Source organism: Taudactylus pleione, unplaced genomic scaffold, assembly GCF_031769625.1.
Source record: "Taudactylus pleione unplaced genomic scaffold, aTauple2 ptg000012l, whole genome shotgun sequence".
NCBI classification, from domain to species: domain Eukaryota; kingdom Metazoa; phylum Chordata; class Amphibia; order Anura; family Myobatrachidae; genus Taudactylus; species Taudactylus pleione.
Window position 1 is genome coordinate 8,964,509 of NW_028284415.1, and position 72,089 is coordinate 9,036,597.

General features: G+C 45.0%; 1 long non-coding RNA gene across 1 annotated transcript; it reads right to left on the bottom strand.

The window, feature by feature from the left end:
- Positions 1 to 34,683: 34,683 nt before the first annotated feature.
- Positions 34,684 to 56,613, bottom strand: LOC148542456 (uncharacterized). Its single transcript, XR_015877777.1, has 3 exons — positions 55,917 to 56,613; positions 39,924 to 40,035; positions 34,684 to 35,040 (listed from the first exon to the last, which is right to left on the bottom strand). It is a non-coding gene; the product is annotated as an uncharacterized LOC148542456 (long non-coding RNA).
- Positions 56,614 to 72,089: the final 15,476 nt, after the last annotated feature.

The following is a 72,089-nucleotide window of genomic DNA, read 5'->3' on the forward strand; positions in this document are numbered from 1 at the left end:
GAGCAGTGAGGGGTAAATAACCTTAGTCCTGGGAGCAGTGAGGGGTAAATAAACATAGTCCTGGGAGCAGTGAGGGGTAAATAAACTTAGTCCTGGGAGCAAGGAGGGGTAAATAACCTTAGTCCTGGGAGCAGTGAGGGGTAAATAAACATAGTCCTGGAATTAGTGGGGGGTAAATAAATTTAGACCTGGGAGTAGTGAGGGGTAAATAAACTTAGTCCTGGGATTAGTGAGGGGTAAATAAACTTAGTCTTGGGAGTAGTGAGGGGTAAATAAACATAGTCCTGGGAGTAATGAGGGATAAATAAACATAGTCCTGGGCAGGGCCAAAACTAAGATTTTTGTCACAAGGGGCAAGACAGTAATTTGGCGCCCCCCCTGGTAATTCCCTCTGCAGCGGTGCCCCTATAGTAATGCCCCCTGAGGTAATGCCCCTGTAGTAGTGCCCATATAGTAATGCCCCCATAGCAATGCCCCTGTAGTAGTGCCCATATTGTAATGCCCCCATAGTAATGCCCATATGTTAATACCCCCATAGTAATGCCCCTGTAGTGCCCATGCACCCATATCAATGCCCTTGTGGTAATGCCCCTGTAGTGCCGATGTTTTCATAGTGATGTCCCTGTAGTGTCCATGCTCTCATAGTAATGCCCCTGTAGTGCCCATGCCCCATTGTAATATCCATGTAGTGCCCTTACAGTAATGCCCCTGTAGTGCTCATGCCCCCACAGTAATGCCCCTGTGGTAATGCCTCTGTAGTGCCCATGCCCCAATAGTAATGCCCCTGTAGTGCTCATGCCCCATTAGTAATGCCCAGTATTGCCCATGCCCCCATAATAATGCCCCTGTAGTGCAACTTATTAAAAAAAAATACTTACCTTGAACACTGCTCCTGCATCCAGCATCGCGTCCGGTCCGCCGACTGCTCCTCGGAACTATGAAACGTCATGACGTCTCTCCCATAGTGCCCGTGGGGAAAGCCGGAAGCTGGAGTTCGGGAGAGAACTCCAGCCTCGGGCTCCAGCTCCACCACGTCGCTGCAGAGAAGGAGACGGGCGCCCGCTGGTAATAAATATTACGAGCGGACATCCGGCTTGGAGCCTCTCTGCAGCGCCGGGCTGGGGGTCACTGGCACCGGGTACAGCGGCGCACCCGGTGCACGTGCACCTCCAGCCCCCCCTAGTTGCGGCCCTGGTCCTGGGAGTAGTAAGGAGTAAATAAACTTAGTCCTGGTAATAGTGAGAGGTAAATAAATTTAGCCCTGGGATGAGTGAGGGGCAAATAAACATAGTCCTGGGATTAGTGAGGGGTAAATAAACTTAGGGGGTCATTCAGACCCACTCACGAGCGGCAGTACGCTCGCAAGTGGGTCGATGTTCCCCACTGCGCATGCGCATGACGGAGGGAGCTCCGTCGTGCACATGCGCGAGACCCGAACTGCGACAGCCAAGCTGTCGCTCCGGGTCTCGCACCAAAGGGGGCGTGCTGTCGATGTTGATTGACAGCACGCCCCCTTTGGTGGGCGTGCCGGGGGCGTGCCTGCCAGACGGAGGCGTTCCCATGGGAACGCCTACCGTTTGAAGCCGGCCCCACTGACATCACTAGTGATGTCAGTGGGAGTGATTTTGGCTCTGACAGAGCCAAAATCACTCCAGGGCTTGTGGCAGGGAGACCCTACCGCAGGGTCTCCGTCGCAAGTCCGATGGTCTTGACCATCGCGAGCATCTTTTTGGCCGCTCGCATATGCTGTGGGTGGTCACCCACAGCTATGCGAGCGGCCAGGAGGCCGCTCCATTTTCATGGAGGAGGACCCTGATTCAGAGCGAGCGCTATGGTCAGAGCGTCCGGCTCTGAATCAGGCCCCTAGTCCTGAGAGTAGTGAGGGGTAAATAAATGTAGTCCAGGAAGCAGTAAGGGGTAAATAAACTTAGTCCTGGGATAACTGAGGGGTAAATAAGCTTAGTCCTGGGATTAGTGAGGGGTAAATAAACTTAGTCTTGGAAGTAGTGAGGGGTAAATAAACATAGTCCTGGGAGTAGTGAGGGGTACATAAACTTAGTCCTGGGACTAGTGAGGGCTAATCACATTTAGTACTGGGAATAGTGATGGGTAAATAAATGTAGTCCTGGGAGTAGTGAGGGGTAAACAAACTTAGTCCTGGGAGTAGTGAGGTGTAATTAAACTAAGTCCTGGGAGTAGTGGGGGGTAAATAAACTTAGTCCTGGGAGTAGTGGGGGGTAAATAAACTTAGTCCTGGGAGTAGTGAGGGGTAAACAAACTTAGTCCAGGGAGTAGTGAGGGGTAAATAAACTTAGTCCTGGGAGTAGTGAGAGGTAAATAAACTTATAGATACGCCCCTGGATATCCACCTTCCTTCAATCTTCGTACTCTGAACTGTTATGCAATCAATCTCATTTAAATGTATGTGATAACCACCCTCCTGCAATCTTCATACTCTGAACTGGTATGCAATCACTCTCATTTAAATGTATGTGATCTCTTATATTATTGCAGTAGCCATTACCTGGTTTTGAGATGTTTCCAGTGAAGCATAGTTTATGATGGCATACTGGGCTGTTGTTTACATAGTCAAACACTGGGCAATTTAACACCTTAGGTCAGCTGGACATTTGTCTTAGATCTAGCCAGTGTTAATCAGCCACAGTATAGTATATCTTAAGAGTCAGAGCAGAGAGAGCTGTGCTCATCGTGAGCTATAAATCCCATTCACAAAGTATTCAAACTGAACAGTTAAATAAAACAGTTTAAAAAACATTGAACAACATCTGAAAACAGGTGATTTCTAAATTAAACTTTATATTTGTTTATGTACTTTTCTAAGAAATTATCTTTATATTCAGAATCACCATGTACCAAATATTGTTCTTTCTTATTTCACTCCATCTTAACTTCTTTAAGGTTATGACATCCTTCACTCGCCCTGCAGCTCACCCCTCTGTACTCATTGCAGCCTCAATAATCTACTCCCCTCTTGTAAACACACATGAGCTTTTTACTTATCTATATAAATTGACAATAACACACTCAACCTGTCGCCATAAAAAACTTTCAAAACCCACAACTGTATTATTTATATATCTCTCCTTCTACTTCTATTAGCTGGTGACATATCACCAAATCCAGGCTCTACCCACATGCCCCACTCACAATGCAATATAAATCCAGCAAACCTCAGACACATCACATGCCTACTAACACCCTCCAAGCCACTAAAATGTGCCTTATGGAATGCACACTCAGGGCCTGATTTAGAGCAGCTCACAAGATGTGGCCACTCGCTCCCAGCGTATGCAAATCCAGCGCACGCCCAGTAAGGCAGGCGCTCGTATGGCAATGCATTAGCATGCCCACTATGTATTGGCGAGTGATCACTTTGTGTATGCAGACGCCCACCAGCCTCTCTCAATGGACTCCTCTACTCATCAGGAGGGCCACTGCCTTGATCTTGTAGTCATCAGATTATGCTCAGTTTCTAAATTCACTAATACCCCTTTTACACCAGAGCTAAAACCCAGGTTATTGCAGAGATAACCCGGGTAGCTCCTTGGTGTAAAAAGGGACAGGGTTGGATTCCCGGGTGGAGTGACCCGGCAATCCAACCCAGGTAACTTGCAGGGTTTAACACGGGAATAACCCATGAAACCCTACAGTATAAACAGCGCGATCCGGGTCACCATGACCTGGATCATGCCGCATGCTTGCCGATTGGCCAGCTTCAGTGGCGCTTGGAGATGACGACATCTCCAAGCATCCACTTCAATGCCGGAAAATCCATATCACTGCAGACCTGGCTTTGGTGTGAACGGCGCCAACTCAGGAATATCCTGTGTCAGCACCGGGGAATTTCTGGGTCTGATCTGGATTGGAACCCTCTTCCAACCTCCGGGTCAGACTCCGAATTTAGACATAAAAGCAGTGTAACTCTACTTTCCCTCTCTCAGATCACAACCTGATCAGCTGCACACTCTCTTCTATTATGCCAACCTCTATGTCAATCAAATCAACCAAGCCTCCCCAAACCCACATAGATATTAATGCTATTAATTATCAACAACTAGCCACCTCTATGCAACAATTACTCTCACCAATTTCTACGTTCAATTCTCCTGAGACTGCTGTGTTACACCTGAACCAGACCCTAGAAATAGCCCTTGATGAAGTGGCCCCAGCTACCCATCACACTCCACGTAGACTTAGTCAACCATGGCATTCCAAATTAACAAGACACTTACAATAACTCTCACATAAAGTAGAACGTCAGTGGCATAAATTTCATAATCCAAGTGACTTCCCCACATATAAGACTATCTACCACTCTTATCGTAAAGGCTCTGGACACTGCCAAACAAACATATTTCCAATCTCTCATCTTTGCCCAAGACTCTAACGTCAAGCAACTTTTTAATACATTTAAATCACTTCTTACCCCTCCCTCACCCAACCCACCTGCTACTATCAGTGCACAAGATCTTGCTTCCTATTTCAAAGACAAGATTGAGCAGGTCATAGGCCGAGGAAGAGCCCACCATTTCACTTCAGATCTTATCAATTACCTACCGAAACCTGCTGGCACATTCTCTTCATTTGACCCCACAAATGAAGATGAAGTATCTACACTCTGCTCATCCTCCTACTCTACTACCTCTCCTCTTGATCCTATACCCTCACAAATCAGTTAAGCTCTGTCCTCTGTGCTCATCCCAACCTTAACTAAAATCTGTAATTTCTCTTTCTCTACTGGTATCTTTCCATCACTGTTCAAGCATGCAGTTACTACTCCCATTTTGAAAAAAAACTAAATTCTGACCCTAACTCTCAAATTACCGTCCTATCTCCCAGCTCCCATGCCTCTTCAAGCTACTGGAGAGGCTTGCCTACACTTGCCTCACACAATTTCTTAACTCGCACAATTTACTGGATTCACTTTAGTCAGGCTTTCATTCCCAACACTCCACAGAGACTAAGGTAGTAAATGATCTGGTCACTGCCAAGGCTAAAGACCATTACTCCTTATTCTTCTAGATCTCTCTGCTGCCTTTGACACTGTTGACCACTCTCTTCTCATACAAACACTACAAGACACTGCCCTTTCTTGGTTCTCTTCCTACCTATCTGATCGCTCTTTCACTGTTCACTTTTCTGATTCTGCCTCCTCTTCGCTACCTCTATCAGCTGGAGTACCACAAGGCTCAGTTTTAGGTCCTCTGCTTTTCTCAATCTATACCACTTCTCTTGGCAAACTAATCAACTCTTTTGGTTTTCATTATCATATGTACATGGACGATGCTGAAATCTACCTATCCTCCCCAGATTTGTCACCATCTGTGCTGGCCTGTGTCACTGAATGTCTCTCTGGCATTTCAACTTGGATGGCATCTCGCCACCTCAAACTTAATATATCCAAGACAGAATGAATCATATTTCAGCAGACCAATAGTAGTTACCAACCTGACATCTCTATCACTGTTTACAACTCCACATTCAACCCTACCCCACAAGACCACTGCTTAAGTATCATCCTTGACTCTGAACTGTCCTTTGTTCCCCACATTCAATCTGTCTCAAAATCATGTTACATACATCTAAAGAACATGGCTGAAATTCAACCTTATCTTAAGCAAGACACTGCAAAAACTCTGATCCATGCACTCCTTCCCCACATTGACTATTGCAATAGTCTCCTTACTGGTCTACCCAAAAACAGGCTCTCACCACTACAATCCATAATGAATGCAGCTGCAAGGCTGATCTTCCTCGCCAAACGTTCATTGTCTGCTGATCCACTCTCAGTCCCTCCATTGGTTACCTGTCTTCTACCATGTTCAATAGGAAATACTTACACTCACACATAAAGCTATTAACCAAACCACACCAACATACATCGCTTCACTTATCTCAAAATATCTTCCAACCTGACATCTCTATTCTGCAGCACAAGATCTGCATCTCTCATCCACTCGCATTACTTGTTCCCATTCACAGTTACAGGACATTTTCAGGCTGCACCCACCCTGTAGAATGCCCTCCCATGCACAATAAGACTTTCCATTAGTCTCCGAACATTCAAAAGTTCCCTGAAAACTCACCTCTTCAGACAAGCTTATCAGATTCCAGAACTGCCCACATAACCTTAATAGCTTTCCTATCTAACTCCCTTCTCACAGGAGACACATATCACCTATTTTCTCTTTCTTCAATTTCACATTCTCGTGACCTTAAGTCACTTTCCTGTGTGACTAGATCATACAGTTCACCAAGAACCTCTGAAATCTAGCTGGACCAATTTGCAATATGTAGCACCTATCCTTGTGTATCAGTGCCTATATCCCTATAGATTGTAAGTTTGCGAGCAGGGTCCTCTTACCTTTATGTCTGTCTGTTACTACCTAGTTTGGTTCTATGTTATTTCTATTAGTAAAGCACAACGGAATATGTTGCTGTATATAAGAAACTGTTAATAATAATACTCTGTTATAGTGTCAATTTATTTTGGTTTAAGATATATTATTTTGGTTTAAGATATAATTACAAGTTAGGCATTTTGCAATACACAATCATTCGCTATCTTGGACAAAGAAAAATAAGAATTATTTCTGCTCATTTTCAGCTCCTTATTTGGAGGAATCCAGCTCATTTTACTTACCAATTATTCTCACCTGATTATTTTTGAAAATTCCAACATACTAAGAAAATTAAATTAAATGTTTCCAAAAACACTAATTGTGGTTTGGTTTGGATCTGTGCTCAAATTATTATTTTTTTCTTGGCTATATAGATTTTAAAAACCTCAAAATATTACATTGCATGCCGTGCAAATGAATGGAGTCATATTCACTGCATAATTAATTTTAGTCATAGAGCGATGAGTTTAATACGTTGTGCTATTTGCTAAGTAACATTGGGCCTGATTCAGAGATGAACGCAATATCGATGTTGGGCGCAGTGGAGCGATAATTTGCCACTGCGCATGCGACAGAGTTGCACTGCACATGCGGGGAGATGGATTAGCGATGGCGGTCGCAGAGAGGATCTATTAGCAAAGTGAGTGACAGGTAGTCAGCATTTAGGGGAGGTTAAAAAACGCATGCAGGGTACCGACCCTTTTCTAGGCGTGCTCTAGTGAGTCTCTGCTAATATGCTGCAGAGGCCCCGGCGTCTTAGAAGAGCCGCTCTATATCATACATGACTACCCTCCTGGAATTCGCGGGAGGCTCCCGATTTTCCGGGTAACCCCCGGCAGCCCCGGAAGTCTAGGCACTTCTCCTGCATTCTGCCCACTTCCTAGTGAAGTGGGCAGAATAGGGAGAATTTCCGCAGCTATCGCGAATCTTCATGCAGGGGGTGGGGCTTAATGATGCAATTCTACATGATGCGCGTAATTTGGCCCCGCCCTATTTAAATTTGAGCCAGTAGCAGCACTTTACCGTGAGGGGGTGTGGCTTAATGACAAATCGTCAGGCCCCGCCCCCCATCGCCAAGCAACTGTTTCTCTTACCCGTTTCTCTTTTCCAGGGAAGAAAAAATAAAGGTAGGCAAGTATGCTCTATATGAGACAGCATAGGCTTATTCAGCAGTTGTGCGACCGATGCTTCTGCTTTTATACGTGAGTGGCGGATGTCAGACACCAGAGGTGGGCATCTCACTGCACAAGACGGAGCCATTAGCACATTTTTGCACATCCGCTGAGTACGGAATCACAGTTGCAGCAGGATTTGTGTCCATCTCTGAATCAGGCCCGTTGACAGGGTTCAGGATGAGAGAAATAAGAACAACACTGGAACTTTTAATTGTGCTTCCGAAAAAGGTTTAACATTTTATACCCAACTTATTTTATTTAACTTTTTTTCTTAAAATGAATTTTTTAAATGATGGCCTGAGTCTCATGAAATCTGCACGCAATGCAGATTTTCACGTAGTTGAGCGATTATTTGCAACTGCGCATGCGCAAAAACTTCTGAAAACCCTTAACAAAATGAGTTACACAGAGTATACTCACAAATGTGCTGTTGGGATAGATTAGGATGGTATCAGACAGGTGGCGTGAAAGTGCGTATCTGGACGGTGACTGGGAAGTTGCTACTAGTGCACACAAAAAAGAGTGCGTTCAGTGGCCGTATTATGGGAGTGTCGGGGGTGTGTAAATGCAAGTGGCTGCATTCCCAGACGCACATCCGCAGATATACAATGGGAGAACGTTGTCAGATAGAGAAACTGCATCTGTCCTAGGGCTGGTGCAAGTTTTGATCTGAATTTCATAGTCAGGATATACAGTATATACTACATCAATGCCCCACAATACCTAAATCAGGAATTGGCTAATGCAAATATACATCCTCTCTTCACTGGTTGCAAACTACACAATGAAGTGCCAAGTATCAGGGCCGGACAGCCCACCTGGTACTTCTGGCAAATGCCAGAAGGGCCGAAGGCCAGATGGGCCTGTATTAAACTCTGCCAAGCAGCTCCGCCTCCCGGCACTCTGCTCGGCCAGGATACTGACAGAAGGGGGCGTTCCGCAAGGCTACATGCCTTTTACGGGCGTGTGTGCGCAATGGGATTGCCAGGGCTGCTCAGCAGCAGCCCCATTCCGTCTATGCCATATACCATACTGAGCTCTACACAGACAGAGAAAGCTATTTCCCTAATACATTATAAACAATAACCTGGCTAAAAGATGGTCTACGTTCATACTAAGACCAAAGACATTGGTATATTATATTTAGCTGACACCAAAACAATAACTACTATGTAGTTGAACCAGGTACCTACCGTGAGACCATCTGAGAGAGCCTACAGTAAAAATAACTGAACATCATTAGTCCTACATGGGTGGATTTATTTCACTAAAGCTTTCCTTCCACATGACTTAGGGCCTGATTCATTACGGATCACAACTGCGAATGCAATAGCTATTACGCACGCATTTCAACTGCGATAGTATGCTAATTCATTCTGATCGCAATGCCGCCACAGCACTACACAAGGACGCCCACTTTACCTCACACACATCCGTAATGTATAGCAAGACTGTGAAAACATTGGTACAATCCAGTACCATCGCAGCCTCACGCACACTTACACAAGCCCTGACCTTACTCAGAAATTGATAACTTCATCGCTATGAGGCCTCAGGCTGCGTAAAGACAACAAAGTAGCTAATTTATACATGCCCCTGCAACCGCGTTGAAACGCACTGGCAAGCCTGCGTTTCTCCGACAACCCCCCACAAACGACACTTCCTGTCAATCACTCTGCGATGGGTCTGCGTGGTCTCTGCAATCGCAGTCCCGATCTCAGTGGCCAGTTCGCGCACACGCACTGCGATGCATGCGCACAAGGCAATAATCGGCCGACTGCGTGCGCATTAGCAACTGCGTTCCTTGCTGAATCAGGCCCTTAATACCAAATGGTCAATTTACATTAAGGTATAGCAAAAAATACCACTTTTTGCATAATATTGTAAGGCTCTTTTTATTGCAGAGCAATTTATCTGTAATGTTCTGATTGTTAGAGAGTGGACGTTACATTTAGTGGCATAGTATACCATTTTTTTAATTACTTAAGTGTAAAGGTAATTGTGTGTTTATTTTTCCTATTGTTTACCCTTTCTTCTGCTCTTCTCCTGCTCTGCTGGAGCGTAATAATGTATGTGCGGATAGAAGCATGTTCCTCCTAAGCACAGAAAGCAGAGCACTCTCTGATGCAGCTGTGCTTTCTGTGTTTCCCTTTAAAATTAATTCTACTTGGAAAGATTACACCTTTTAAAGATCCTGGACAATGTCTCTGTCCAGTCTTATTTATTTTCACTGAAATGCTTTTTCTATGGCGCGTGCAGGTTTGACATTTAAAAGAATATTTGAGAACCGTTACTGAATTGAGAGACAATCAGTCTGTAAAGAGAATTCTATTGCCCTCTAGTGACTATTTATCATAGTTATCTGTGCTTGTTTGTGTGTGTAAGGCGCCTATTTATTAAAGTCATTTTGCAGTCAATCCTCAGAAAATAGCCATTGATTAGTGTACTACAGCAGATAACAGAGATATTAATCACAAAAGCAGTCTGCATAGCTTTCTAAGGGTACTGCATAAATGCAGGGCCGGTACAAGGTTGCTTGGCACCCTAGGCATTTCTTCAGCCTTGCGCCTCCACCCCCCCCCCCCACCCTCGGATTGCTCCACAAACCCTTATACAGTGCCCCCAGTAGTGGCCTCCTATGCAGTGCTCCCAGTAGTGGTCCCCCTATGCAGTGCCACTTATATAATGCCCCCAGTAGTAGTCCCACCTACGCATTGCTCCAGGTAGTGGTCCCCCTATGCAGTGCCCTTTATATAATACCCCCCAGTAGTAGTAGCCCCCCCCTGTGGAGTGCCCCCAGCACTAGTCCCCCTCGTGCAGTGCCCCCAGTAGTAGCCCCCCCAGCAGTGCCCCCAGTAGTAGTCATGCCCCCAGTAGTAGCCTCCCCCACAGCAATGTCCCCAGTAGTAATAGTACCCCCAGTAGTAGCCTCCCACCAGCAGTAGTAGCCTCCCCCCAGCAATGCCCCCATAGTAATCGTTCCCCCAGTAGTGATCCCCGCCCAGCAGTGCCTCCAGTAGTAGTCATGTGGTGTCCCCAGTAGTAGCCTCCACCCAGCAGTGCCCCCAGTAGTAGTCGTGCGGTGTCTCCAGTAGTAGCCTCCCCCCAGCAGTGCCCCCAGTAGTGATCGCCCCCCCCCAGCAGTAATCCCAGCCAATCACACACGTAAAAATTAAAAAAACGCTCCACTTATCTTAATCCCCACTCCGGCATCCACTCTTCTGTATCCCGGGTGGGCCCGCTCTGCATTATGGGCGAGACGTCATGACGTCTCTCCCATTACCCATTGCAGGAGACGGAAGATGGCTCTGGCAGTGGGCGCAGCAGCAGCCGATGAGAGTCTGTCTGACTCTCATCGGCTGTAAAAAAACAAACAGCTGCCGGCGCCGGCACTGTGTGTTTGTTATACTAATAGTGTAGTGCGGACGGCACTTATGTGCCGACCACACTACCGCCCTGCAGTGGTCGGCACTCTTAGGCAAATGCCTAAGTTTGCTTGTGGTAGCGCCAGCCCTGCATAAATGGTAGAATTATCAGAGCTTGGCCTTGGTAGCTAGGGCCATCTTTAGTTGGCGTTGGCCACTGTAGCCTATAACAGATGTTCCCAAACGAGGTCCTCAAGGCTCCCCAACAGTTCAGGTTTTAGAGATATCCATGGTTGAGCACAGGTGGTCAAATTAACTGAGGTACTAATTAAGCCACCTGTGCTCAACCATGGATATCTCTAAAACTTGAACTGTTGGGGAGTCTTGAGGACCGCGTTTGGGAACCTCTGGCATATAGATAGAGCCAATAGCACTCCAGGGCTTGCGGCAGACGAGACCCTACCACAAGGGTCTTGTCGCAAGCCCGATGGTCGCGATGGTCTTGACCATCGCGACCATCTTCCTGGCCGCTCGCTATAGCTATGGGTGGTCACCCACAGCTATACGAGCGGCCAGGAGGCCGCTCTAAAATTCAGAGGGACGGCCCTGATTCCAGAGCGAGCACTCTGTCAGAGCGTCCGGCTCTGAATCAGGGCCAGAGACACTTTATCGCACAACAATGTTAGTGCCTAACTGATCCTAAAGAGAACCAGTGCAGTGACATCAAGATATCAAGATGCCCTAGGCAAAAGCTTCACCTGCTGTCCCTGCTTCCCATATTACCTCTTCCCAGCCATATATATAAAACCACACCCAAATACTTTTGACCAAGTCTTGGCTACAATATTTTTGTAGGGATTGTGTGCAGGGAGGCACATCGAAGATTTCCCTGGTGGGTATAGAATGTTATGTCGACACCAGAATGTGGTTATCTTCTGAATGTTGACATTCAGAATGTCGGCATGGATGTTATTTCATACACAATGTTGACCTGACCATTATGTCGACATTGCACATGTCGTCAGTCTTCATGTCAACATAGCGTTTTTTCACTACTGTATATAAGACCTAAATCTAGCACTAAAATGTACCGTTGACATGCACAGTCAACATAACAAACATGTCGACATTATGACCATGTCACCATTGTGCATGTCAACATGTCACATGTCAAAATTTAGAACATGTCAACATTCTGGTGTCAACATTCTGACAATTTGAATGTCAACATTATGACTGGATATCTTCCTGGCACCATGGTTGGCCAATCCGACAGTGCTTACATGTACTTTGTTTCACTGGTCCTAATTTGGGGGCAGCTGCTAAACATTACTTTCCAGAAGAAGACTCTTCAGAGAGGAAGGATGTTACTTTGAAGCAGGGTCGGATTGACCCACAGGGGTACAGGGGAAATCCCCAGCGGGCCCCACTGTCTGAGGGCCCCACCTTCTCTGGGGATTCATTTCTAATGTCACAAAACCGGGACTTAATCATTTATACCCAGTCCAGCAGTGCTTCATCAAGGAGGTCCCTCTGTCCCAGAGTGCTGTCATTGAATTCCTAAGGGACATGGGGGCAGCCACTTTGGTTCTGATCAGCTGAACGCAAGTATCCAGTCACTACCTGTCTGCTGTGCTCACATGACTGTTACTCTTAACCTCTGCAAGAGCAAATTTAAAGATGCACCTGCCACTAGCACATCGTCAAAACATTGTGGAGCACTACTCTCCGTGTGCTCACTCACCAGTGTGTATCTCCAGACTCCGATCTGCTACCTGAACCTGCGCTCCTGCACTATTACCGGTATCCAGTCTGCACTCTCCTAGCCTGTTTTCAGGTTGCTACCTTTGTATCCTCCAGCTACAGTCCAGTCCAACCTACTGCTTCTCCTCTGGTACCAGTACAGTTTAAGCTGCTGCTTCTTCTCTGGCTCCAGCCTGGTTCAAGTTGCATCTCCTTCTGTTACAATCCGGTTCAAGCCTCTGGCTCTAGTCCGGTTCAAGTTGCTGTTCTCCTCCAATTCCAATTCGACTCTGGTTCCATTACAGCTCAAGCTTCTGTTCACATACAGTTCCATTCTGGTTTGATCTCTGGTTCCAATCCGGATCAGCCTGCATAGCGTTGCCTTTGTCTTTCATTCCAGATACAGTCCAATTCAGCCTGTTTGTTACATCCTTGTCCTAGCCTGTGTCATAGTCTGAAGTATCCTGTTTATCCTAAAGACTATTAGGGGTACATTTACTAAGATTCGAGTTTGGTTGGGATTGCAATCTCGGGTGAGTTTATGCATTTTTTTCAACTCACAAATTTACTAAAGATAAACTCGGGTGAGATTTCTCTCTTTTCATTGAAAAACTCGGGTGAGATTTCAAATTCGAATAAACTCACCATCGGCCAAACTCAGAAGTACTTTTCATGAAAAAGATACAACTTGGGAATTTACTAAGATTCGAGATTACAATCTCGGGTGTAATTGTAATAAACTCGTAGCCAAACTGAAGTTTCAAATAGACCACCTCCAGAGCTGCGAATTTGGCAGAAACATACACAGATCAGTGTGATTTGTGTATGTTTCTGCATGTAAACCTTAGCTAAAGGGTTAATATAGAAAAGGGTAGGGTCCCCCCAAAAAAGCATAACCAGCCCCGGACTGCTCAGCCAGTTCTGGTTCCTAAAATACAGGGGAAAAAACTAGTCGGGTTACCCGGTATTTTAGGAACCAGCACTGGGCTGTTGAGAGGGAAAATGCGTAGGGGTCCCCCTATTTTTAAGACCAGCACCGGACTCAAATCCGGCCAGGGTGTAATTCCATTTTGGGGGGACCCTACGTCATTTGCTTTTTAACATTTAACCCTTTTTTGACCAGTATAACACACAAGCAGCCTTCACATATCTTACTGATATGTGCATGCTGCTTGTTCGGGAGAGAACACACTGCACTCAGGTGAGAAATCTCTATATAAACTTGTAACTCGTTTGAGAAAACTCGATTGGACCTAAACACACTTCTTAATAAATTTGAGAGTTTCAGAAATGCAAATCGAGTTTAAAGAAAACAAACTCGATCAGACTCGAATCTCAGTAAATTTACCCCTTATAGTGCTTCAAGTGCCAAGTCTTCAGTATGCTGTTATTCTGATTTCAAGCAAGTCTTCTGCAGGGCCGCAACTAGGGGGGGGCTAGAGGTGCATGTGCACCGGGAGGGGATTGCGGGGGGGTGAAAAAGCAGACTCTGCCATCTGAAAATGGCCGCCGCCGAAGAGGAGACTAATGCTAGAGGTCCATACTGGACCTCTAGTGTCTGTCTCTTCCTTGGCGGCGGCCATTTTTGGATGGCCATTTTCAGCAGATTCCATGCGGACTAGCCGTCCGCATGGACTCTGCTGAAAACGGCCATCAAAAAATGGCCACCGCCAAGGAAGAGACATATGCTAGAGGTCCTACTGGACCTCTAGTGTCTGTTAGCAGAGCGCAATGCACACAGCGTTCCCGGAAGTGCCGGGAACGCTGGCGCTGCAGGGAGAGGATGCTGAGAGCTGCATCTTCCCCCTTCAAACCCCCCTGGCAACAAGCATAAACCCCCCTGGCTGAGCATAAACAACCCCCATGGCATCGAGCATGGAAGCCCATGGCAACGAGCATGGAACCCTATGGCAACGAGCATGGAACCCCATGGCAACGAGCATGGAACCCCATGGCAATGAGCATGGAACCCCTGTCAACAAGCATGAAACCCCCTGGAAATGAGCATAAATCCCCTGACAACAAGCATGAAACCCCCTGGCAATGAGCATGTAACCCCTGGCAACGAGTATGAAACCCCATGGCAACGAGCAGGTAATTTTAAAGTAATTAGAAGCATTACTGTGGGGCATAAAATGGTGTCGGGCAAATATGTAAGTGGCACTTTGGTAATAGGCATTACAGTGTGTGGCATAATGTGTAAAGGGCATTATGGTGTATGGAATAATGTAAGTCACTATACCAGGGCCGTCTGAGTAATGCACTGCCTTATGGAGGAGCAAGGACAAAATCCAGGTACGGGAAGGGAGGGGGGCGCAAAATTGCTGCCTTGCACCGGGTGACAGATATCCTAGTTTCGGCCCTGTCTTCTGTTTACAATTCGCCTGCTCATTGCAGGATCCCTTAAATTTTCTGTAAAGCACCGACCTTGTTTGTATTTTCTTTATAGTGTCCTCCAATTGTTTATATTTTCCTTTTGTCCCCGCCATTTATATTTTCCTTATAGTGACCCCACTTGTTTGTATTGTATCTATAGTGCCCCCACTTGTCTGTATATTCCTTAGAGTGGACCCCACTTTTCAGTATTTTATCTATAGTGCCCCCTTTACTGTATTATCCTTATAATGCTGTACACTTGTCTGTATATACCTTATAATGCCTCCAACTTGTATTTTCCTTAGAGTGCCCCTAATCTGCATATTCCTCAGATTGACCCCATCTGTATTTTTCCGATAATGCTCCCCCTTTTCTGAATTATGTTTATTGAGCTCCTTAAACGTACACTATCCCCTCCTAGATGTTCCTAATCAGGGCTGGATTAAAGGGGGGGGCGACAGGGGCGGTCGTCCCGGGCCCCCCACACATAAGGGGCGCCCACACCCACCAGAGGTTAAAGTGGGCCAGAAAGAGATGAAACCAGTTCTGCCAGAGCTCCGGCTTCTGGCTCCTACAGTGCACTATGGGAGAGACGTCATGACGTCACTCCCATAGTTCCGAGGAGTGGGAAGCCAGACGGACGCGGACGTGAGAGCGGGACTTAAGGTAAGTATTGTGGGGGTTTTTTTATTTCATATCAGCGGCTTCCCTAGAGGGGGCACTGCTGCAAGGGGCACTGCTACAGGGGGCACTACTACAGGGGGCATTACTACTAGGGGCACTGCATAAGGGGCACCACTACTGGGGGCACTGCATAAGGGGCACTACTGACTCCTGGAGTCACTATTACTGATGGCACTGCATAAGGGGCACTACTGCTGTGGGCATTGTATAAGAGGTACTACTACTGTGGGCATTATGTATATTAGGGGCACTACTACTGTGGGCATTGTGTAAAATGGGCACTGCTGTGTGTCATAACCTGAATAAGGGAAACTACTATGTGGTGTAATGTGCATCAGGGGCACTATGGGCCTGATTCAGACCCGGTCGCAAGCGCTGAGCACTCGCAACCGGGTTGATGGTGGCCCAGAGCGCAAGCGCACTATGGCGCCTGCCCCATCGTGCGCATGCGCGAGACCCGTATAGCGACGGGCACTCCTTCTCTCTGGGTCTCGTACCGAAGGGGGCGTGCTGTCGATGTTGAGTGACAGCATGCCCCCTTTGGTGGGCGGGCCGGGGGAGTGGCTGGCCAAACAGAGGCGTTCCCATGTGAACGCCTCCGTTTGGGGCCGGCCCCACTGACATCACACGTGATGTCAGTGGGAGAGATTTCGGCTCTGTTAGAACCTAAATCTCTCTGGGGCTTGCGGCAACGAGACCCTACCACAAAAGTCTCGTCACAAGTCCGATGGTTGCGATGGTCTTGACCATCGCAACCATCTTCCTGGCCGCTCGCTATAGCTGTGGATGGTCACCCACAGCTATGCGAGCGGCCAGGAAGCCGTTCTAAAAAAAAAAAAAAGACTGGCCCTGATTCAGAGCGAGCGCTCTGTCAGAGCGTACGGCTCTGAATCAGGGCCAATGTACGGTGTAATGTGGATAAAGATTGTGCAACTGGTGAGTAATATTTCATGTGGGTGTATATTGTGTTTTTTTTTCGTGTGTGCTCGCTAAAGGGGTTATGTTCTCCTCTCAGTATTTAACAAACAGCACTGTGCTTAGCTTATCGCTGTTTGTCAATGTACCGCTTACGAGCGATACGGTCCCCAATGCGCATACCCCCATTTCATCTATATTTAATAGGGGCCCCCCACTGTATGTGACTAACACCCACTCCCTCTAACCCTAGTCTGTATGTCTTTAAGGTGCTCAACATAACCCCTCCTGTCTGTAATTACCATAATGCCCCACCACCACCACCGTCTGTGTCCCCTACATGGCTCCCCTTCCCCATCTAGATTCCATATTATGCTCCTCCATGACTCCCCCAGTAGTTTACTTACTTACCAAAGAAGGGCCTACATTCCTTCCATACTCTAACATCTCCTCTCTAACAGGCAACATCACATCATCAGCACATGTGATGTTGCCAGGAGGCGGGTCATGGGTGCAGATGCTGCACATGAGTGAAAACCAGGAATGCTGAGAGCTGAGATGGGCCCCGATGCTGGAGGAACACACACGGTCAGGTTACCTATGCTAAAGGTGTGCACCGCTGGATTAAAGCATTTTGCACTGAGGAGGGAATGGCCAAGCCATTTTGGGAGGCATGGTTATGACTTCCTCACAATCTCAGGCCTCACACAATAATAAATTGTGAAATAGCAGTTTTAGCGACATTTAGGACTTTTTTGCACAGCCAATATTCCTCTTATATTGCTTATAGTGTATTTGGATATCTTTTGCCACTCTCCTTTGTATATGGCTAAAGCTCTACTGTAATTACCCACCACAGGTGTGTTTTCTTCTCCTCCTGGTAAATTAGCACTCAGTTTAAAAAAATATAACTATACTGCATACTTGCCTACTTTTGAAAAAGCATTTCAGGGAGATTGTGAAAGCAGCAGCTATGAGCGTGGCGGTAAAGTGGGCGTGTACTGCTACATCTGAGAGGCGTGTCATAGAACTGACTTACATCCACATGTAAATGAGCCCCAAATCAGTTAGTAAGATCTATTTGTTGATGAAAACACACTAATACTTATCAGAAAATACATGTAGCTATAGGGATTTGTGCCTTATAACCAATGCAGGGAAATTATACTAATGATCCCATTTGAATGTATATATCTGTTTTTTTATTTTTTATATATAATAGGGTAATGTGCAATCAGGGAGATTAGTAGATTTTTCGGGGAGACAGGGAGATTACTACTATTTCAGGGAGTCTCCCTGGCAATGAGGGAGAGTTGGCAAGAGCTATACGGCTCAATATAGAGACTCTCATTGCTTAGAGTTAGGGTCAATTTTAGCACCATTAAGTGGTGAGAGGCCTATTACATATTTGGAAATATTAAGAATGAACACTTCTGCATTTCACTTACAAGTAGAATTTTTCTAGCACCTGCTTACACTTCTAGATTGATTAGAGCACCTTCCATTTTGTGTACATTATTCTGTACTAGGATTGCCTACTCCTATCCATCTTTTCCCTTCCAGTCTTCCTGGGCAACCCTCTGCTCCTCAATAAATGTATCACCTTGTAGACCTTTGCAACTGGGAGGAAATCTAGATGCACTTCAGCAAATCGAGACTAAAGGTACCTCAAAAGCTACTTTTGAATTGCCGTGCGGCCATATTGAACTACATAAATGATCTTCTCTGTCTGTAGATAGAAATCTTCTTCAGCAATAGCCCTTGTCACACTTTGAAAAGGGGCTGCCATGTAAATCGCATTTTCCAGAAGTCTGTTCTCCTAAAGGAGTGGTTTATTTACCATTAGGTACATAACTAAATTATCAGTATACTTGGAGTACATATCCTTTTTAGAAGTTTATTAATGCCTCTAAGCACAGACTTAATATACACATAGTGGTCTTATTGGTGGGTATTGCCAAGCACAGACAGGAATTCTTATTCTATATTCTTATTCTTTAAGGAACACATTGAACACCAGCCTAAATATTTTTTTCATTTAAAGAGCCTGTGACCTTCCCAGGATTCCTTGTTTAATAAAGTGCACCACCAGTGGTGTTGTGTCTGCTAGTCCTTTACCAGCTCTGTCATATTTGTGTGTCTTTTCTGACCTGAACACACCCATTAATGCCATCATATTCCACCTGCATATCCCCCACCTCGTGAGAAGATTATTAACTCTCAGTTATTCTTAGGGATAGCCAATCAGCAGTCTTGCATCAATCTTTCGGATCAATACAGGATTGCCATGTCTACATTTAAAGCACAAGATGATTGGCAAATTAATATCAATCTTCTATAAGATTGATATTATTTTGACGCATGCGCCATTAGCAGCTAGGTAATGATTGTGCATGCGCAGTTAAAAAAAAAAATGAAAAGCCAACACATGCGCAGCGGAACAAGAGACGCTGGGGAAGCTGGGAACCAGGTAAGTATATCGCTGCTGCAGCATCGTGAATTTTGGACCATTTCTATTAATACATCATGATTCCAGATTGTGATAAAAAAATTATATTAGACACATACATAGTAAAATAAAATACATACCCTAGTTGCCCCAAAACATTGGAACCCCTATAACTACCCATAGTAATCACATCACTCCTGAGGTGCAAATAATCCAGATGGGCTAAATATAAACATTTAATGCAATTCAGAACATAATGGGGGCAATCCAATTAGCCACAAGGCGTGCATATCGGGTGTGCTTTGCCGCACCCTTCACGACCCTCTTTCAGGCTGAACTTGCTCAATTTTGCATGCAGCCCTGTGGGGCTTCGCACAGTTTTGAGCGAGTTCAGGCTGCCGTCGAGTATGGCCGTTGTCGCGATGACTTGCACCTGGGAGTGCATTGTGTATAATTGGATTGACCCTAATGTGTTTAGTGTTTTGTTAGTCTCACCAAAATATTGTAACATTTTTGCTTTTATTTAGGTCAGATATTGTTTTTATGTAAATTATTACACATTGTGACTGGATTCTCTTTTGATACTTTCCCCTAAAATAATTTTAGAAATGTTGTAAAGGAGGAAAAAAGTGGATAACATCAAATACAGAGTAAGACCATATTCCTCATTCTGAAAGCAGCAGATCTACATTTCAAATGCTTATTAGCTATATATGTATGATGTTGCTAGCCAGTGGCAAACAGGATTCTAGAAGGTGGGTTTCCAAATTCTTGATTTTAGAGTGAATGTGGCCTGTCCATGAAGAGGAAATAGTTAGCCTTTATCCAGCTTTAATATGCGTCATACAAAGTATATTGTGTGTCATAATTCCAGCTTATAAAGGACCATATGCGAGAGCAGGGATATCCTGTCTGAGCTGAATGTTTTTATTTCAGATGTGGGCACTATTTCAGAGCACTGGAACAGGTCCAGGAGTCTGGAGGAGCAGCAGAAAAACCTAGCACTGCCCAGGACATACAGTATATGTACATATTGGTCCCATTATGCACTGGATTGTGTATTATTATACAGTGTCAATAACTAACCCTATTGATGGTCTATAATGCAACTCTGACAGTGCATGTTTTCCAGATCTCCTAGGTGGTGCAAAGGTATATTTTTGTTAAATATCCACAGGTGGTGCTAATTATTTAATTTGTGATGCTGAAAAGAACATCCAACACTGGTAAAATTCTATTATATTACTATTTGTATTGTGGTCATGGTGGGAGCTGGGGAGTGGGGTTTCCAGGCAACCCAGAACCCCCCACCCTGTGATTGCCTATGCAAGCTGATGTACCCGGTTGCACCCGGGTTGACCTTAGATATTTATTGTTTTCAATTCCATCTCACCACTTCAGCAAACACATTAATCCTTCACCTCTAGTAATGCATCCCCTCCCTAACCTGTGTACTAACACATTATCCTCGCTCACTTCTGTAGTAACACATTTTCCTCCCTCTTCCGTGTTGTATCACATTCGACATTACCCTCCCTCGCCTGTGTAGAAATACAATCCCTCCCTCATCTCTGGAATAATACATTCCCCTCCCTCACCTCTGGAGTAAAACATTACCCCCACCCACAACTGTAGTAACAAATTCCCCTCCCTCACCCAGTAGTAACACATTTGACACTCTCCTCCCCCACCTGTGTAGTAACACATTCCCCTACCTCACCTCTGTAGTAACACATTCCCCTCTCACTGTTGTTGTAACAAGTTTTCCTCTCACCTCTGTAATAACTAGGGGTGTGCACCGGCCACTTTTCGTGTTTTGTGTTTTGGTTTTGGATCTGGATCTTTCTTCGTGTTTTGGATCTGGATTGGTTTTGCCAAAACCACCCTTCCGTGTTTTGGGTTCTAGGTTGTGTGTTTTGGATCTGTATTTTTTTGAAAAAAAAGCATAAAAACAGCTTAAATCACAGAATTTGTGGGTTTTTCTGCTCCTATGCAATTATTAACCTCAATAACCTTCATTTCCACTCATTTCCAGTCTATTCTGAACACCTCACACCTCACAATATTGTTTTTATGGCCAAAAGATTGCACCGAGGTAGCTGGATGACTATGCTAAGCGACACGAGTGGGCGGCACAAACACGTGGCCCATCTAGGAGTGACACTGCAGTGGCAGACAGGATGGCAGTTTGAAAAACTAGGCCCCAAACAGTACATACTGCAAAGAAAAAAAAGGTGCAAGATGGAATTGTCCTTGGGCCCTCCCACCCACCCTTATGTTGTATAAATAGGACATGCACACTTTAACAAACCAATCATTTCAGCGCCAGGGTCTGCCACATGACTGTGGCTGAATGATTGGTTCGTTTGGGCCCCCACAAACAAGCTGGCAATTAATGTGTCCCTGCACAAACTGGCTCTACGGAGGCAAGATGTCGTCCTCATCCTCCTCCTCACTCCGTGTCGTAAATTGCATATTGGCAAGTTTACGTTTCTCTTCAGGTGATTTAAATGTTTTTTTCAAGGTCATTTTCCTGAACTTTGTCATTTGGGATTGTATGTGCCCTCTACTATGACATTGGGCATCGGCCTTGGCAGACGACGTTGATGGCATGTTATCATCTATGTCATGACTAGTGGCAGCAGCTTCAGCACTAGGAGGAAGTGGTTCTTGATCTTTCCCTATTTTATTTTTATCGGAGAAAGTTTGGTCCTCCATTTATGTTATATTGATATATACGTGTGGCTAAGGCGCACACAAACACAGAAAATATTTTTTTATTTTTGTTGGAGACTAGTGCACTTTGTGGGTTACACCACCCTTTAAGAAATGAGCCAGCCGCCCTTTACTTATGGGACACAGGCGCACGCTTGGCGCTGCTCCTTTGTTGATGCATGTGCAGCTACAGCCCACACAATTCACAAACACAGAAAATATTTTTTTATTTTGTTTGGAGTGCCCTTTGGGGGTCACAGCACCCTTTAACGGACAAGCCAGCCGGCCTTTTACTTATGGGACACAGGCGCACGCTTGGCGCTGCTCCTTCGTTGATGCATGTGCAGCCACAGTGCACACAATTCACAAACACAGAAAATAAAATTTTATTTTGTTTGGAGTGCCCTTTGGGGGTTACAGCACCCTTTAGTGGTCAATCCAGCCGGCCCTTTATTTATGGGACACAGGCGCACGCTTGGCACTACTTTGTTGATGCACGTGCGGCTACTGCGCACACAATTCACAAATACAAAAAAATATATATTTTTATTTTGTTTGGAGTGCCCTTTGGGGGTTACAGCACCCTTTAGCGGACAAGCCAGCCGGCCTTTTACTTAAGGGACACGGGCACCCGCTTGGCGCTGCTCCTTTGTTGATGCACGTGCAGCCACAGTGCACACAATTCACAAACACAGAAAAAATATTTATTTTTTTTTGCACTTGGGGGGAGCACCCCTGATGGACAGAGCACCCCTGGTCAACACTACAGCACCCCTTTAGGACTGGGACACTGCACAGGACTTTGGAGTGGACACAGCCCCTATGGACAACTGACTGCACAACACAGTCCAGCCAGCCCCTATGGACTTTAAAGGAGTGGACACAGCCCCTATGGACAACAGCAGCGCAGCACAGCACAACACTACACTGCACTACACTACACTACACTACACTACACAGCCCAGCCAGCCCTAACTCCCACCCTCCCTCTTCACTGTCCACAGCCGAGTGAGAAAATGGCGCCGACGTGGGTACCTTATATAGGATCCAAAACCCGCGAGACCCGGAAAGCGGGATGATGACGTTTTGCCTCGATTTCAGATCCGAGTCAGGCGGGAAAAGTCGAGCCTGACTCGGATCGGCCTCGGATCGGGGGGGTTCGGATTTCAGAAATAGTAATAACACATTCCCTTCTCTCACTATTCAAATAGGGGAGCCACACCAACTGCCATTGATGTTTGGCAGCACTTGGAATGACAATTGGTGTTTGAATATGAACTGTGCTACAGCCAAGATGAGACAGTCAGTCAGAATATTGCAAAGGGGAGGAAACATTTTAGCCTTTTTGACCCCCTTAAAAGTTGAACTCCAAAAAATCCTTTCTTAGTTGGCACCTAAGTCACGGAAGGAATATTCTCCCCGATTTTCATGTTTCTTGGTCCAGGGGTTCAGGCTGGCCGTTGATGAGTGAGTCAGTCAATCAGGACATTTTGTATATATATATATATATATATATATATATATATATTATTATTTTTTTTTCTATTATTATTTATTTATTTATTAGGGATGAGCGGGTTCAGAGTCGTATCCGAGTCAGGCTCGACTTTTCCCGCCTGACTCGGAACTGAAATCGAGGCAAAATTTCATCATCCCGCCTTCCGGATCTCGTGGGTTTTGGATGCTATAAAAGGTCCCCGCGTCGGCGCCATTTCTCACTCCGGCTGTGGACAGTGAAGAGGGAGGGTGGGAGCTAGGGCTGGCTGGGCTGTGTTGTGCTGCTGTTGTCCATAGGGGCTGTGACCACTCAGTCCATAGGGGTTGGCTGGGCTGTGTTGTGCAGTCAGTTGTCCATAGGGGCTGTGTCCACTCCAAAGTCTATAGGGGCTGGCTGGACTGTGTTGTGCAGTGTCCCATAAAGGCTGTAGTCCTAGAGGGGTGCTGTAGTGTTGTCCAGGGGGTGATCTGTGCATCAGGGGTGCTCCCCCAAAGTGCACTCCAAAAAAATTATTATTTTTTTCTATAGAGAAACGTGGGGACCAGATGCTGCGCACAACCTATTTCCTGAACTCTGTATATTCTAAATATATTCTAAAGTAGTAGAACCCAAAATGATGAGAGGGTACCAACTAAGAAACAAATGTTGCTTTTACTGATAAAAGTTTCACAATAATAGTCACTACAATTGTAATGCAATATAATATGGTGCCTGTAAACCATTGGTTATACACCAACAGATTAAACAAACAAATAAACACAATGGACAATGCTGCAATATGTCAAAATTGTCAGAAGGAAAAGTAAACAAATATAAACAAAAATAAACAAAATATAGACAAATGTAGACAAAATATAAATAGCAAATGTGCCGATCTATTTGTGAATAGGCACTGGTACTGGTCTCAACCTTAGATGCCGCCAACTGAATAGTCAATCTGATAGATGGTTAAAGTATAGTGTTTAGTCAGGGAGATCTAGCGGCGTCCCGCTAGTTCCAAAGGGGTACCTCGGTGGTATGCTGTAAGTCCTGTGGATGTCTGTACGTTGCCCGGGTTATTCTCCGTGTAGTGTGGGGGAGGCTGGCTGTGGCGAGCGCCGGGGATCACTCTGCGTCACGGGCGCCCTGAGTGCGGAGATCACGGACACTGTCCCTGTTGCCAGGGGGCAGGTCCGTGCGCGTGCACCAGGTGCTGGACAGGGGAGAGGGGTGCCTACGGTCCTGGCTTGCGCAATTGTGTGCACTGTGGCTGCACGTGCATCAACAAAGGAGCAGCGCTAAGCGTGCGCCTGTGTCCCATAAGTAAAGGGCCGGCTGGCTTGTCCGTTAAAGGGTGCTGTAACCCCCAAGGTGCACTCCAAACAAAATAAAAAAATATTTTCTGTGTTTGTGAATTGTGTGCACAGTAGCCGCACGTGCATCAACAAAGTAGCACCAAGCGTGCGCCTGTGTCATAAGTAAAGGGCCGGCTGGCTCGTCTGTTAAAGGGTGGTGTAACCCCCAAAGTGCACTCCAAACAAAAAAAAAATATATTTTCTGTGTTTGTGAATTGTGTGCACTGTGGCTGCACGTGCATCAACAAAGGAGCAGTGCCAAGCGTGCGCCTGTGTCCCATAAGTCTGTTAAAGGGTGGTGTAACCCCCAAAGTGCAATCCACAAAAAAAACAATTCTTTTTATTCTGTGTTTTTGTGCAAAATGTATGCGCAGTAGCCGCATGTGCATCAAGACAGCAGCAGCAACAAGCGTGCGCCTGTGTCATAAGTCAAGGGCCGGTTTGGACATCTGGTCCGGACTGAAGGATGTGCCAACAATGTCAATTTCTGACATGTCTACTGTCACTGCATATGATATATATATATATATATATATATATTTATTTATTATTGACTTGCACTAATCTTTTACCTATATACAAATATAGCATGTCCCTACCAATTCTTGACCACATATTGTTCAAAGACATCCACTCTCATCATTTCTCCATTCTTCATTTGTATTGTCAGCTCTTTATCCTGCAGATCTCACACCTTTTCCTATGCTTTATCTAAGCTGATCATTCATCCCTTCATCCTTTCAACCACTGTATTACTTTCCATGACCAGCTCTGCTCCCATTTACCTTGCTAGGCTTCACTGCTGCCTCCTTACATTTTAAAAACATTAATGAATTAAAGACAAAGCCAAGTACCTATTTTTAAAAATAAATTTATTATGAGTTTTTATTAAACAGTTTAGTAAAATTTTCACTTTTTTACTCAGCTTTATAAAATGTTGAATTCTGGACCAAGATTGGCCCTAGGTTGTTACATACTTGTCCTAAAAGAGGAACAAAATAGTGGAAGCCTCATGACTCACAAAGAGTCATCCTTCAGCACTCAGGAGAGGAAAAAACCCCTGTGGAGGAAACCTCTGGGGACCCATGGCTTGAAGGACTGCCCTTCCCTCTGGACATTAGTGGGCTATGCAGAGTTTGACCAGGCCCCACAGGGGTAGATGTACTAAGTCTTGGAGAGAGATAATGTGGAGAGAGATAAAGTTCCAACCAATCAGCTCCTGTCACATTACAGTTGGCGTTCGAAAAATGACAGTAGGAGCTGATTGGTTGGTACTTTATCTCTCTCCAAGGCTTAATACATCTACCCCCTTCACGTTGCTTCTAGCCATTTAGCAGACACAGAATGGTAAATGCAAGTGTTAATTTTCATTACCCCATTGGCAATTGGGCTATAATTATCACATCCCAACTGCATTAAACATGCGGTTGATGATAAATATGTTCCTAACAGGAAATGGGGAGAGAAAAAAAAGAGAAGTAAGAAAAATGGGGATGAGCAATAGGGAGATGGGGAGGAACACAGAGAGAAAAAGAGGATGGAGGGATAAAGAGATGGAGGGGGGGGAAACGATGGGGAGAAGACATTGATAGAAAAAGACAGGGAAAGTGGGAGAGACTAGGGAGAAGAGAGACACAGGTAAGCGGTTAGGGGGAGAGAAGCAGATAAAATAAAAATATGGGGGGGGGTAAGAGAAATAACAAAAAACTCTGGCACATTCTTAGGATATGCGGTCATATTAATTAAGCTAATTTTGTGGGAAACTCCCCCCAAAACAGTAATTTTTGTGGGATAACCTCAAAGATAACATCCCCAAGGTGTATAAATTAGTTTCTGCAGCATATATCAAAGATACCTGCTGTGGTTCCTTTCTATTTGGGCTGCTAAATTGTAAATTGGATCTTGATCATGGGAGCTAATGCCCTTTTTAGTGCAAATTATAGTTATAGCTTTTACAAACCACAAGAGAAGAAACAAGTCTGAGTGTTAGTGACAATGGCATGTTACATCAATGATTGACATACAATGGAAACATGAAAAACACAATTTGCCAAGGAGGATGTAAAAAGTCCTTGAACCAAGATAAATACAGCAAAACATAAACATATTATAAACAGGCCTGAATATAAACATATATGTAAAAGTCACCTAGTAAACATGACAAGTACAATTATACCAGAAAAAAAAAGAAGCAAAAATATTTAGGAGGGAGGTGAATATGAAGGAGGGGGACAGGTAAGGCAGTGAAGGGGGAGAGGGTAATGGTCAACCAATAAGTATTTGGCAGCATTATTCAGGTGTTCAAAAGAGACTCTAGAATTTGCAAAGGTAGTTTGTCAAGGAAAGGCTGATGTAGTTGGCGAGCAGCATGATGCAACGAGACAAGAGTCAGAAAAAAGTAGCGGACCCATAAATAGCGCCATTCCTCTATGGGGCAAGAGCTCACATAGTGCGTAATGTAGTAAAGGAGCGGATGGTCCCAGCTCCCACCAGCTGCCTGATTCGAAAAACATGCCTGCAGATAACAAGTATTGGAATGTCTTAGGGGCCTGATCATCATACGTTAAATGGCTCGTTAACCATGCGGAAACGATAAGTTACCAGGCCATTCATCATCAGGGGTCCGAATAGGACCACTTGATATTCAGCAAACTCTGAAAACTGAAAGCTTTCGGAGTTTGCCTGCGAGACTATGCTCCATCTTCAGATGGCACTTGTTCTCGGATCCCCGCTCCTTCCTATGGGAAGGAGTTCCGGGGATGCGAAGAGGGATGCGAGCGGATCCCTCCGATGCTTCCTCACTGCCTCCGCCGCCTTCTCACTGACCCTCCGGCGACTCAGTGCATGCGTGATGTCATCGTGTTTGCTGTATAGCATTTTTTTTTTTTAGAGAGGCAACCGTCCTTGTCACCCTGAAATGGCACATGCACAGCCTGACGGCCACGTATCCACGTTATGCTATCATGTACATACCCAGAAGTAAAGTGATAGCAGTAACTATCACTTTGCTTCTAACCCTTTGCCGGGACAGGGCTTTCTCAGAAGCTCTGTCCTGGCACCCCAACAAATACATGCAATAATATTAATTTTCGCAAGGTGAGATTCAGCGTAATTGTCACATGAAATGCAAATTAAGAATGCAGATTGTGATAAATATGGACCTAAGGGGCCTATTCATCATAACTAAAAACTCTCTGGAGGTAATTAGGTTTATATTTCGCATGGAGTTCTACCTAATTACCAGAGGAATTCATCATTCTTCCTCTCCATCAGTATCTATTCCGAAGAGCTGTAATTTTTGCGATGACAGCTTTTCGGGAAATAGATACTTTTCCCTGCCTGCTCTAACTTACCGCAACTGTAATCAGTGCTGCGCATCCGTGAAAGCAACATTTTTGTTTTCTTCTGAACTTTACTGTGTTCTGCCGGGAGAACACCGTGTCAGAGAAGCAGCCAGAACCTGAGAAGCAACCAGAGTGACAGAGGGAGCTTGCGGAGGACCTGCCCAGCTGACAGCAGGTAACTGTAACCCACCTGACAGTGGTGTATAGTAACACCATCAAATTCCGAAAATACATAATTTTCGGAATTTGATGAATAGCCTAATTTCTACATCCCCATACTAATGTATGGGTAGTCTGGAAATTAACGCAGGCAGACTTAACCAGGAGATATCAGTGATATCTCCTGTTAAGTGTCTTCACGAATACTAAAATAACAGTAATTAAAGAAAATGTCCATGAAAATTTTATTTTAGTGTTGATGAATACGCCTCATAGTATGATAAAGTAACATCTATCAATGACAGTATAGAATAAATACAAAAGTAATGGCTAAAGCACAATAGACTTCTCTCACACCTCTGCACATGAATCAAAATGGAACAGTCGCTATACAGTTGGATATAGGCGACAGAACTTAATGTATTTAATTAGGAGCACAAGGCCTGATTCAGTAGAGATTGGAATTGCAAAGCTGCTCACAAGCAGTTTTGTAATTTAGTCCTTGCTAGTATGGTAATGGAGCAGGAGGCATTACGCCTCCCGCATGCATTACTGATCCGAGCTGCGTCCAAGGATGCAGCATTGGATCAGTTGAACGATCCTCGGCTGGCTGAGTGACCTTGGAGTCACGCAATCTGGCCGCCGCAGATGCTGAAAAGAGGCCAGAAAATCTTCGTCAGCTAATAAAGATCCTGGCCTCTTCCCTCCCCACCAATGGTCACAACGCCTCTCCGTTTTGGGAAACGGAGGCCATCACCGCCACCTCTCCAGCCAGAAATGTTAACAGACTGTCAATCACTGATAATCAGAATCCTGCATTCAGCAGTGCTCTTGCGTGTACTCAGGGGCGTTTTAAGAGAGGGAGGGGCGGTCTGTTTGCAGCCTCCGTTTGGGCCCCCTCCACTCTGTCAGCTCACTGAGGGCCTGATTCAGACCCGCTCGGGAGCGCATAGCGCTCGCAAGCGGGTCAATGGCCAGGCAGTGTGCACACACTGCCCATGCGCGAGCCCCGAAGCAAGTGAGAACTTCACTCGCTTGGGGCCAAGTGAGAACTTCACTCGCTTGGGGCCAAGTGAGAACTTCACTCGCTTGGGGCTCGCAGCAAGACGGGGCGGCTGTCGATGTTGATCGACAGCTCGTCCCGTTTTGGAGGCGTGTCCGGGGGGGTGGCTGGCCAAACGGAGGTGTTCCGAAGGAACGCTTGCCATTTGGGGCGGCCCTACTGACATCACACGTGATGTCAGTAGTGAACTTCCTGCTCTATTAGAGCAGGAAGTTCACTGGGGCTTGCGGTGGACGACACCCTACCACAAGGGTCTTGTCGCTACCCCGATGGTCGTGACCATCGCCAGGCCGCCCGCTAAAGCTGTGGGTAGTCACCCACAGCTTAGCAAGCAGCCTAGAGGCCGGTAAGAAAAAAAAAACGGCCTGCCCCGATTCAGAGCGTCTCTGAATCAGGACCGGAGCGTGGTAGATTCTGGCTTCATGCCAGGGACATCTTTCCTGCACATTTGGAGGAGCAGCACATCGGAATCTGTGGAGAGGTAAGTATTATTAACTATGGGTGCAGGGTGTGCAATGTGGTATGCAGTCGGGGAAAGCCGGCGGACCTAATCCCAACAGCCGGCTTTCTGACTGCTTAATCCTCGGTGAGGGTTGAATGGCAGGCGTCTAAATCTGTCATTTTACCGACGCCGGCAGACCGGCGCCCAACATACCGCCGCCTCTCCAGCCAGAAATGTCATCAGACTATCAATCACTGATAATGAGAATTCAGCATTCAGCAGTGCTCTTGCGTGTACTCAGGGGCGTTTTAAAAGAGGGAGAGGGGGGTCTGTTTGCCGACTCCGTTTGGGCCCCCTCCACTCTGTCAGCTCACTGAGGGCCAGATTCAAACCCGCTCGCGAGCGGGTCAATGGCCGGGTAGTGTGCACACACTGCCCGTGCACGAACCCCGAAGCAAGTGAGAACTTCAGTTGATTGGGGCTCGCAGCAAGACGGGGCGGCTGTCGATGTTGATCGACAGCTCGCCCCGTTTTGGAGGCAGCCCGGGGGGTGGCTGCCCAGACAGAGGCGTTGCCATGACTACCCTACTATATGACCTTGAGGGCAGGACACCACCAGATAATAAAAAAAATCTCACACCTACTGGGACAATGTCACCAGCGCTGCATCTGGACCTCTGACTAGAGACCTTCGGTGAGTGCTGTTTGGATGGGACTGTGGGCCTAATTCAGACCCGGTTGCGAGCGCTGAGCGGGTCGATGGTGGCCCAGAGCGCATGCGCACGGCTGAGCCGGCTCCGTTGTGCGCATGCGCGAGATCCGGTTAGCAATGGGCAATCCGTCGCTCCGGGTCTCGTACCAAAGGGGGCGTGCTGTCGATGTTGAGTGACAGCACGCCCCCTTTGAGTGACAGCACGCCCCCTTTGGGGGGTGGGCTGGGTGGTGGCTGCCCAGATGGAGGCGTTCCTATGAGAACGCCTACCGTCTGGGGGCGGCCCCACTGACATCACAAGTGATGTCAGTGGGAGAGCTTTCGGCTCTGTTTGAGCTGAAAGCTCTCTGGGGCTTGCGGCAACGAGACCCTACCACAAGGGTCTCGTCGCAAGCCCGATGGTCTTCCTGGCCGCTCGTTATAGCGGTGGGTGGTCACTGGTAAGGCAGTGAAGGGGGAGGGGGTAATGGTCAACCAATGCTGTAAGGGAAAACAATAGGTATTGCCACAAACATTAAGAGACAGTGAAGATCATGGGACTAGCAAAGTCTCAGTCCTGGTACCAGTGGGTGATTGCCAGAGAACAGGGCTTTGAGTGGGGTACTAGGAATGGGATGGGCAGGAAAAGGTCAGATGACGAGATGGAAAAGTCCTTCTGAAATTGTTGGGGGGAGAGGAGGATAACCAACTGCTTTGGCAGCATTATTCTGGTGTTTCCAAAGGGACTCTTTACAATTTGCAAAGGTCAATGAGGACAGGTGAAAAAGCCAGAATGTGGAATCAAAAGGTGCTGCCTCACAAAGAATTTCAGCCAAGAGCTTAAGCACTGCGTCCCAGTAGGGTCAGAGTGTGGGAAAAGCCCACCAAATGTGGAATGGAGAGCCAACATTTGAGGAACATCTCCAACACATGTTGGAGAAGCCTATGTGCCTTTTGCTTAAGAAATCTGGGTAACGATACCAGCACATAATTAGCATGTACTGTGTCTCTACAACAAAAGGTACTCAGAGAACAAGCATATGCCAATTTAAAGATTTTAACCCAGTTATCAACGCCAAGTTACCATGTGCGGGTAAAACTCAATGAGAGAGCATCTGAGTTGTCACACAGACGCTCAAAAGGGGAGAGCTCCCTGCAGGATGATGTAAAGAGACAACAGTCAGTTAAAAAGTAGCAAACCTGTAAATAGCGCCATTCTTCTATGGGGGCAAGAGCCCACATAGTGCGTAATGTAGTAAAGGAGCGGATGGTCCCAGCTCCCACCAGCTACCAGATTCAAAAAATACCAGCAGATAACAAGTGTTGGAATGTGTGAAGAAATGGACTTGTGCAGCTGTAGAGGTTTCTACGGCTGAACAAGTAGAGACAGTGGGATGGTGTATTGTTGGCAAGGTGGGAAGACAGGGAAGGATAGGTACTGTGATTTGGCACATCTGTTCCTCATTCCAGATCCATTGCCATGTATCAGACACATCTGCTGCAGTCCTTCAATTTTCAATTGCAAAAGCAGCCACCATAGACTTCTATGGGGTCAGCTAAATTGTGAATTTAACCAAGCTCCCGATTGCAAAGCATTCCGGGGCTTGCTACTGGCAACTTTTGCTATCTTCAGATCGCTTTAGCATATTGAAGCCTATGGATTACTGCACTGAGTTTTTTTATTAGAGAGGGAACCGTTCTCGTCTGCCTGGCAGACACGCATTCACATTATGCTACCATGTACATACCCACAAGTAAAGTGATAGCGATAACTATCACTTTGCTTCTACCCCTTGGCTGGGGCAGGGTTTTCTTAGAAGCTCTGTTCTGGCACCCAAACATTGGTAAATACAAGCAATAATATTAATTGTTGCATGGCGAGTTTTGTAGTAATTATCACATCAAATCCACGTTATAATGCAGATTGTGATAAATATGGCCCATAGTAAGATGAAGTAACATCTATCAATGACAGTACAGTATAGGATAAAAACAATATAATGGCTAAAGCAAAATATACTGCTCTCACACCTCTGCACATAAATCAAACTGGAACAGTCGCTATATACTGTAGGTGGATATAGGAGACTGAGCCTAATGGATTTAATTAGGAACACAGGCCCTGATTTAGAGCCGAACGCTCTGACAGAGCGCTCGCTCCGAATCAGGGCCGGTCTTTTTTTTTTTTTAGAACGGCCTCCTGGCCACTCGCATAGCTGTGGGTGACCACCCACAGCTATGGCGAGCGGCCAGGAAGACCATCGGGCTTGCGACGAGACCCTTGTGGTAGCGTCTCGTTGCCGCAACCCACAGAGCTTTCAGCTCAAACAGAGCCGAAAGCTCTCCCACTGACATCACTTGTGATGTCAGTGGGGCCGCCCCCAGATGGTAGGCGTTCTCATAGGAACGCCTCCGTCTGGGCAGCCACCCCCCAGCCCGCCCACCAACATCCACCCCCCGGCCCGCCCATCAACATCAACAGCACGCCCCCTTTGGTACAAGATCCGGAGCGACGGGTTGCCCGTTGCTAACCGGGTCTCGCGCATGCGCACAACGGAGCCGGCTCAGTCGTGCGCATGCGCTCTGGGCCACCATCGACCCGGTTGCGAGCGCTCATCGCTTGCGACCGGGTCTGAATTAGGCCCACAGTCCCATCCAAATAGCACTCACCGAAGGTCTCTAGTCAGAGGTCCAGATGCAGCGCTGGTGACATTGTCCCAGTAGGTGTGAGATTTTTTTTTAATCTGATGGTGTCCTGCCCTCAGGGTCATATAGTAGGGTAGTCAAGCTCATAGTCTGCAGATCCATTCGAGTCGCCCTTGTACTGTGTCATGTCAGTGTCCTGGATGTGTGTGAGAGAGGCAGCAACAGCAAAGAACTGGTATAGGCAGTTTGCATTATGACATCACAGCATGACCTCACAAAGCTCACAAGGCAGGCCAAGACTGGTTATTTCTGGTTTGAGGCACCTGTTGTCTCCTGCATGACTGATATAAGGGAAGTGGGGGCAATTTCACTCCCTATTTAAAAACTGTTGCATTCACATCATTATTTTATCTATTATTTTTATGGCAGGGATCCCTATTAATCTTTGGCTATGTGAGGCTTTTAAAGAACACAATTTTCACTGTGGTTGCATTGTTTTAGAGTGTTAAGGTGCATATCCACTACACGATTAAGGAACGATTGAAGGATAACGACATTGTTATTGTTCAATCGTTCATTTTATTGTGCAGTGGATATTGAGCCCACACTGAATGATATATCGCTCAGTGTGGGCACCCTCCCTCATCCCCGCACCTGCACAACCTGACGATATCGTCAGGTTGGACAGCAGGTTCGGGCAATGAACGACAGCGTCAACAACCAGCGGGAGCACGCATCGCTGGTCGTTGATGGCATATCCACTTCACAATATTGAGGACGATGAATGATAATGATGTCGTTATCGTTCATTTATATGGTGTAGTGGATATTCACCTTTACAGTATACCAGTAATCACCTCAATTGCGGATTAAACTTTTTTTTTAAACTGACCGCTCTCAACAATATTGGGATACTTTTCATTAAACAACATAGGCCGGAATTCAATTCTTTTCATCCCCTATCGCGCCCGACAGAGCTATTCTATTCTTGCTCCTGTCGGGCGCGATCAGCTGCCAAGCGCTACATTTCAGCTCGCAGCCCCTGGGGGATGAGAGCTGAAATGTGCGAAAAGTGACCTGTTTGGGCGCCCAAACATCACTTTTCGCGATCTCGTCCCAGCACTTTGGTTGGGTTTAGCTGCTTTACGCGGCTAAACCTGACCTCTATGGGCGCGATCAGCGTGAAATTCTGGCACAATTGAATAGCGGCCCGCGATCTCCTGTCACTTTAGACAGGAGATGCGGGTCGCGAAATCAATTGAATTCCGCCCATAAAATTAAACACCCCATTCTCTCCCTTCCCCCTTTATAGGAACTAAGAAAAGTGTTGGCCATTTATCAATAGGCTTTCAAAGAGGTGTCACCTGTTACCTGCACGGAAATGGACAGGGTCTGTTAGTCATGAAAAAGTATAATTCTAAATAAAAGTTAAGATGAGAAGCCGATTTATCACAGATGATGGTATAAAGGGAAATAGGGTGTCTGTTATTTTCAACATACCGTAGTATTGTGAGTGAATTTGGAAATATTCCAAAACATGTATTAATTTTAAAGGATATAATCTGGAAAACTTTTTTTTGTTTGTTTTAAAGAACTTTATTTAAGAAAATAACAACAATATATTAACAATATATATTAGTTTTCAAAAGCCATAAGGGCAGCAATTGAACAGATGCATATAAAGGTCTGCAGAGGCTGGGATGCGTGACCTCCACTGCCCTGCTTGATGGAAGGCAGACTAACACTAATGCACATTAAATAGATTAAATAGTTTAGATCATGTTAATGGGATTACAATAAATGGTCTATTTGATGTGATTGGCCAGGCCTGGGTATATTTTCAAATATAAAAAAAATTCTCTGTAGATGCTAAGTACCACATTTCATTAGGAAGATGTTGCCGAGAAGGGGGTATCAGGTGTTTCCAATAGCCGGCAGACAAGCATCAAGCATCTGGCTGTATTAAGAATTTCTATAGAAAGTTTATCAGACTGCTTACCTAGCCGCTCCAGCGGGCACCTGAGGAGAAAGCAAAAGGGACACTTACAATTTGAAACCTTATTGAAGTACATCATTATATCTTAGTGGCCCAGGTTGAAATTTGGGAATTTATTTCAGGTCCAAGAATCCTCAGTACAGTGAGGAACGTGATTTCCTGTTTCCAGCACACCCACACACTCCCACATACGTTCACCATTTACACATCCCTCACTGTTGTGATCCCATCATACCTGTTATTGGGTCCCTCACATCAAAGGTGAGGTGTATGGTGATACCACTACTAATTTCATTATATAATAAATAATACTAGTATAGGAAGAGACTGCACTCTCTCTCCTTTTCGGTGTGTATGCTATGTATGGGAAATAAATAAAGCAATACTATATGTAATATTAAATCTGCAGCTACTGATACTAGTAAGAACTTACTAGAATATACAAAGTTTAGATCCAAAGAGCTGGTGGTAACTGGTAAGGCCAATTTATTGACCGAGCCTATAGATAAATCGGTCAGTTTGGGCTTATTGATATTGTTTGTTATCTATAAATGAATAAATTGTTATTTTAATTATAAAATATTTAGGCCTAAATTTAGGTCTAGAACTTGCATATGGGTAATAGCTGGTAAATCTTCAGAACCCTATTCCGCGTGCCACTGCCGCCTCAGGCCGATGTGCCGAGAGGTTCTGAGCCTGATGCTACTGAGAAACATCTATTGGAATTTATTTATTTGCGCTTTTGCATTTCTGTAAAATAAATCAGTGCGTCCTTTAATATGTGTGAAAACCATTTAAATTAGTACAAGTCTAACATCATTCCTGTCCATTAGACCACATGATAAGGTAGCTCCCCTAATACATAGGGATATATTTGCTAACCAGCGGGCTGTCAAAGCTGCAGATCATCGGTGACTTTGATCATCAGACTTAAAACGGCAATAGCGATGAATGCCAAGCAAGCCCGATTTAGCATTTTTTCTATTGCCGTTTTTAATCCATCGGTCACAGCCGGTGATGATCGGGCTTTGATAACTCTCTGCTTAGTAAATATACCCCATTAAGTGCAGTTAAATCCTTCATTATCATTATGTATAACATGCAACACTGATAGACTGTCACAGAAATTGCTGTAATGACAATACATTGTTTTTATCACCGTTTTTATTCTAGGTGTAAATTTCAAGCGCTTAGAGCGAAACGCTACGTCGGTCCTGCTGCACATATTGTCACCTATCCTGACCTTGAAATTATATAAACATGCTTATGTGTAATTGTGAATTAACGCCAAGAGGGCTCTAATAACTGACTGTATGAATCTGTTGCCTCCAGTGGTGTATAGATACCTTGATGAGGAGGCTTCACCAGATAGTAACACCTCAAACAGACCTTATGAGATTGGAACCTTATGAAACATGTGGAGGTTATATAAAAGATCACACTAACCGGAGAATTGACATATTTCTATTACCCATAAAAACATTATTTTATGATCAGAAAATTATATGACTGTTCTACCACAATAAGGGATATTATCGGTGGATGTGGGTGCCCTCATTTATTTTAGAGGGATGCACATGATCTGAAAGTGTAATTAATCTTTTATGAGTGTATGATGATTTTTTACTGTAATTTTACAGGAAATTGAAGAACACTATCTACTAACGGGTTGGGTATGAAATACTGGCGGCTGACCGACAGTGCAAGCCCAAAGGTGGAGTATCCCGATGGCGGTGGTAAGTAACCTAACCATCTCCCTCTCCCTACCCTAACTCTGCCTAAACCTAACCCTCCTGGGGAAGTGCCTAACCCTATCCTCCTCCCTCCCTGGGGGGGGGGGGTTGCCTAGCCCTAATTTCCCCTGGGGGTCCTTAAACCTAACCCCCCCTTCCATGGGCTAATTGCGTATACTTATCCATTCCATCATTCGGGATTCCAGAGGCCAAGATGTCGACACCAGTATCCTGATTCCCTTCAGGACAGCGGCGTCGGCATTTTGCTGGGGGACGGGATTCTTGCGTCGGTATATCGATGGCCGGCATCCCATCCGCCGGCATACCCACTACATCCCCTACTAACAATCTCTATCATGTAGGTGTATAATAATAGAGATACTGTGAACAACTCTTGAGTCTGCACTCCACTTGATACATGGCAATCCTCATCTATATTTATATAAAAAGCCTTGATATAACACTAATAAGAATTTGTTACATACTGCAATGTAGTTATGTTGCCGATGTGTATTACCATTTAATACAGGTGTTCCTCACATCTGAGCAACCTTGATATCATATTACAATTTGTAAGACATGAATAAGGCATAACTACTAACGAGGCGCCATTTGATAACTTTATGGAGACATATTTTAATCACAATTTCTACCTTTTATCACACAATTTCTATTTTTTAAACCTATTTTCGCTGTTCTTTTAATACTTTTGCAATATTAAATTATATACAATAAGTTATATTTTAATATTAGGTTTGCTTTGTGCACCACATAGGACAATTTATTTCTTCTTCTTGGCTTTATTCATATTCCCTATAGTGTCCTCCTTGTCCGTATATGTATAATGCATCACCTCTGTATATTATTTATATTGCCCCCTACTTGCCTGTATATTGCTTATAGTGCCCCCACTTATCTCTATATTCCTTAGAGTGCCCACCACTTAGCTGTATATACGTTATAGTGCTACCCACAGGTCTGTATTTTCCTTAGTGTGTCCCTTTCTCTGTATTTTCTTAAAAGTGACCACCCCTTGTCTGTATTTTTTCTGTAGTGCTGTCTGTACTAGGTTTACACAAAGGAGCCTTCCTTGACGTTCCTTTTACACCCCCACTCCCTCCAACCCCAGTCTGTATGCACTTTAATGTCTTTAAGGTCTCATCACCCATCCCCCCACACCCAAACAGCTTTGACACTTAGGGGGGCCCCTGTGTACTACAGTATATACAACATACTACATGAACCGGTGACGAAAGTTTATATAATGCGAGATTGAATACTATATAATATAAACTCTTCCACCGGTTCATCAGACCCTCCAACATGACCCCTTCCATCAGGTACAATATGCTCTGCTCCTGGACCTCCCTATTAATTTATGATTGCCGTCACCTGTGTTGAACTAGTTCATTGGTGAGAAAGGTGTTTAAACACAGGTGGCTACAATCATAAATTAGGAGGGAAGTCCAGGAGTAGAGCATTTTGTACCTGATGGAAGGGGACATGTTGGAGGGTCTGGTTTTATGTACCATATAGGGGTATCATTCAATGACTATAGGACCCAGAGCAGTGGGAAGAGGGGCAAGGGGGCAATTCAACCCCCCCCTCAACATTTGAGAGAGGCGTGAGTCAATGCAGGGCAGAGACGGAATACTTAGGGGGCCCAGCTACCACCATACAGTGCTGCAGCTTGGCCAGGCTGCTGATGCCTCAATGGTTAATGGGGCCCGGCAGCTACATTTAAGGACTGAGCATTGGAGCATACTGAGTGTCCATTGCTGAGTAAGTCCCATGAGACCATCCGTCCAAGGGAGAGGAAAACAAGACCAGCACATTCTGCAAAAAAGTTCGGAAGTCCGGGTTTTCTGGGCTGCACAGTTCAAAGTGGAGATATGGAACACTGGGCCTGATTCAGACCCGCTCACGAGTGCAGAGCGCTCGCAAGCGGGTCGATGGTGCCCTAGTGCGCATGACGGAGGGAGCTCCGTCGTGCGCATGCGCGAGACCCGCATAGCGATGGCCAGCCGTCGCTATGGGTCTTGCACCAAAGGGGGCGTGCTGTCGATGGTGAGTGACAGCACGCCCCCTTTGGTGGTCGTGCCGGGGGCGTTGCTGCCCAGACGGAGGCGTTCCCATGGGAACGCCTACCATCTGGGTCCGGCCCCACTGACATCACTAGTGATGTCAGTGGGAGTGCTTTTGGCTCTGATAGAGGGAGGGTTAGGGTTAGGCACCCCCGGGGGGAGGTTAGGGTTAGGCACCCCCCCGGGGGATTTAGGCTTAGGCAGCGGGGAAGGGAGGGGTTAGGTTTAGGCACTTAGAGGGGGGGATTAGGGTTAGGCACCCCTAAGGAGGGTTAGGGTTAGGGTGGTTAGGTTAGGTTAGTTTGTACTTACGTAGGGCCGATCAGGATTTCCAGCACTGTCGGGCTGCCGCTGCTGGGATCTCCGCATCTGTCGGACTGACGCTGCCGGGAATCGAACTGCCGGCCATGCGTCAGCCGCTATTTCATACCGATTCCCCATCAAGGTACAGTACAAAGTGCTCTCTGCCTGGTATTCCAGCTGTGGAGTGTGAAGAGGAAGCAGGGGCTGTGCTATGCTGTTGTTGTCTATAGCGGCTATGCTGTTGCTGTGCTATGCCTTTGTTGTCTATAGCGGCTATGCTGTTGCTGTTCATAGGGGCTGGCTGCTGTTATCCATAGGGGCTGGCTGTGCTGTGCTGTTGCCCATAAGGGCTGTGTTGTCTATAGGAGCTGTGCTGCAGACAGAAGAGGGGGGCTTCAGTGGCTCCTGTGTCACTGCAGTCAATAAAGGGGTGCTGCTGTGTTGTCCAGGGGGTGCTCTGTCCATCAGGGGTGCTCTTCACCCCCAGTGTAAAAAAAGTAAAATAAAAAAAAAAGTGTTATTTTCCTGTGTGTGTGTGTGTGTGTGCGCGCGCATTAGCCACACTTATCAGCAAGGTAGCTTCGCAGGGGTGCTGCCTGTGTCATTTATCAAGGGGCTGCTGCCTCGTGCAAGGGTGCTCTTCCCCAGTTTTAAAAATGGGTGGGTTTTTTTGGTGCTTGTGTGCATTAGCCGCAAGTTATCTGCGCTATAATTACTTGGTGACACTGCTGCTAGACCGCAGTGAGTATGGAGGACAGTCACATGAGGAGAGCAGGAAACACATACCAGTCTTGTAGCTGCCGGCAGCAGTCATGATGACGGTGAAAGGCAGTCAATGTCATCTATGAAGGTCGATGCCCCAGGGCTTAAATCAGGCCATGTAAAATCAACTTTTACCCTGTTAAAGGAAAAAAAAAATCTAAAACTAAGTCAGCTTTAGAGAAACAAAAAAAATATGTCAATCACTACATGAAGTGGCAAGGAAAGGATAAGGCCTTGGCCTTTATTTATGACTGGTGGTTCTAGTTGTCATGATTTAAGCCCTTCTGCTTGTAGTAGAGGTATCAAAAAAAATTTAATTGTTAAGACGAGTAAGACACCGGAACCAACTGTGTGCTCCGAAAAGTCACAGATCCCTGAGGAGAGTCCAAGTATTTCCGCAGTTGCCATGTGTGAGCCTGACCTTTCTAATACTGTACTTGAAGATGATCCTCCTTCCACCATTTGTGCGCCCTCTGCAAATGTGGAGATGAGCAGCACAAGTCAATATGCTGACGTAGAAATAGAGGATGCTTCTGTGGAATTGCACCAGGAGGATGAGGAAGATATTTATGTAGTTGGCGATAACAACAAGGATTATGAGGATGTTGATGATGAGTTGTTGCCCATGGTGGGAAAAATCCCATTGTTGTCATGCCTGGGCAAAGGACCAAAAAATCCACTTGTGTGGAATGGTTTCCACCAAAATCTGGACAACCTTTGCCAAGCCATTTGTAACCATTGCCAAGTAACAGTGAGTAGGAGGTAAGGACCTTAACCATCTAGGAACCTCCTCCCTGTTATGTCACTTGCAGCGCATTCATCAAATTGAAAAGGGTTTTTCAAATTCAGAAACTTTGGCTAAAAAAAAAAAAGTAACAATCAGTTCAGTGTCAACTAGCTGCTCTCTTCTATCTGGATCCAAGCGCCTGCAATCTCCAACACCTGCATCATCATCAACATCCTCAATTGTGATCGGAAGTAATCCTGCATCCAATTTCATAAGAATGACTGAATCCTCTCCTATCCGAGGTTCCTTAGGAGGATCCTTGTGTGCTACGCCTGTTGCTGCTGCTGTGAGTGGATCTTCATCCCAGAGGGGACCAGGATGAAGACTACTTTTAGTTTAAACAAATTGACTGTCAAACAATCCTTTGCAATGGGGAACAAGTATGACAGCAGACACCCAGTTGCACAGCGGATTACTGACGCCATAACAGGTATGCTGGTATTAGATGTACATCCAGTATCCGCCATTAATTCAGTGGGTCCTGTGTCCCCGCTACCGTGTCCCTTCTAGATTCCACTTCTCTAGGATAGCAATTCCTAATCTGTACAAGGACATTAAAAAAAACCTTATTAATGTCCTCCGAAATACCGTTGTGTCCACTTAACCACACATATGTGGACAAGTGGGACAGGGCAAACTAAAGATTACATGACTATGACAGCCCACTGGGTAGGTGTATTGCCTCAAACAGAGCAGACAGCAGCAGCATCTAACAAATACCAGCTCATTCAGAGGCAGGCTGCTCTGTGTATCACCGGTTTCACTAAGAGGCATACCGATGAGAACCTCTTAGAATAACTCAGAAAAATCATTGCAAAATGGCTTACCTCACTTGGACTCTAAGGATTTGTGATTTCTGACAATGGCAGCAATATTGTACGAGCATTACATGTGGGCGAATTTGAACACATCCCATGTTTTGCTCACACAATTAATTTAATGGTGCAACATTTTTTTTTTAAAAATGACAGGGGCGCGCAGGAGATGCTCTCGGTGGCCCGAAAGATTTCTGGACATTTTCGACATTCAGCAGCTGCGTGTCGAAGATTGCAGAACCAGCAAGAACTGTCGAATTTGCCCTGCCATCAGCTAAAGCAAGAGGTAGTAACTAGGTGGAATTCTACACTCTATATTCTTCAGCGGATGGAGGAGCAGCAAAAGGCCATCCAAGGCTACACTACGGCCTAGGACATAGGGAGAAGAGCGGGAATGCACCTTAGTCAAGCACAGTGGAGAATAATTTTCATGCTGTGCATGGTTCTCAAACCCTTTGAACTTGCCACATGTGAAGTTAATTCAGACACTGCCAGCTTCAGTCAGGTCATTCCCCTAATCAAACTTTTGCAAAAGCAGCTGGAGAAACTGAAGGAGGAGCTGAAACAGAGTGATTTCGCTAAGTATGTCGGACTTGTAGATCAAGCCATGCATTCGCTTCTCCAGGATCCAAGGGCCGTCAATCTCTTGAAATCAGATCATTATATTTTGGCGACCATACTTGATCCTAGGTTTAAGTCATGCCTTGTGTCTTTCTTTCTGATGGACATAAATCTGAAAAGATGCAAAGAGATGTCAGCTCACCACCAAAATGATGGGGTGGGCGGAGAACTACAGGCTGCTTTCCTCTGATGTAAACAGCAAGTCTTGGTCCCATTATCCCTAACAACCTCCCTGAGTACAAACTAGTAAATGTCTGGTAACAGTATGTTCTAGCAGCACCTCCACAAGCAAGGCCACCTAATTTTTTTTATTAGATCATGATGTATAAAATATTAAAACACCTCCTCTACATCAAAGATGCCTTTTAGGAACTGAAGAACTTGATCCTAAATTGATCTTCCCTCATAATTTTTTTTAAGAATCAAAATATTAAATTAAAAATAAATTGAAAACTAATCAATCCTTCCGTCCTTTCCCTGTCTTCAGTCCATAAACATTCAAACTCCGTCGGGTCTCTGACCTGGTTAAGGAAAACATTCTTGGTTTTTAAAATTCCTAGGGGTCGTATAGTTTATTAAACTGCCATCCTGTCTACCACTGCAATGCCACTCTGTATCATGTTCGAAGCTGAACTGCCACATGTTAGTGCCGCCCACTGCTGTTGCTTAGCTTAGTCAGCCAGCTAGCTGGATGCAACCTTTTGGCCCTTAATTAGATGAAAAACAATATTGTGAGGTGGTCAAAATTGACTGGAAACGAGTGTAAATAAATGTTATTGAGGTTAATAATACTGTAGGAACAAAAACAGGACCATTTTATGTGATTTTCGCTGTGATGATTATTTTTTTTGAAAAATAATACAGATCCAAAACCAAAAAACAAAGCACAGAAGGGCGGTTTTGGCAAAACCAGTCCAGATCTAAAACCAGAGGAGATACAGATCCAAAACGAAAACACGGGGGTCGACGCACTTCTCTAGTTTGTACCTGAAGGAAGGAGTCATGTTGGAGGGTCTGCTTTCTATATTGGAGTATTTTGTTGACTAAATGAGGACACTCTAAAGTTCCCAATGATCTCCACTGTTCAGCCATTGGGCCCAGACATCTGCTACCTACATGCAGCCTGAGCAGACAATAACAAACACACTGCAAGGCTGCAGCCTTTCGGGATTAAGTTTTATTAAAAGTGTTTGAACTTTAAACATATACATTCTACCTAGCTGTAAATGAACAGTTTCATAATAAATGAAACAGCTGTTCCTCTAAAACAGGGGTCACTACTCTGTGTTGGTTAACCATTTGCTAAGCTGCCCCAGAACAGACATCCATCCATCCCTGGAGTCGTAATCAGACACAAGGTGACATTGCTATTCAGACCCAGACAAAGAATAGTGAGGATTTAAGAAGCATTTACTGTACAAAGTTGCAAAACCATAAAGCAGAACCACAGTGCACATGAGCTATTGTCTTATTTGAAATGGTCTATTCTTGTCCCGTATTTGAAGTTGTTAAAAGGTATGTTAATGTGACCTAGCCCTAGTTAGGGAAATGTAAGAAATGTTGGGAATGTGTGTGCAGCCTTGATGGTGAGCAAAGTACTGTACACACCAGCGGTTAAATTGTAGGTAATGACAGTAAAAATAATGTACTAAGTATATGTACAATCTCCTGGTGACAATGAATGGGCACCGATGCATTTCTTGCAATAGTCACAACATTTATAGTACTACCAGATGTGACACTCTTTGACGGGAACTGCCACACCATCTCTTAAGGGGCTATTCATTAGCAGATAAAATGAACGAATGAACGATATACAGTCAGGTGCATAAATATTGGGACATTGACAGAATTTTCATATTTTGGCCTCTATTCACCACCACAATGGCTTTGAAATGAAACAAACAAGATGAGCTTTAACTGCAGACTTTCAGATTTAATTTGAGGGTAATTACATCCAAATCAGGTGAACGGTGTAGGAATTACAACGGTTTCTATATGTGCCTCCCACTTTTTAAGGGGCCAAAAGTAATGGGACAAACTAAACAATCCTAAATCTAACTTTCACTTTTTAATACTTTGTTGCAAATCCTTTGCAGGCAATTACAGCCTGAAGTCTGGAACGCATAGCCATCACCAGACGCTGGGTTTCATCCCTGGTGATGCTCTGCCAGGCCTCTACTGCAAATGTCTTCAGTTCCTGCTTGTTCTTGGGGCATTTTCCCTTCAGTTTTGTCTTCATAAAGTGAAATGCATGCTCAATCAGATTCAGGTCAGGGGATTGACTTGGCCATTGCATAACATTCCACTTTTTAGCCTTAAAAAACTCTTTAGTTGCTTTTGCAGTATGCTTCGGGTCATTGTCCATCTGCACTGTGAAGCGCCGTCCAATGAGTTCTGAAGCATTTGACTGAATATGAGCATATAATATTGCCCAAAACACTTCAGAATTAATTTTGCTGCTTTTGTCAGCAGTCACATCATCAATAAATACAAGGGAACCAGTTCCACTGGCAGCCATACATGCCCACGCCATGACACTACTACCACCATGCTTCACTGATGAGGTGGTATGTTTTGGATCATGAGCAGTTCCTTTCCTTCTCCATACTCTACTCTTCCCATCACTCTGGTACAAGTTGATCTTTGTCTCATCTGTCCAAAGGATGTTCCAGAACTGTAATGGCTTTTTTAGATGTCGTTTGGCAAACTCTAATCTGGTCTTCCTGTTTTTGAGGCTCACCAATGGTTTACATCTTGTGGTGAACCCTCTATATTCACTCTTGTGAAGTCTTCTCTTGATTGTTGACTTTGACACATATACACCTACCTCCTGGAGAGTGTTCTTGATTTGGCCAACTGTTGTGAAGGGGTTTTTCTTCACCAGGGAAATAATTCTTCTGTCATCCACCACAGTTGTTTTCTGTGGTCTTCCGGGTCTTTTGGTGTTGCTGAGCTCTCCGGTGCGTTCTTTCTTTTTAAGAATGTTCCAAACAGTTGATTTGGCCACACCTAATGTTTTTGCTATCTCTCTGATGGGTTTGTTTTGATTTTTCAGCCTAATGATGGCTTGCTTCACTGATAGTGACAGCTCTTTGGATCTCATATTGAGAGTCGACAGCAATTGATTCCAAATGCAAATGTCACACCTAGAATCAACTCCAGACCTTTTACCTGCTTAATTGATAATGAAATAATGAGGGAATAGCCCGCACCTGTCCATGAAATAGCTTTTGAGTTGATAGTCCCATTACTTTTGGCCCCTTAAAAAGTGGGAGGCACATATAGAAACCGTTGTAATTCCTACACCGTTCACCTGATTTGGACGTAAATACCCTCAAATTAAATCTGAAAGTCTGCAGTTAAAGCCCATCTTGTTGGTTTCATTTCAAAGCAATTGTGGTGGTGAATAGAGGCCAAAATATGAAAATTCTGTCAATGTCCCAATATTTATGCACCTGACTGTATATCTGCTAATGGATAGGCCCTGAACGATGACAGATGCGATTTATCGGCCGCAGGAGTGTGCATCTATCATCTCTCCAACATGTTGGTCAATTATCACATCTAGCTGTATGATATTAGCAATATCGTGCAGTTTATATGCGGTAAACGACGAACGTTATTAGCAGCAGCTACAGAGCGCTGCAGAGAAATAAAATCCACTCCCTGAATGAGGTCATGCGATATCGTTCATCGTTCGTCATTTGCCATAATCTGTCATGTACATGCAAATATGGCACTGTCCACGAGCCAATCACAACTCGCAGACCGGCAGCCAATCAGATGCAGCCACTCCTGATTGGCTGCCGGTCCCCGAGCTGTGATGCACTCGCGGCTGGTGCCATTATTGAAGTGCTGCACTTACGCAGGCGGCGCTGTGTTTCCCTGGATACCAATGCATATCTGGCTCTGCACCGTTGCCACCCAGCCGGGCCCACGCTCTCTCCGGGCCCAGCAGTCCCCCCCTGATGGCAGCCCAGTGTACATGACAGATATCTTTCAGCACAGCCACCGGAAATTTTCCACGGATATCTTTTGTCAATCATCGCTCAGAAATACATCTGCTAATGGATAGGCCCCTTTACTCTACTGTCTTTACTGTACCACAGTCATTTCATCAGCTATGCTTTCACATCTCTCCTGGGTACCTCACTTAGGGGGTTATGTATCAAGCCTTCTAAAGAGTGTAGAAGTTGCCCATAGCAACCAATCAGATTCTACTTAACATTTATAAAGCACCTTCTAGAAGATAAATAGCTAGAATCTGATTGGTTGCTGTGAGCAACATCTCCATTTCTAAAAATCCGCACTTTAGTAAATATGTAGTCTATTTACTAAGCAATGTTAGGAGACAGAGTGAAAAGTGATAAGTCAGTGATAAGGTGCCACCCAATCAGCTCCCAACTGTCATCTTACAGGCTGTGTTTGAAAAATGACAGTTGGGAGCTGATTGGCTGGCACCTTATCACTTTTCACTCTGTCTCCTAACACTGCTTAGTAAATAGACTACATATTTGGCCATTTTTTAAATTCTTATTTTTGTGTAAAAATGTGGGGATTTCTTACAGAACCCTTTGGACAGCTCCCCTAATGATACTTTGGCAAAAAAAAAATTCGGAAATTGCATACTTTGGCGAAAAACGGCAGCTGAAATTTCGGAAAAAATGTTTTTTTCAGAAAAATGCATTTAATGTATTGGGGCTGGTATTTTGAAGGGACTTAAAGATGTGCCTAGTGTTTTAAACATCGTATGTGGCTGGCGCAGGCATTTTTTTTCGGTTTTAAAAAACCACCTGCACCAGCCACGTGTGATGTTTAAAACACTTGGCGCAGCCTTATGGCCTCCGAAATACCAGACCCAATATGTTAAACGCATGTTTCACGGGGGAAAAAAAAATATAGACCGAAATTTTTTGCCAAAGTACGCAACTTACAAATTTTTTTTTTCGATAAATTATCATTAGGGGGCCTGTCCAAAGGGTTGTGTATGATATCTCCAAATTTTTACCCAAAAACAGGGGATTTTGCTAATTTTTTCGCCTGCCCGTTTTTAGCCAAAAAACTGCCGTTTTTCACAGTTGTTGGTGAAATCGTGAGCAAATCGGCTAATCGCGGCCCATATATCGGCCGATAGGACAGCCGATTCGCAAACGACGGCGAATATGGCCCATTTCGCCTCTAATTGAATACGGCCCCAAGTGTTAGGTGCCATAGTGGAGAAGAAGGAGTAGATGAAAGCAAAGTAGAGAGAAACACATAAGGGCAGAGAGCCCTGCTCGTAAGAGCTTACATTCTAAAGCTGTTTCTGCATGATTTACACTAAATTAAGTAACATTCCTATATATCAAACATCCGATGCAGGAGATTTTGCAGATATCTCCAAATTTATATAGAAAATCGCAGCATAACTCCAAAACCATACAATGTATGGGGACACTGCAGTTGTGCAATTGTTCAAACTTCAAAAAGAACACTCTTTAATGTCCAAACTTATGGTAGTGCAAGTTCTTGAGCACTGACAGGACAGAACACGAAAGTACTACCTTTAACACTCGCTGGCACAGCTGCTTATTGGAGCTCTGTGTTGTTAACATTAATAAATTGGTCTCTATCTACTATCATACATAGGGTTACCATCTATCTATCTATTACAGCAAACTTGATTTGGTCACTAGATAACTGCCATTTAAACCATTTTCCTAAAAGTCCTACTTCTAGATTACAGGGTGTACTCACCTTTCCAACATTAAGCCATATTAATGTATTTGTCAGTAGTCATTACAGAAGAAGACATAAGGCAAAGGTGCGTACACACGGTACGATATCTATGAACGATTTGAATAACGATATCGTTCGACAATAAATCGTTCATATCGTTCAATTTTATGCAGTGAATGACCAACGAACGACCAACGATGCACGTTCCCGCATGGACGATAACAATATCTATGGTCGTCTGTACATGCAGGCCAACTTGGACGATTTCATCACGATTTGCATGTTCAGAGATATATTTCAGTGTGTACACCCAATGTAATTTCTCCTGCACTACAGAAAAGTTCATGGGAAATTGTTCAGCGATATCGTTGGTTGTGCTGATCGTACGCGCATATGCAGCTTTACAATAATGTATCTTGTTAGGCACAGCTTCATTCCAAACCTAGAACCAGCAGCACTTGGCCGATCACAGGGTAAGTATAGTGAGGTGGAGCAGAGGTGAATATTACTACTTTTACTATATATACTCTTCCATATAAATAAATGATAATAATAATTATAATACTACTATAAGAGAATTCAAAAATCTGTCCTCTTCTGTAGGAATATGGACCTATAGAGTTGTCGGTGGGTAGCCTATCTAAGACCCAGGGGAGTCCCAAAATCACATCTATAAATTTGGCAAACTGTAAAGTTTTTATTCAAGGAAATTTCAGAAAACACACAAGAAAACAACACTTGAAGCAGTTTTGTAACTCATTGACAGCAGTAAAAGGGTTAATTATTTCCAACAGTTGAAATATATCCAATTCAGAATCTGTAGAAAACATTTAATATGTAAACAGCAGTTAATCGCCATATCATTACACATTGCCCTCTCTTTAACCCACTGCCGAGAAATCACAGTAAAATTACAAAATAAGTAAAAGTTAATTTCACTGTTTTCTTATCTTCCAAGATAAATATACCTTGCAGGTTATCGTATGCTCAGTAGACCTCTCCCATTCCCATTTCTCCTCCAATACTGTAAATCCTTCAGCTCTGCATCCATGTGTTACCAATTAGTCGTACCTCAGATCTGTACAACGTTCTGGGAGAAGAGCAGTTTATTGAAAAATTACTCCCAATTAAACCCGAAAGACCCAATAACCGTAATCCCATATATAGGCTGTTAATAACTGTACTGTTTGTGTTTAATCACAATCACTTTCCATGTCATACACAGTTAATAGGCATTTCGTTTATTGGGTGCTTATGGAATTTCAATGCCGTAAAGAGCTGTATTTATCCACATGACTGCTAGAACATTTACCACATTAGAGAGTTATGTAGACCCCCTGGCATACGAAGAGATTAATTTAGACCATCTAAAACGACTCTGAAATTATGCAAAGGAATTAATTCCTACCAAAATATAATTGCCTGTAAACTACAGCCGTCTATATTTAGTTCAGAACACGTCAACCTCAAGTAAAGTAGTAAATTCCTATGAGGTTTCATAAAACAAGCTTTGGAATGTCCAAATAATAAGGCATGTGTAGGTGTTGCTCACAAAGGTGTCCTTCTCACCAGTCCAATATATTGCATAGCTCTTATCTTGGCACGTAAGCAGCTCTAATCACTTGTGAGAGTAATTTGTTTGCAGAACAATTGGGTCAGTAACTAATTTAAAGTAGATATGTTCGCGGATCCCCATGTTTTGGTTTTGGTTCTTTTCGCCTTTGGTTATTTCATGTAACTTGGACCTGTTTTTGTTCCTATAATAATATTATTGTTTTTGTTCTTATAATATTATTAATATCAATAACATTTATTTCCAGTCAATATTGACCACCTCACACCACCTGAAATCATGGGGGAGGGACTTAAATGCAATGCAAAACACGCAAGATCCAGTTTTCCAATCTGAGTTCCGAATAGAAGACCTGAGTCGGGACTCAGTTCTACTTGGAACCAGAAAGTGATTTTTATTCTGTACTGGGACCCTGTTTGACCCGGAACCCCTAAGTGAACTGCTCATCTCTAATTTAAAGGCACTCTAATCATATCTAGTTCTTCTACAGTATTTGTCTGCTGTCCCCCTGTGCAGACAATGTTGATACTCAGGGTTGTGTCATATTTTCTATCCTTTCTGGAAGACCACTCCCATGTATGCCTTAACATTGGCTTGCTATAAGGCCACAAGTCCATGGAATGGTGTTTATAGTGAGAAAACTATGACCAGAGGTGGGGCTGCATCTCAGTCCAAAATTCAAATAGGGGAGTCACACCAACTGCCACCCCAAACACTGCCGAGCATCGCCAGAGAGCACTGGGAAGAGATCATTTTAATTAAGAGACAGAGACAAAACATGGCATTCTGTAAGCAGAATTAGTAACACTTTTATAGAATGTAAGTATCATCATATGCTTATGATGATATTATACCGTCATATCTATTTCCACTAAAAACAAAAATAGGGGAAAAAAATATTGAATCATAAACAGAACAAACACATTAGGGCTGATTCTGTGTCGCACATTGCTACAACCGATTAAGAGCCGAATTCAATTAGGTGCAAAAAGTCGTGATCGGCGAAAAGCGTTCACGAATGAAGTTTTTGCCTCATTCGCCAGTTTTGATACAATCTTTTCGCATACTTTCTCAATGCACACTCCCACTTTTCGCCCTATTAAATTGCAAAACACGCGAAAACGCATATGTGCGAAAACTGCGAATGGCAAACTAACGAAAAGTAATGCGTATTTTGGGGAAATCAGTCTGTACCCCATAAAAAGTCTAAGTGATACTGGAAATCAATATAGAAGTGTATTAATAGCCCTAATAAAATAATTTTGGGTTCTTAAATTGTGTCAAATGGGTTATATGCATATTTGCATAATTGTTGAAAAATTATATAAAACAATTTATTTTGGAAAAATATAATAGTTGTAGTTAAATTGGGGGTACATTAAAATGGGTGTTAGTATATTTTTGTGGCTATAAAGTGCAGTTTAAAAAAAAAAATACACCTGCTGCAGCCACCTGCAAACCTAAAAACACCTGCCCCAACCATACAGCCCCCCAAATACCTGACAGTACTTTAAACCCATTTTCCAACACTTTTTACATTTTCACCTCAAAAATGACATGTCATTATTAGGCGGAATAAGCTATTTTTTTTCCTAATTAGTCATTAGGTGGGGTATCCAAAGGGTTCTGAACCAAGTCCCTATATTTTTAGCCAAAAATTGGGATTTTGCTAATTTTTCACCTGCCTCTGAGGTGATGAAAACTTTTTGTCAGTTTCTGCCTATGGAGTTTTCGCACGTGTGAAAACTCCGGGAATTGAAAAGCGCGATACGCTGGTACGTGCAAATGCTTTTTGGCAAACGTGACTTTATGCACCTAATTGAATTCGGCCCTTAGCGTCTTTGGTCGTAGTGCGTCTGCCTGTACAAAGACTAAGATGCCTACTTAGAGTATCTTTAGATGCTGTAATACAACTTGATGCATCTTTAGACGCAACCATCAGTCGCACCAACAAAACTTACACCAGCCCTATAGTACAATCAATAGGAGCAGATTTTCCAACTGAATATGGCTTCCAATGTGATTATGGGGGTCTATGTATTATCACTTAATTTCTACAAAAGCAGGTGGAAATGAAAATTTCCCCTACCTTTGTAGAAATTAATTCTGTGGCCATTCATTATAAAGGTAACGCTGGAGATATCACAGAAATCTCCTGCTTATCTTTCTATCCCTACAGTATGTGGCCTGCTGTCCCCATATACACTCCCCCCCACCCCCCGCCAATCCCCAGGTTGGGAAGAGGGATCCTTTTGGATCCCTGCATCCCTGTCCAGCTCCTTTCACTCTAGTTCACGCAAGCGCACTAGCACTGCCAGGTCAGTTTCACTGCTATGCAAATGGTCAACTTTTTTTTCTTTCTTTTTTTTAGGGTTAGGTACTTACTGGATGGTCAGGGTTAGGCACTCACCCACACGGTTAAGGTTAGGCACCAGGACGGAGGGTTAGGGTGAAGATTATGGCTAAAAAAAAAACCAATTTGTCGACCATTTTCATGTCGAACTTTTGACCCTGTCGACCTTTTGCACCTGTCGACCTTCTTACATGTCGAACTTTTGTCCCTGTCTAACATCTGGTGTCTATCTAAACATTGTCTATCTAATTACTCTCTATGGGCTCTATTTACTACAATCCGCATTTAAATGCAAATTGTAGTGTGATATTACCGACTGAACTCGGATTGCCAGTCCAGGCAATATCACAGGATTTACTAAAAATCCCTTGAAGGGACAGAGCTTGCAATAAAGCTCTGTCCCTGCGAATCCCCTCCGCAGCCTTATCACGGTATTTTTTGCAAAAAATACAGTGACAAGTGCCCGCATATGCGCTGACCGGCCGCCATTAAGCCCCCCCGTACAATTGCGACCCACCCCCCCTTAATTACCCTTACCTCCGGTGATCGGGCTCCAGTGATGTCCTCCGTGGCTCTGGGCAGCTTATCTCCCATCCTGCACTATGACCCGGGCAGCTGATAAATATTTAATTTTTTGGGGGCCGGGATCAGTGTGTGGTCAGTTTAGACCACACAACTGATCACTGGGGCGCCGGCTAAGGGCTCTGCCTGTTAGAGCGGAGCTGGAGTCCAGTAACCGGGGTAGACCCTAGATAACGCCACCTCCAGGTGGCGTTATTATCGCAGGGCTTCCCCCGGTATTTTTTCACAATTTATTTTTATTAACTTTGGTCGGATCACATTTCCCATTACAATGAAGGGAACTGCGATCTGATTACTAAAAATATGTGATAATTAGTGGTTGGAGTAGAATTTTACGAATTCTAAACTAATATAATGTGAAAATGGTGTGAAAAAACCCTTTATCACTTTATTTTAGTAAAAATAATGATAATAAATAGAGCCCTATCTCTTATACCACACCCTGTGGCGTCATGTAAATATAGGATAATGATGCTAATAATAATAATAATAATAATAATAATAATAATAATAAAAAGTGCATGGAGAAAATGGCAGATATTTGACCATATTCACATGTGCTCACACATTCCCTATTTATATGCTTGGTTTTACAGCTGTCATAATTATCAGCACGCAGTTACACTGACCCTATCCTTTATGCAATAGATCTGTCTGTAAGCAGGAGTATTGCTCTGTGAGCTCACCTCTGCATAGCTCAGTGGTTCCCAAACTGTGCGCCCTGGCACCCTGGGTTGCCTTGGGACACTTGCAAGGGTGCCTCAGGTTGGTGGCACAGCACCAAATCAAATTATTTATGGTCAATGTAATGTAAATATGTGAACAAACAGAAGTGTAAACCAGTCTACCACCACATAACTAAACCTAAGGATGACAGGATTCCGTCAACACATCCTCTACACACCCTTGCTAAACTTTGCCTGCATGCGAAAGGCCCATTATCCGCCAGGTTTGCCACTTCAGCTGCAAATAAGTTCTGTACAGATGCAGAGCATGCGCAGAGCGAAATCACTCAAGAACTGTCGGAAAAACTAACTTGCGTTCAGCTCTATATCAGCCCCCTAGTGTCTGTTCTGATAAATTTCAGGATGCATGCTGTGCAAAAGTGTAAGGAAGGGGTAAATTCACTAAAGTGAGAGGTTTTAGGAGTGGAGATGTTGTCCATAGCAACCAATCAGATTCTAGCTATTATCTTCTAGAACAGGGGTTCCCAACCACAGTCCTCAAGGCACACTAAAGGCCCCCATACATCAGAGATTGATTGCAGCAATCGTGCAATTTGCAATCGATTGAAAAAGGGAAAGATTTTTATACACAATCAATTGCAAATTGCACAATTCTCTGATGTATGGGGGCCTTAACAGTCCAGGTTTTAAGGATAGCCATACTTGAGCAGAGGTGTTTTAATTAGTACCTGTTATTTTGATTTAACCATCTGTGCTCAAGCATGGATATCACTAAAACCAGGACTGTTAGTGTGCCTTGAGGACCAAGGCTACGAAACACTGTTCTAGAAGGTGCTAGTAAAATGTTAAGTAGAAACAGAGTGGTTGCTATGGGCAACATCTCCACTTCTAAAAGCTCTTACTTTAGTAAATATCTCTCTTAGAGCCGTATTCAATTTGAGCTGAGCCGCGATACTTTTTCGCGGTCCGGACTTTTCGCCTGCTTCGCCTGTTTTGCAGGCTGAAAAGTATCGCGCACGTGCCCGCTTTACCCAGTATTCAATTTGAAAGTACGCGAAAACGGGACCCGGCGAAACTTGAACAGGCGGAAAGTACTGTCAGTTTTGGGGAAATCAGCCTGCCACCCCCAAAAGATGCACTGACATGGGGGTTCCCTATGGTACCCCCCGATTTGGCTTGCTGACGGTATTTGGGGATTTTAAACGGGCTGAATAGCTGCTAAATAGTGTTTTTCTATACGTGATGCAGAATAGTATTCAGGAGTATTTTTTGCAGAAAGTAAGTTAAATTGGGGTACTGGAAGATGGGGGTCAGCATATTTAAAAGTTGCTAAAGTGAAGTTGAAAAATCGTGAAAAATCCACCTGCCGCAAGCACCTGCAATCAAAAAAACACTTGGGGCATACTTGGGGACACCCACAGAGTCAAGTTCGCTAGTTTTTAACTTTGTCCCCCAACATTTTTTTTTTCGCCCCCAAAATGAAAGTGATTTTTTTGGGTGTTCTTAAGTGTTTTTTTTTTATTTTTGACACAGTTTACCTTTGGGGGACTGTCTGAAGGCTGCACGGGGGTTCCCGCAACGTTGCACCCCAAAACCCCAATTCTGCACTTTTTTTCCGCCCGCTATTCATAGGCGAAACTTTTTCACCTATTACATTGCATTGACTTTCCGCCTAGGCGGAAAGTCTTTCAAATTGAATACGGGGTAAAAGCAAAACAGGCGAAAATGATGTCATCGGCGATAAAGTATCGAGGATCCGGACTTTTCACCTCAAATTGAATACGCCCCTAAGTGTTACCTCAGAGTTCAATTTCCTACCACCACCTCTATCAGTAAATACAACTTTCCATTTGTCGCCTAATACTGTGCTTGCTGCACTTTTGTGGTGGAAATCTTTTTTGTTTTTTACATTCAGCAAACTGTGCCTAGAAATGCATTTCTCCACAAAAGTACAGTGAGAAGGCCACAAACTGGTCCGATTAAAAGTAAGGCAAAACTTGACATCACCTGTTGGTGCAAAATTTTGCAGAGCAGAAATGATTGTGCACCACTCTGGAAGGAATCCGGCGATGCGATGGGAAATGCATTTCCGGGTGGAAACGCCGACCTCCCACCATCGATGTTCTGCGATCCGTCACCGGATCGCAAACATTTGTCATGTTAAATGTCAGCAATTTGATAATTGTGATCATTTTTTAATCGCGATTGTTTAATCGCAGAAATCCAACATGTTGGATTTCTGCGATCACGGGTTGCGGGATCGCGGCAATCCGTCGCTGATGTATGGGCCCCATTAGACCCATACATGGTCCAGCAGTGACACCTCACGGTCCTGTGTCACCATCTACAAACAACAGTCTCTGCTTTTCTGCTGCATGGGCATGGGCATCTTGGATTGCCTCAAATAATCCAGTGGTTCTCAAACTCGGTCCTCAGGATCCCACACAGTTCACATTTTCCAGGTCACCCAGCAGGTGCACAGGTGTATTCATTACTCACTGACACATTTTAAAAGTTCCACAGGTGTAGCTAATTATTTCCCTTGTGATTCTGTGAGGAGACCTGGAAAACATGCACTGTTTGGGGTCCTGAAGACCACGTTTGAGAACCAGTGGCATAATCCATTCTGACAAACCAGTCTACAGCAACTCCAGTAACATAATTTAGCACAGGGCGCCCTACGTAAACCAGGAACTGCTGTTTGCATATTGCCAGAACAACGCTCTTCCTACAGGTAATGGTGTCCTGGCTCTGAACTAGTCTGCAGTATTCCAATTAGCATTGCAAGTGCCTCTGAACCTGTCTGCAATATTCTAGTCAGCATTGCATTTGCCTCTGAACCGGTCTGCAGTATGTTTAGTCAGCAAGTGTCTCTATACCTGCCAGTGGTGTATCCTGTAAGTATTTCTCCAGTGCCTCCGATTCGGTCTACAGTGTCTGCAAGTCAGTATTATCAGGTGCCTCTGACTCTGGGCACAGCTCCTTCTACTCAGCATTGGCCATCACTCGCTGATGTGGTCCCTGGCTCCGGTCAGTGTATCATCCGGTGCATCCGGCTGTGCTTCAGGCACTACCGCCCACGGCGGATTCCAGCTCTGAGTGTTCTACAGCTGGTGGCAGTTCTGAGTTCACTGTAGCAGGTTTCAGGTCTGTATACCTGTACTCAGGCTTCAGTTCTGAGTGTCCTGTGACCAGTTCCAGTCCTGAAACTGTCAATGCTGCTGAAGATTCCAGTAGTCCTGAGTTTCGTGTCTCAGGCCTCCAGCACCCACCAAAGCCGTGCTACTGTCCTGGGTAAGGCCCAGATGAGCATGAGCTTCCTCAAGGCTCCCAGCTTCATGTGTACTAAGCCTGAGGGTCCCAATCCAAATCTGCTTACCCAGAATCCGTGATCCATGCAAATGCAGGAAAAAATAAGCCCAGCATCCTCAAATCAGTGCAAACCACACCTTCCATTTTTAAGCAAAATGGCACTAATTCATTCAACCATACCCACTATGAGACAAATCCCACATAATTCACATAAGCCCTTTCAGGATATGCATAGCAGGTCTATGCACGGTTCAACTTTCACTGCTGGTGTTTTTTTCCAATGTATCACAGACACCTGCGGTCACATTTCTTATGGACTCTCCAATCATCTATGCACTGGTCTTATGCTGGCAATAGCTGCTTTAACCACTTAACTGGTGTGATCGAATTCAATGAAAGTTAAGTGGTTACAGCTGGCTAGTCAAATAAGATGCAACAACAGCGATCCGGGATTCTATTGACACAGTAGCATCTCATGTGACCACAGCCTCACCTCTGATCCCTGGGTTTGTAATGAGGAAATCATTACAAACCCTTTTCCCATTTATAATGCCTTGCAACTGGCATTCTGGTGGGCAAGTCGCATAATACAAATGTGTGAATTCATCTGACTGGTTTTGTAGAGATTGCTGCCTGGGCTTTTTTAGGAGATAAAGTGAACGGTGATAAGGTACCAGCCAATCAGCTCCTAACTGCCATGTCACAGGCTGTGGGGTCTATTTACTAAGCAGTGTTAGGAGACAGAGTGAAAAGTGATAAGGTACCAGCCAATCAGCTCCCAACTGTCATCTGTTAGAGCTATTTCACACACTCCCGTTCTGGTCGGCCAGGCAAGAACCGGACGGTAGCTGGCCGGGGTTTTTCAGGCACTCTGTGCCTTTCACAAGCAGCAGCTTTGAGCCGCTTTTATTTAATTTATTTATTATCCTATTGGGCATGCCACAAGCCCAGCTGGCAGAAGCCAGTGTGTGTGAAAGGAAACATTGTTTCCTTCACATTACTGGCGTGCAGGGACGGCATGGCCACGGCACGGCACCGTCCTGCATAGTAGTTTTTTCCCGCTATAACCGTGGCCGTGCCGTGTGAAAGGACCCGCTGAATTCCTGCATGTACTAGATTTTACACCAGGCTGAAAACCGGAGTGTGTGAAATCGCTCTAATGGTGCATACACACGATCAGATTTTTTCTTCAGATATGGACGATAACGATTTAAAAATCGTTCAGTCGTTCATATCTGATGAAAAATCGTTCATATCTGACATGCCTGAACGATGGACGATCAACGATGCGCGTTCCCGTTTGTCAGATAACGATATCTGACATCTGATGGGTTTGCAGTCAGACTTGGACGATTCCATTCATTTTAATGCAGTCAAAAATTGTTCAATCGTTCAAATCGTTCAAATCGTTCAGATCGTTTAATCGTTCAATCGTTCAAATCTGACCGTGTGTACGCTCCATTAAGGTGCATACACACACAACGATTTTGTTACCAACGATTTTATGAACGATTTAATTAATGATTTTCTGTCAGATTATCTGTCAGATTTTTTAAAGTGTAATGAACGATTTTTATGAACTACAAACGATTTTTGCATATTCCCTTAATGAAAATCGTTCAGTTGACAAGTCTGACTGAACTACAAACTACAAACTATAAACGTGAACGCGCATGAATGATAATCGTTCATCATTTGACTCAGAAAGTGAATGATTTTTACAAACGATTATCGTTAAACAATATCGGTCAAAAAATCGTTGTGTGTGTATGCAGCTTTAGGGTGTGTTAGAAAAATTACAGTTGGGAGCTGATTGGCTGGCACCTTATCACTTTCTTATCACTTTTCACTCTGTCTCCTAACACTGCTTAGTAAATAGACCCCTGTGTTTGAAAAATGGCAGTTAGGAGCTGATTGGCTTTTACTTTATCACCGTTCACTTTATCTCCTAACACAGCTTAGTAAATAGACCCCATAGGGCCTTATTCAGAGTTGTACACTAATGTGTGAAAATATGCTAATGCAGCAGCAGCCAGGACTTGTACTGAGCCATCGCAGCTGTTTGCAATGCATACACCGACACAGCATCAGATGCAGATCATGCAAACAAACTCCTATGGTCACTCAGAATGGTCGCCGAACCTGAGATGCCAGAGCCATGTTTCTTGCGTAAGTTACGACGCCCAAATGCTTCCTGTCTGTCAATCACATCGCAAATAAAGATTTGCAGCATGCGACTACGGTAGTGTATCTTGACCATACATGCCTACTCTTCCGGGATGGCCGGGAGTCTCATGAATATCGGGTTGCGCTCCTGGCCCTCGGGAAAAGTAGGCAAATCTCCTGGCCGCCATCACCCTTCTGCAACCTCTCCGCATCGCCCCGGACCCCCCCCCCCCTGCAGAGGCGCTGGCCTGTGACGTGATTCACATCACCGTGGCTCCGCCCCCTGCTTTGCCTTAAGCTTGGCATTGTGAAGAGGGAGCTGGGCCACAATGATGCGATCACGTGGTCATGCCCCTTTCCCCAATACGTCATCATTGCCTGGCTACGCCCCCTGCTGTATACAGACTTCCCGGAAGGAGGGAGCTGAATGTCGGCAAATATGATCTTGACTCATGCACAGTGTGATTCAGATGCATGCTCAGTGGCAAAAAATTGCTCCATTTCTGAAAACATCGACATAGCGTACAACTCTGAATCAGGCCCTTATTACTATTATTCTGCCCTGAACGCCACTTACTCCAACTTTTTCCTTCTGATCTCTATATTCTGTCCATAGCAACCAATCAGATTCTATCTATAATTTTCAAGAATACAATAAACGATAAACAGTCACCGGCTGGTGAGCTGTATGACACTCTGCTCCGTAAACAGGGCCTGATTCAGACCCACGCGCGAGCGCATAGCGCTCGCAAGCGGGTCGATGGTCGACGCGCGTGCACAATGTGCGTGCTCGAGCCCCGGAGCAAGTGAGAACTTCACTCGCTCCGGGGCTCGCTACAAAACGGGGTGGCTGATGATGTTGATTCAGAGCGAGCACTGGCAAATAGCAAGTACCTCTGAATCAGGCCCTCAATGTGGATAACTATGAGTATGGGTGTACTTCCACTGCTATCAATAAACCACCCCACTGGTTATGCAATCCAGGCTGTTTGTTGTCTCAGCGCATCTGCTGGTGTGTACACTAACTCTTCCACACCAACCTGTACACACATATTCTTCTAACACGATGGAAGTAGATACCGATGTTTACTGACATTCATCAATGACATCAAATCTATGGGGCTGCATTTGTACGAAAATAGAGGGATCACAGCAGATATCAGATATCCATAGTACAGCTGGAGGATACTTAGTATTTGCAAGCACCCCCTGAAAATGACTGTTTTCAGAGAATATCCCCCAATTATTTCATAAATTGGCCCATATGTAAGCTGCTGATTCACATTATGGGCCTGATTCAGAGCCGCTCGTAAGTGGCCGCTCGTTCGCTCCGAGCGATGTTTGCCCAACTGCGCATGCGTACGGATCGTTATACGCATGCGCGAACCAGTCAGTGTGGTCAAAATTCATGTGCTCGCAAAATAGCGAATGCCTGATAATTTGAGTGACAGAAAGAGGCGTATGTGGGTGGTAACAGGTGAAGGTGCTTGAAAACGGGCAGTGGAGATCCGATCGCAGGCGTGCTTAAAGGTCAAAACGGGCGTTTTATGGGTGTGCATAATTAAAACAGCAGCGTCATTGACCATGTCACTGGGTTATTTTATAGCCAGAACTGCTCACAAAATTGTGGTAGCAAAAACCAACCACAAGAATAGCAAGCAGCTCATACCCTGGTCGATGTACTCGATTAATCTAATAAATAGCGGACATGACGTAGGATGCGAGTGGCCAGGGGGCGTAGTTTCCAAAAAAACTACCGCAAGTTTTGTTCACTCGTTCAGACCTAGAGGCGTGAACAGACCGCAAACAGCGAACGGTTCATTTGAATAGCCACCCCTATTTTCTGGACGAGCGAGCGCTAATTGCGTCTGGCTCTGAATCAGGCCCTATATGCTATACTGTGCATGCGGCTAATTCATATTATATGCCACATTGTGCATGTCCCCAGTTCACATTATATGCCACACATTGCATGCTGCCAATTCACATTATATGCCACACATTGCATGCTGCCAATTCACATTATATGCCACACATGCATGCCGCAATTCACATTATATGCCACACATCGCATGCTCAGACACAACCCAGACAGAACCCAGGAACACCTATGGGTTTGCCTTGCCGGTTCTAATGCCAACACATTCGTACGCAATAGCGGACTCCGCATACACTCAAGGAAACGCATGTGCGGTTGGGGATTTCAGGACCTATTGCACATGTGCAGTAGCAAATAATCGCTCAACTAGGCTAACATCAGCATTGCATTCACCTGTGTTCCCAATTCCCATTATATGCCACACTGCGTATTCCCTCAGTTCACATTATGTCACACTGCATAGTCCCTCTGCTCACATTATATGCCACGCTGTGTATTCCCCCAGCTCACATTATATGTCACACTGCGTATTCCCTGAGCTCACATTATATGTCACAGTGTGCAAGCCCCAATTCCAATTATATGCCACACTGCGTATTCCTTCGGCTCACATTATCTGCCACACCACGTATTCCCTCAGATCACATTATATGTCACACTGCGTATTCCCTCAGCTCACATTATGTCACACTGCGTATTCCTTCAGCTCACCTTATATGCCACAGTATGCATACCCCAATTCCCATTTTATGCCACACTGTGTATTCCCCCAGCTCACATTATATGCTTCACTGTGTATTCTTTCAGATCACATTATATGTCACAGTGTGCATGCCCCAATTCCAATTATATGCCACACTGCGTATTCCTTCGGCTCACATTATCTGCCACACCACGTATTCCCTCAGATCACATTATATGTCACACTGCGTATTCCCTCAGCTCACATTATGTCACACTGCGTATTCCTTCAGCTCACCTTATATGCCACAGTATGCATGCCCCAATTCCCATTTTATGCCACACTGTGTATTCCCTCAGCTCACATTATATGTTTCACTGTGTATTCCTTCAGATCACATTATATGTCACACTGCACATTCCCTCAGCTCACATTATATGCCACAGTGTGTGTGCATGCCCCAATTCCCATTATATACGACACTGCGTATTCCCTCAGCTCACATTATATGACACACTGCGCATTCCCTCAGATCACATTATGTGTCACACTGCGTATTCCCTCAGCTCACATTATATGTCACAGTGTGCATGCCACAATTCCCATTTTATGCCACGCTGTGCATTTCCCCAGGGTATCAATGCATTGCACTGTTGTTGCATTAGTAATGCGAATAAGACACATTTTGTAAAAAAGTCTCTGGCGGGATGCATGACGCGCTAACTTGTAATGTCTGTGGCACGTCAAACGGGGTTATTTGGTGCAATTTGAGGGAATCGGTATGTAATGCCAGCTGTCGGGATGCCTCCTGTCAGAATACCGACAGAAGATTCCTGATAGTTGGTATCCCGACAGGGGTCAGGTACCTATACTTACCCTCCCCCCTTCCTCTCCTAACCCTCCCTTTTTGTAGCCTAACCCTAACCTTCCACATCCCACACCCCAACCCTCCCCGTTAGTGCCTAAACCTAAGTCTCGTGCCTTTGTGCCTAAACCTAACCCTTCCCCCTTATTGCCTAACCCTAACCCTCCCCCCCATGTGTGGCTAACCCTAACCCCCCCAAAACCTAACCCCACTATGCTCAGTAAATATAACCCTCTCCCCCCATGGCTAACGCTTAGGTCGCCACGGACTTATCTTGTTCAGGCTGGCATCCTTCGGCATTCCGGTGTCGGGATTAAGATAGGCATCTGTATTTCAACATCTATATTAAGTCCCTTGTCGGGATTCCCCTGTCGGTATTGAGACCGCCGGTCTCATAACTACATCTCCAATTTGAGGATAGGTGTATGGGGATACATCTGTACCTCTGTCATACTCTGGGGGTCATTCAGACCCGGTCGCAAGCACTGAGCGCTCGCAACCGGGTCGATGTTTCCCCACTGGGCATGTGCACGTCGGAGCTGGCTCTGACGTGCGCATGCACAAGACCTGGCTAGCGACGGGCGCTCTGTCGCTACGGGTCTCGCACCAAAGGGGGTGAGCTGTCGATGGTGAGTGACAGCTCGCCCCATTTGGGAGGCGGGCAGGGGGCGTGGCCGGCCAAACGGAGGCATTCCCGACAGAACGCTTGCCGTTTGGGGCGGCCCCACTGACATCAGCAATGATGTCAGTGGGGAGCTTCCTGCTCGATCAGAGCAGGAATCTCCCTGGGGCTTGCGGTTGACGAGACCCAACCTTAGGGTCTCGTCGCAAGCCCCGATGGTCGCGATGGTCTTGACCATCGCGACCATCACCCTGGTCGATCGCAAGAGCTGTGGCTGGTAACCCACAGCCTAGCAATCGACCAGGGGGCGGCACTTAAAAAAGTAAGCGGCCGCCCTCATTCAGAGTGATCGCTTGCAGCAAGCATTCGACTCTGAATGAGGTCCTCTATCTTTTAAATTATATTCAGACAATAAAGGTACAATGTGTCCTCCTTGAAGTCATTTAAGGTAGTAGTTCTAACTTTAAACATTCTTTAGTTAATTAATCATTAAAATGGGTAATCTCACCTACTGTAAGATATTCAGAAAGCATATACATTTTTTTTAATCAAGATTATACCTATGTCTCAGTGCAAGGAACTTGACAGTGTTAACATTAGGAAAGAAACCTGGTTCCAAATTAAACATTTGTGTTTATAAACAGAATCATTTTACAATTTATAAAAGTGTCCTGTGATGAACTTTCACATGAAAGCCTTGTCTGTTTTTTAATAAAAGTGGGAATATCATAGTTTAAGCCTAAAGGATGAAAATGTCTGATCAGTATTATTATAAATGAATGTTTTCACCTTATGATTGGGCTGAATACAAGAAGAAACTGGAGAACCCACCCAGTTACTGAACTCAATCAAGACACATTAAATAACTGCAAAAGCTTGTGCTTAAGGGATAATATACACATTATTTAGTACAGGATTCATACAGTAGAGAGGTACAAGAGGCCACATAACGCTTTTCTCTCAGTGTAGCCCCATTGTCTACGAGAGGATGACCACATAACACTGGATAATTTATTCAGTCTACTTTGTGACTGATGAGGAAATTGAGGACCTGATTCAGAGATGGATGCAAATGCTGTCTCTGCTGCGATCCCGTATGCATCAGCTGTACGAAAATATGGAAATGTTGCAGCCGCTGGATTTTATATTGAGATACCAACTGATGGAATCACAGATCCGCCACTTGCACACAAGGACGCAACCATTGGATGCACATCGGCTGATCATCGGACTTCTGAGTAACCGTGCAGAATGGCCACGGGAATTGAGGCACTGGCGCCAAATTTTCTACGTATGGGATTGCAGTGTTATGCTAAAATACGCCCCAAAAATGACCGTATCCTCCACCAAACGGTCTCTGAATGTCAATCACTTTGCAAAGAAACCCTCACTGCGTGCGGGATCGCTGAGTTATCTTGGCATGTGCTTAGTGCCACCATAATGCATGCTCAATCAGACGATAATTTGCATAAATATAAGCATTGCATCCACATCTGAGTCAGGCCCAGTTTCCATTGTCATGATATATACAGACCATAGACATTTCCTATAGTTACCGTCTGCTCAGCTGTTGAATCCACAGCAAGCAAGATTTTCTTGCTTTAGTCTTTTTGCGGTCTTATCAGCAGTGAAGGTGAGCAGTGTCTAAGCACTGTCTCCAGCTATGGGCCTGATGGTTTGCGTACAAGTCCGATGGTGGCTAAATGGCGAATACGCTGGGGATGCGGTGTGCATGTGCTGTGTTTCGCAGTGGCATCACAGGCAGCCTCTGCAGATGGTATGCAGTCAGGAAGCCGACGGTCGAAATGCCGACCGCCGGCTTCCCGACTGTGCAATCCTGACAGGGGACTAATGACAGGCGTTGAAATCCCAACTTCTATCATTATCCCTACGCTGGAAGCCCAACGCCCGGCATACCGACCAAAGGTAAGCCGGGCAGCGGGCACGGACAGCTGCGGGGGGGAGGAGCGGGAGGCTTAGGTTAGGGCCTCCCGAGGGGGTCTTAGGCTTAGGCACCACCGGGGGGAGGTTAGGAGGGGGGGTGAGGGGGGTTAGGTTTAGGCACTTACGGGGGGGGTTAGGGTTAGGCACTAGGGGGGAGGTTAGGGTTAGGCACCCCTAAGAGAAGGCTAGGGTTAGGGAGGGAGAGGGTTAGGTATAGTTTGTTTACTTACCTATCGAGATCTTCACTTCTGCCGGTCTTCCGGCATCGGGATTTGAACCGATCCCCTGCAGATATGTACATATCTGAATCAGACCCACTGAGTCGGATGCAACAGCTTCCTTCCATGCACCATTTGCCGGTCACACATCTGCAATAGGACTGAGGTGCCCACTTTCAGTGCCCATATATGCTGAAATGCCACTTGGTGCATCTCCATCTGAGTCCTATGTGAGCGGATGTGCATTAATGGGCAGCACAGACGGTGTAATGGTTAGCGTTACTGCCTCACAGCACTGAGGTCATGGGTTCGATTCCCACTACGGCCCTAACTGTGTGGAGTTTGTATATTCTCCCTGTGCTTGCGTGGGTTTCCTCTGGGTACTCCGGTTTCCTCCCACAATCCAAAAAAAAATATACTGGTAGATTAATTGGCTCCCCACAAAATTGACCCTAGTGTGTGTGTGAGCATGTGATAGGGAATGCAGATTGTAAGCTCTACTGGGGCAGGGACTGATGTGAATGGTAAGATATTCTCTGTAAAGCGCTGCGGAATATGTGTGTGCTATATTAATAATAACTGGTAATAATAAAATAATTAATGTACTCAACAGCTTTCAGCATTACGCCCCTAAGACGGACCATCTTCTGCCAGCTAAACGAATACATTTTCAAAATATTTCTGAGACCGTGCATCTCAATTGTAACTGTGACCCTATGCGTACGGAATATGGATGCATATTACTTAGACTCATTCTTCTTAGAAAGAAATCGCTCCAATACGTCCAACATCACTGCTACACCTGACTCAGGAATCAGCCCCGGAATCTTTTCTGTCTCAGCAAAGACAAAAACTTTTTCTCTTTACACATTTGCTTTGTGGGTAAACTTATCATCACTTTGAAAGTCTGCACATATGCAGCAAATATTTTTATTCAGCCAACATTCCCTTACAAGATTCAGCCACTCTCCCCTTCAGGGTTAGTATCAGTTGCACTTTACGGGCAGACCCTGGGTTCAGGGTGCCCATACCACACACTCTGCACTCATAGTCTATATACCTACTGTCCACCGATGCCACTGTAATCACCAGAAAAATGGCACAGGCGCCATTTTCCTGAAGATCTGTGAATGCATAGTAGAGAAATCACTGGGAAAATTGCTTCAGCACCATTTTCCAGGAGACCTGCGCATGCACAATAGACCATGGCATGCAAGAGAGGGAGGCCCGTATGAAGACTGCACATGGGCCCCTTCCTCAAACTGCCACGGTGCACCTGTTACTCCACTGCAGTTGTTCCACCTGTAGGTCCACAACATCCAAATTTGCAGTTGCTCTACGCAATACTAAGCTTATCAGGGGGGATATTTTTTGTAGTCCCCACAGAAAGCTATTGGTACCCCATTGGTAAATGGCCTGAATACTCTAAAATGAGGCAACCCTCTGAATATACTATATTAATGTAAGTATGTTAGTATGTATATTAATTCAATGACTAAAAACACGTTATATTTGTGTGTATGTACTATTTAGCTGAACTAAAAAACATTTCCTGTTTAGGGGACTGATACTGTATGGGGATGAAGGCATGGTGCACTCACCTACTACCATGTCACTGGTCCAAACTTGCAGATTTTAATTGTTTAGTACATATAGGGTCTGGTTGTTGTTGTACACTCTTGCTCCAAACATTCAGAAAGGAGAGCAGCGCCGCATCTGGATGGCAGAGCGCCCTGTGCAGCACTGCCGCCCCTCTCGCACCCCCCACACACCCTCCACCCCCTGAGCGCTTACCTTTCCCTCCAGGGGGTGGACGGCAGAAGGGAACCTTCGCCGGCATTCTTGGTGCGCCGCGCACCACTGCAGACCTCTGGAACCAGGAAGTGTGTGGCCGGTGTCCCTGGAGGATTCCGCCCTGTGCGGAGGCACCGGCCGCACCACCCTCCCTACGGCCCTGAAGGAGAGTATTCATTATATTAGAGAAAATCTCTAGTCAACAAATTAACATAGGCATTTTGATTGGAAGAAAATGTCCAAAAATTTGAGCATATTTTTTAGAAGCTGTTAATACTATATGTGCATTGTGAGACTTCAAGAAACACATGATGGAACAAAAATATTTAAAACTAATGTCCTAATGTGTACAGTTAGTAGGTGAATGCAGTACAGGAAAAATTGGAAATCGTAATTAGCACAGGGCCTGATTCAGACCCGCTCGCGAGCGCTGAGCGCTCGCAAGCAGGTCGATGGTGCCCAAGTGTGCATGCGCACGACGGAGGTGGCTCCGTCGTGCGCATGCGCGAGACCCGAATAAAGACGGCCAAGCCGTCGTTATGGGTCTGGCACTTTGGTGGGCGTGCCGGGGGCGTGGCTGCCCAGGCGGAGGCGTTCCCATGGGAACGCCTGCCGTCTGGGTCCGGCCCCATTGACATCACTAGTGATGTCAGTGGGAGTGCTTTTGGCTCTGATAGAGCCAAAAGCACTCCTGGGCTTGCGGCAGCGAGACCCTACCGCAGGGTCTTGTCGTAAGCCCGATGGTCGCGATGGTCTTGACCATCGTGACCATCATTTTGGCCGCTCGCTATAGCTGTGGTTGGTCACCCACAGCTATGCGAGCGGCCAGGAGGCCGCTCCAAAAAGGAGCAGGGACGGCCCTGATTCACAGCGAGCGCTCTGTCAGAGCGTCCGGCTCTGAATCAGGGCCACAGTGTGATATATTATTGATAATGCCAAAAGTCTAAAGCTGGGTACACACTTAACAATATTTTGAACTATTTGCCCAATTCCGATGGATCGGAACGTCAAATTGTCAAGTGTGTACCTACTATGTCAGCTGTTGCGTGCTTCCGCAGGATCATCAGGTGGCCCTACATGCTGCTCAATCTGACAATGCGACTGACAACCCCATGCAGCGGGTTGCGACAGGAGCCGACATATCGGGCGGTCGGCCACCGGATCACCTAATGTGTATCGGCCGCCCTATATGTCGGCGTGGGGGAGTAGTTACATGTCGTTTAGTGTGTACCCAGCTTAAGTTAAATTTGATCCTTCTGTTACTGTGGTTTATCATGAGGGAGGCGCTGTTATGTAGACAAAACTCACCAGATTAAATTCCTAATCAATAAAGTTACACAAAATAAAACTTGGCATCTTGATGCTAAGCCAGTGCCCTAGGTTTTATATTTTGTTTGTAATGAGAATTCTAGTTGCCAGATAATAACAGCATAGTTATAATCAAAGCAATTGTGACATAAACTTACCTCCCATTAATCCTGACCTGCTTCTCTCAGTAGCTGAAGACCTTTGTGGACCTGCACTATCTCATGATGTTGGTTTTCTTCCATGCCTGACGGAGTTTGTATATACAGGAAAAAAACTTCTGGACGGGCAGGAGGCTGGCTAAGATAACTGCCTAGCAATGTAAATATTTAATTCACAAAAAATTGTCAATTTATTGGTCTGCAGTAGCCGTTCCAAATGATCTCTATTCTCTCAATGTACAGAGGGGCCCCCAACTGTGTTGTTGTTACATAAAAAATCCCCACGTCACATACGTTCTTTATGCACTAAAGTGTTTATGGAACTCGGCATATGACGTGCATTCTTCTTACCATCTATAACTTGCCGAATAATCAAATATTGGAAAGGTCATTTATGAAAGATCATAAAATGCATGTGCAGAAAGCTCTTTGTGCAAATGAGAAAGATTTTCCACCTAGTGCATTTATAGGTGTACAACTAGAGTGCAGTTTTTGGATTTACTTTTGTAATATTCATCTGCTCACACTTTTGCAGAATTGTAGGTGAAACTGGTAACCAACAAAGACACCCACATGAATGTCAGTCATTCATGAGCTATCATCTGTCCTTTTGCCCTTCAGTATCAAATCTCAAATCCAGGCAATTATCCAATAATATAATATTTAGGATATATTGATATAGTGCTGGAGCAGGGATATATGAATCCTCAGGCCCCAGAACATGTACCATAATAACGTCACGCTGAGGGGGCCCGGGCAGCTGGCTCCAGGAAGAAGAACACTGCCCTAAACATCCTTTTGAGAGGCTTTGGGCAGCTGTACAGGATGCAGGGTGTGTGCCTAGAGCATCCTAATGATGCTTTGGTCAGCTATGCAGCTGCGCCACTGGCTGCAGGATGCCATTCCATGTCACACACCCTACGTTACAGTCCTGCATTGATGAAACGGATTTTAACAATGAATAAAGAACTTTAAGATTAGGTGTAAATTAGGGGTGTGCACCGGCCACTTTTCGTGTTTTGTGTTTTGGTTTTGGATCTGGATCTTTCTTCGTGTTTTGGATCTGGATTGGTTTTGCCAAAACCACCCTTCCGTGTTTTGGGTTCTGGGGTTTGTGTTTTGGATCTGTATTTTTTTTTTAAAAAGCATAAAAACAGCTAAAATCACAGAATTTGTAGGTTTTTCTGCTCCTATGCTATTATTAACCTCAGTAACCTTAATTTCCACTCATTTCCAGTCTATTCTGAACACCTCACACCTCACAATAGTGTTTTTATGTCCAAAAGGTTGCACCGAGGTAGCTGGATGACTATGCTAAGCGACACGAGTGGGCGGCACAAACACATGACCCATCTAGGCGTGAAACTGCAGTGGCAGACAGGATGGCAGTTTGAAAAACTAGGCCCCAAACTGTACATAATGCAAAGAAAAAAAAGAGGTGCAAGATGGAATTGTCCTTGGGCCCTCCCACCCACCCTTATGTTGTATAAACAGGACATGCACACTTTAACAAACCAATCATTTCAGCGCCAGGGTCTGCCACACAACTGTGGCTGAAATGATTGGTTCGTTTGGGCCCCCACAAAACAAGCTGACAATTAATCTGTCCCTGCACAAACTGGCTCTACGGAGGCAAGATGTCATCCTCATCCTCCTCATCCACCGATTCCTCACCCTCTTCAGTGTGTACATCCTCATCCTCACAGAGTATTAATTCGTCCCCGCTGGAACCACAGGTCCCTCTGTACGTTCTGGAGGCTGGTCTCCCTGGAAGAGTTGATAGTTCATAAAATGAACATCATCTTCTCCACATTTTGTGGAAGCAACCTCCTACGCCTTTCGCTGACAAGGTTCCCGGCTGCACTAAACACTCTTTCGGAGTACACACTGGAGGGGGGGCAACTCAGGTAAAATAGAGCCAGTTTGTACAGGGACCTCCAAATTGCTTCTTTTTCCTGCCAGTACAGGTACGGACTGTCTGACATGCCTACTTGGATGCTGTCACCGATGTAATCCTTTAACAGACAGACGCACGCTTGTCGCTGCTGCTTTGAGGATGCAAGTGCGGCTACAGCCCACACAATTCACAAAGACAGAAAAAAAAATAATAATATTTTTATTGTTTGTGGAGCGCACTTTGAGGGTTACACCACCCTTTAACAGACAGACGCACGCTTGTCGCTGCTGCTTTGAGGATGCAAGTGCGGCTACAGCCCACACAATTCACAAAGACAGAAAAAAGAAGAAGAATATTTTTATTGTTTGTGTAGCACACTTTGAGGGTGTCACCACCCTTTAACAGACAGACGCACGCTTGTCGCTGCTGCTTTAAGGATGCAGGTGCGGCTACAGCCCACACATTTCACAAAGACCGAAAAAAAAAGAACAATATTTTAATTGTTTGTGTAGCACACTTTGAGGGTGTCACCACCCTTTAACAGACAGACGCACGCTTGTCGCTGCTGCTTTAAGGATGCAGGTGCGGCTACAGCCCACACAATTCACAAAGACCGAAAAAAGAAGAAGAATATTTTTATTGCTTGTGTAGCACACTTTGAGGGTGTCACCACCCTTTAACAGACAGACGCACGCTTGTCGCTGCTGCTTTGAGGATGCAAGTGCGGCTACATCGCACACAAGTCACAAACACATTAAAAAAATAGTTTTTTCTTTTTTGGAGCACTTTGAGAGTTACACCACCCTTTAACAGACAGACGCATGCTTGTCGCTGCTGCTTTGAGGATGCAAGTGCGGCTACAGCCCACACAATTCACAAAGACAGAAAAAAAAAGAACAATATTTTTATTGTTTGTGTAGCACACTTTGATGGTGTCACCACCCTTTAACAGACAGACGCATGCTTGTCGCTGCTGCTTTGAGGATGCAAGTGCGGCTACAGCCCACACAATTCACAAAGACAGAAAAAAAAAGAACAATATTTTTATTGTTTGTGTAGCACACTTTGAGGGTGTCACCACCCTTTAACAGACAGACGCACGCTTGTCGCTGCTGCTTTAAGGATGCAGGTGCGGCTACAGCCCACACATTTCACAAAGACCGAAAAAAAAGAACAATATTTTTATTGTTTGTGTAGCACACTTTGAGGGTGTCACCACCCTTTAACAGACAGACGCACGCTTGTCGCTGCTGCTTTAAGGATGCAGGTGCGGCTACAGCCCACACATTTCGCAAAGACCGAAAAAAAAGAACAATATTTTAATTGTTTGTGTAGCACACTTTGAGGGTGTCACCACCCTTTAACAGACAGACGCACGCTTGTCGCTGCTGCTTTAAGGATGCAGGTGCGGCTACAGCCCACACATTTCACAAAGACCGAAAAAAAAGAACAATATTTTTATTGTTTGTGTAGCACACTTTGAGGGTGTCACCACCCTTTAACAGACAGACGCACGCTTGTCGCTGCTGCTTTGAGGATGCAGGTGGAATCTAGACGGGATTTGGAACCGGGGACACACTACCTCCATCAATTGTCTAAATCCCACTGCACTAATGGCGGATACCGGACGCACTTCTAACACCAACATAGCAGTCAAGGCCTCAGTTATACGTTTTGCTTCAGGATGACTGCTGTCGTACTTCATCCTCATCGCTAGGGACTGTAGGAGGGTCAATTGTTTAGTAAAAGTAGTGATGTTCCTACTTCCTCTCTGGGATGATGAACAACTCCCAACAGCAGCAATAGCACTAGGAGGAAGTGGTTCTTGATCTTTCCCTATTTTATTTTTATCGGAGAAAGTTTGGTCCTCCATTTATGTTATATCGATTTGATATATACGTGCGGCTAAACACAGAAAATATTTCTTTATTTTTGCTGGAGAGTAGTGCACTTTGTGGGTTACACCAGCCTTTAAGAAATGAGCCAGCCGGCTCTTTACTTATGGGACACAGGCGCACGCTTGGCGCTGCTCCTTTGTTGATGCACGTGCGGCTACTGCGCACACAATTCACAAACACAGAAAATATTTTTTTTTTTGGTTTGGACTGGAGTGTACTTTCGGGGGTTACAGCACCCTTTAACGGTCAAGCCAGCCGGCCCTTTACTTATGACACAGGCGCACGCTTGGCACTACTTTGTTGATGCAC